We start from the raw sequence: 70,929 nt of genomic DNA, 5'->3' as shown, positions 1-70,929 counted from the left end.
AGTGGGGGAGAGTGTTAAAGGGTTAGAAGTTTAGGGAGTAAAATGTAAATTTTAGGGACTAAAAGGGATATTTTATATTTAATTCCATTTATTTAATTTTAGGGGTATGATTGCTCAAGTATAGTGATGTCTCCTCTAGCCACACCTCATTGTGTCCCTAATGCTTTTTAGGGAAAGTAATTAATTGACTACTGTTCGGAGACTGGTAAAGCTAGCCATTGGCATGGTGAGTTTTTGTCCCGCTACTCTTTGTAGATTTCCCCCTGCCTACAAGTGATGTAAGGATAGCCAATCAAATTGTATCGATTGTGATTTATGAATGAAAGAAGTAGCCCATTCTTGCTATATTTTTGCCTCATTATTTATTATTAGTTGAGATGCTTAATCATATACAATGCTTGTGATATTTTTTTCAATTGGCTTGTTAAGCCATGCTAATATACTTATCTTGTTGAATAGATTATTGTGAGATTATCTTGGCTGACTTGTCTTGAAAGAGTTCAAGCCAAATGCCATACAGTGCCAAGGGTGTTCTTACACTGGGCTCGTGCCCTCCACTACCACCACAACCTTACTTTTTATCCTCATCGTGTCACAGCGTGAATATTTTTGAGTCGGGTCACAATTTGAATTTATAAAGATATATCCAAAAATTCAAGTCACGTAATATATATATATATATATATATATATATATATATATATATATATATATATATATATATATATATATACACTGGTTATATGAAGGGTAATAACGTAAGAACATTGTCAGCAAATGGCTACTCTTCGCCATTGAAAAAAAAATAGTGCTCCATCGACGTAGTTTTATTGTATTGTAATGGATAGACAGATGCATGTATGCGCAAGCTGTGCCAAACAGCCTGGCAGAGATTTTTTTATTTCTATATTTTTCTTGAAAAGCTTAATAGGCTTGAGATTTATTAGTTTCAGGTTTCATTCATTGCATTGGCAAATCAGTATCTGTTCAACTCATTTGCATCATGGAGAACCTGGAACAATTCTGTTTTATCCCAGTCTTCTTCCCTCTGCTATTATTCATCTTTATTGTACAGAGAACATGGAAGAAATCAAAACCCAACAGCTCTTCTCCAATGTTAGCCCCAGGGCCAATGAAGCTACCTATAATAGGGAGCATGCATCAGCTGCTTGGCTCTCTACCTCATCATCGCCTAAGAGATTTAGCCAAGAAATATGGTCCTATTATGCACCTCCAGCTAGGCCAAGTTTCCAATATTGTCATTTCGTCACCGGAAGCTGCCAAGGAGGTGATGAAAACTCATGACATTACCTTCGCTCAAAGACCCTTTCTCCCGGCAGCAAGTATTTTCATGTATAATTTCAAAGACATCGCATTTGCGCCGTATGGAGATAGTTGGAGGCAGCTGCGAAAGATTTGCACAATGGAGCTATTAAGCACTAGACGTGTTCAATCATTCAGATCAATCAGGGAAGAAGAGGTGTCATATCTCATCAGATCCATTTCTTCCAGTGAAGGTTCGCCTGTCAATCTCAGTAGGATGGCTTTTGCTTTGTCCAATACGATCATTTTTAGGACAGCCTTTGGCACGCTTCGCGAGCAGCAGAATCAGGATGCTTTCCTACCACTTGTGCAGAAAATTTTAGAGATGCTAGAAGGTTTCAGTGTTGCAGATATCTTCCCTTCTCTGGCATTTCTTCATAGAATTAGCGGGATGAGATCTAAACTCCAGAAGGTGCATCAAGAAGCAGACTTGATACTTGAAAACATAATAAGTGAACATAGAGAAAAGAAGGCAGGTGATTCCAAAGGCGAAGAAGATGATATCGTCACCGTTCTTTTGAATCTTCAGGATCATGGCGACCTTGAATTCCCCTTAACAACTGACAGCATCAAGGCAGTCATGCTGGTAAGTACTGGATCCTTACTTGGAAATCTGAACCTTTAGTTTTGCAAGTGAAATAGTACAAATTATTAAATCAATTTAATTACCTCTATTTCAGGATCTGTTCCTTGCTGGAAGTGAGACATCTTCTACGGCAATAGAGTGGGCAATGTCAGAAATGATAAAAAATTCAAGAGTGATGGAAAAAGCACAAGCAGAGGTAAGACAAGTCTTCAATGAAAAAGAAAAAATAGATGAAACAAGATTTCATGAATTGAAGTACTTAAAATTAGTTGTCAAGGAAACTTTGAGATTGCATCCTCCAGCTCCTTTACTTCTTCCAAGAGAATGTCGAGAGGCTGTGGAGATCAGTGGATACGAAATACCAATCAACACCAAAGTCATTGTCAATGCCTGGGCTATTGGAAGGGATCCAAATTGTTGGATTGATGCAGAGAGATTCTATCCAGAGAGGTTTATAGATAATTCAATTGATTTCAAGGGGAAGGACTTTGAATTTATTCCATTCGGTGCAGGAAGGAGGATATGTCCTGGTATAGCATATGGTATGGCTGTTCTTGAGCTTTCACTTGCAAATTTGTTATACCATTTTGATTGGAAACTTCCCAATGCAATGGGACCACATCATCTAGACATGTCTGAAAGTTATGGTGTTACAGCTAGGAGAAAAATTGGGCTATGCTTGATTCCAATTCCGTATCATCCTTGCTAGTTTAATTAAGTTAATAAAATAAACATATTGCTATTGGAATTTTTGTTTTGGCTATTGACCGAGTTACTAATCGTTTGGCCTTAGTCTTTTTTTTTTTTTTTTTTTTTAAGCTTTTGCTGATAACTGCTATTGGTTTAATGTTTTGTTCCTTGCTTTTTCTATTCTTTTCTTTTTAGCATACTCTCCTCTAGATTGAGACTTTTAGGGAGATTTATTTATCGGGGTTTAAAACGAGAAGTTCCATGCTTAGCTCTTCTTGTTTTTAATTTTTTATAAGTAAAATCAGCTTATAAAAGAAAAATGAGGGTAACGATGACAATGGTAATGATAGTAGAAGTGATCAAGTAGTGACGACGGTGACATGATAATGGTGGTGATGGTAGCGATAACAGGATGGTAGTGGTAGCAATGGCAATGGTAATGCAGTAGTAGTGGTGATGGTGACATGATGGTAATAATTGTAGCGGTGGCAGTAAGGTGAGGATAGTGGTAAAGGTAACAGTGTGACTAGATAGTAATGATAATGGTAGTGTTAATGAATAAATAAAAAAATTTTAAATTAATAATTATAATTATATCTTTTTCTATATATAATGATAAATATATTATTTTCAAATATAATTAATATATTATATAATTGTCATCCTCACATCAAATATCAAATATCTTTATATTACTAAACAACATAATTAAATATATAACGTAATTATAATTATATTATAACTTTTACGTTAAATATATCCTAAGATTCATTTTACACTTTCAATTATTTCAAGAAATAAAATTTTTATTTTAAATACATAAATTATATAAACGAGCAGAAATACTTTTCATTTTTATTTAAAAATTAAAAAAAAAGGTTTAACAGTAAATGTGACGCTTATCCCCTTGTATAGAATATAGGCATAATCTGAAACCAGATAGACTTCCCAATATAGCTCTACCTATATCGAAAATTCTCCTAACAATATAAATTTATTGTACTTTTTAAATAATTTAATATATAAAATACAAACAATTCAACAGCTGACCTAAATTTTAGCTGTGTTTTTCACTGTAAGACTATTTGTTACTTCTTAGTAGAAAGAATTAGGTTCACGTAACTCTGTAAGAACAAGTAAAACACTCATACTATTGTAATTTTTAAGTCTTCACCTAACTCTCTCTATTTAAGAATTAAACTTTGAATCCTTACAAAAATATCTAAATGAATTCAATAGCATAGTAAAATCACAGTCCTTAATGGATACATAAAGTAATTTAATTATTTATTTAAAATGCCCATCCATTAAATTATTCCATCCTTCGTCCCATTCAAGCAAAACTCTTAATATTGGCAAACAATACATAGTCCATCATTATATCAAGTTAAACCAATTATGTTATACGGGATAATAATTAAGGATAACAATTTTTTCCAAACTCAATTCCATCTATTCTGCATTCGATTATTTTTTTTTAGTTATGATCTTAATATTGTGCGAGATAAAGACGATAATGTCTTTTTGCTATCAAATCTTCATTGCACGCCTCGATAATAATATATTATTATTTTTTATTAAAAATAATTTATTTTATATATTTAAATATTATAATTTTTTAAAAAATATATTTATATTATTAAAATTATATTTAAAACTTATATTTGTAATTTATAATTTATTTTTTAATAAATAAAGTTTTATTAAATGATAATTAAATAAAATAAAAAGGAAAATTCCCATAGAAAAACCTACCCTGCTCACTTCTCAACGGAGAAATCTCCACTCCAATTACAATTTCTTATGAGACAGAGATTTGCGGAAGCAATTTATACTCTGTTGCCATTTCTCATTATAATAGATACCTAAATTTTTACTATGCGTATTAAGATCATTAATAAGTAAGTAAAATATTACTGGTGAATTTTATTTCAATGATATTAAAATCGTCTCTTATTAAAATCGTCTCTAATCCTCTTTTTAATATAGAAATTTTCAAAATTATTTTTAAAAATTATTGACATTCTGTAATTATTTAGATTTGCTCACTTTGTAAAAAAAATTTCAAAATTTTACAATTATTATTCTATTTACCTTTATACACAAGTGATAAAGATTTTGTTTCAATAAAAAAAAAAAAAAGTGGTGTTTTTCTTCTGTAAAGACAAATTATGCAACTACACTACTCTTTTGCACAACTTATAAGCCTTATGCTTTGCAAGAACTTGAAGACTGCTGGTGAGTTAAATTTGCTTAGCTTGAGTCTATATTTAGCTTGCCCAATTCCAATTTTATTTGCTTCCATTTAAAATTGTTGCATTTAAATTACTTTTGCTATCATATAAATTTTTATTAGTTTAAATAATCAAAATGATTATAATTTAGTATTTACCACAATTTTTTCTTATAAAAATGATATTCTACACATTATTTGATATAACTCAAATACTTGCAATGACACGTATTAAATAATAAATTATATTAATATAATTAAAATAAATAAATAATATATATTAAAAATTTAATGATGAAATAAGCTTTTAAATATGTTTTATAATAATTTATTTTTTTAAGTGATAGAAGATACCAATAATTTTTATTTTTTTTAATTAGTAAATATTTTTTATTGTTTACAATTCAACACGTTTTTAATAATTATATATTTTTTAAGTAATAAAAGATATCAATAATTTTTATATTTTCTTAATTAGTAAATATTTTTTATTGTTTATAATTCAACACGTTTTTTATAATTTTCTTTATCTTTTATAAAAAAAATAAAATTGAAATTTTCTAAAAAATAAAAAACTATTTTCCAATTAGTAAAAAGGCAAAGGAGATTTGGAGAGAACTATTGCAGCAGTCCTAATTTGACTCTTACGTGGCCAATATGCAGTCTCCACGTGAAACGTGGGTTCTGCACGTTCTCCATCGTTGGATTTGTTTTCAATGGAGAATAAAGCTGCCTCTCTTTATGCTGTTTTTGTTTCTCTTTTTACCGTCGTTTAATTTTTTTTAATTTGATTTTTTTGGCCTTTTTGCAATTTAATTATTCTTAATTTTAATATTAATTAGCAACTAATTAAAAGAAATAGCTATTCTAACACATTAATAATTTATCAAATTTAATTAAAGAATTTCATTAATTTTAATAAATTAAATAATAATTTATTGGAAGTGAAAGTTTATTAAAAAGACAAATAAATAAAAAAATAAAATTTTATTTTAATATATTTTAAATTATTAAAATTAATGGCGGTGATATTATAATTAACTTTAGGGGATGAAAAGGGTGGAGGTTGGATATTTAGAATTTTCTTATTATTTTAATTGTTTAATAAAATTTTAATTTTTATTTATTTTTTTATATTTTTTTAAAATTTTACTTTCATTTAAATATATTTATGTGTTATTTATTTAAATGATGAGATACTTTTAATTAGAATAAGTAATACCAAATAGATCAAATTGATAAGATTAAATAAGGGCATTATCGAAAATAAAAAAATTACAAGTTTCGAGATGCATTAAAAATAAATTGAAATTACAATTATAATCTTAATTATTGGATCTTAATTATTGATTCTCGAAATATGAAATCTTAATTATCAATTAATATAAAATTAGTAGCTTTTTTTTTTTTTTTTTAGGAAATCAACGTTAAAATTGACATTGTCTTCTTCTCATGAGTACAATGTCTGTTTCAAATTAGACAGTTGATAGGAACAGGCCAACAGCCGCCCGTCCCACTCTAGGGGTGGCCACGTACCCTAGTGGTGGCCCGCTTTTAATTTAAAATTTGATGGAACTATTTTTTTATTTTGCAAGTACCTTCTAACAACTGCTTGCGTTAGGGAAAAACTTATTTAAGAAATATAAAATTTTTTTATTATTTATATTAATTTCGTTGATAAATATTTATTTTTTTAATATATTTAGTGAATCAGCTTAAGTGTTGATTTAGTGAATTCTTTGTTTTATTTTTTAATTTATACTTTCTTAGAGAGTTTCATTTTTCTCTATTTATTTTCTTTCTTACTCTTTATATTTTCCTTTGCATCCTTTCTTTCTTTTTCATTTTCCAATCACTTCCTCACTATGATGTTGACTTCACTAATCATTATTCATCACTCCCAATCAATGAACAAATAGTTTATGCTTCGCGAGAGTTCCAATTTTTCTCTATTTATTCTCTTACTCTTCATGTTTTCCTTCATCTCTTCCTCACTATGATTTTGACTTCTCGTTCATCACTCCCGATCAATTAAACTTGCATATCTGATTTTATATGATTTTCATGAATTTTGAATCGAAATTTCATGTGAAAGTTAAAGAGTTGCACAAAATTGATTAGTCAAATGGATTTTCTTAGAGAAAATCAAAGAGAGATTATACAACTTTTATGAATTTATACGATTCATATTTTAAAATGATGATATTTTTTTAGGGTTCTGTTTATTCTATATGAATTTTTATTTTTTAAGAATGTTAAGGCATTTTTAATGAATTTGTTTAAGGAGATCAAAAGAATGGCAGTTTTAATTTTTCAGTATAACAAACAAATTTTTTTTTTTTGAGAAGAACAATAATAAATTAAAACAGTGGTTAGATTTCTGAAAATAAAAAATAATAATAATAATGTTATCAAACAAGCCTTGAAAATTGATTTACAATATTAAAATATTTGGCAATAAACTTAAAAACTCTCATATGACATTAATTTAAAAAATTATTATTTGATATATGTCATATTTTATAAGTCACTTGACTTAGTAATACATATAGAAAAATAATACAATTAGAAAAATACAAACGAGAATGACTTTTAGTAGCAAATACCACACCCAAGTTGTGGCAAGAACAAAGGCACCATGGTTGGGTTATTATCAAATGAAGAAAAAGACACCTAGATTTCACAGAAATCATAACCCCGGTGTGGTGATGAGAGCTTTGCCACAACTAGGCTATAGTAGAAGAACGGTGCACTTAAAGTTTGGGCAAAAGAGTCTGTGGCTGGGGTGTGGTAAAGGCCATCATACCATGGGAAGGCCATGGTTGAAGTTACAAGCCTTGAAAGCTCTCATAGGAGAAACCACAACTTGTCATGGTCCCAGAAGCATACCACAGGTGGTCAAATTTTGAAGAACAGCCCCCCACCACCCCCCCCCCCCCCCCCCCCCCCTCCCTCAAAATCCCAAATATTGAGTGGGATAGGTTGCAAGCCGTAATTGGTTAACATTGTGAATCCCAACTCTAGAAGCTTTTATTAATTGGTTGATAATCCTATTGTGTTTGAGAAATTTATTTAGTTCTAGAATATTTGCCCTTTAGACTTAATTTTATTTTAGATTAAATTTAAATTCAATCATTTGGATAATTCAAATTATAATAATTTAGTACTTAACACGATTTTTATTTAAAATAATATCTTTTTACACTATATAATATGATCCGTGTACTTACAGAACATTACCATTAATTCATCATAATTTTAAAACAATATACATGATGCAATACACATGTCATGAAATATATATATATATATATATATATATATATATATATATATTTTTTAAATTTTTAATGTATATATATATATATATATATATATTTTTTAAATTTTTAATGTATCAGATTAAAATATTTCTTTATATATGTTAGCACCCGCCAGTTCACCCTTCCCCCTTCTTTCTCTCTCTCTCCCACAGTTCTCCTTTTATTTGTGGTTAATTTTGTTTCGTCAGTCATTCAATCTCCCTCTTAATAGTTTATTGTTAATTAATTAATTAATTAAGCTGCTAATTTTAAGATTTAATGTCTATCACAAGAAATTAAGAATACGCATCCTAATAAACTCTTTTTTATAATATCCTTTTTCTCTTTTTTTAAAAAAAATAATAAAATACGATTTCTTAATAAATAATTTTCAAGTAAACGTGATTTTCAATAAGCAAATTTCTAGAAAGTAAACATATGTATAGATAGATGCAAACCCTAATTGAACCCCCTATCATCGAATATGATTGCATTGTAGCTTCCTGCAATACTCGATCTTTCCTCAGAGAAAAGAAACATGATTTGACATTTTTTTACAAGTGCAGATATTGCAGTTCTCAGATTTTTTTTTATAATTAATTTTAATCATACTCATATTTATATTTTATAATTCTAAAAGCGACTGTAATATTATTAATTAAAATTATATCATCAACTGCATCAATGTTTATCATGTTTTATTTATTGGTGAATTATTTTTCTTTTTACCTTAAAAAAAAAAAAAGGAATTCTCAATTTTTTGTCCGTGAAGGTTGGTGATAATTAGTATCAAAACATAGCCAACAACATTATATTTCAATCAAATCCCTCGTACGTTCAACTGTATCCATGTTAATTTTTTCCTTAGACAACTGCATCCACGTTTAAAACAAGTTAGTAATCAGTATTAAATATTATAAATAATTGGCCTAATGCATCGTATGCACTCGCTATCTTCCAAGGGTGATTGTGCCTTGTTGGGGCCATTGCTTCCCCAACACTGCAATAGTTTTGCACGTAACATTTTCCATGATGATATTATATTATAATATATCTATTCGGTAGATTAACCAAAATCCATGGGGATAGTACATTAGCCCTATAAATAGCAAGGCGCTAGAGCTCTTTTGAGTATCACTAGCACCAGCGGAGTAGTTAATATATATAATTATCTCACAACCAAGTGGAGAAAGCAAAAAGCAATGTCTACTCAAGTTTCAGCAGTCCCTAGTTTTGGTATTAAACGTCCCTCTTCTGATTATCATCCAACAATATGGGGGGATCATTTCCTCTCATATGTTTCCGACTCTAAGGTCAAGTACATCTTCTATCTATATATCTCTTTTACTGATTCTCTTTTGTATATGTGATTGTTTTTTATGCGTACAAGTTTTCTTTACATAGGTTGCTGTAAACTTAGCTTTTTAATATAACTCAAAATTAATTCAGTTGACTAGAAGTACTAACAAACTAATAAGTGTACCTCTCAATTTGGAAATTGTCTTAAAATTTAACACCCTTTACTCCTCCTATATACATATATTCAAAATTTAGCATGTTCCATAACAACAAATATTGTTTATTTCTGTGATTTTCTTGAGCAGACGATTGATAGTTCAAGTGAAGAACGATTTGAAGCATTAAAACAAGAAGTGAGAAGAATGCTCATTGAGAGTGGCACCGATCAGCCTGACCAAAAACTGAGTTTGATTGATGGAGTGCAACGCTTAGGCGTTGGTTACCATTTCAATAGTGAGATAGAAGATGCATTGAAAAAACTATATCATGACAGCAATTACAATCAGAACGACCTCTACACTGTTGCTCTTCGATTTCGATTACTCAGACAAAATGGATTCAAAGCTTCCTCTGGTAAGTCCATTCTTTAAGCCATAATTACTTGGAACTTGGAAGAACATACATCAAGTGAAGGTAATGATCAAAGCAGTTTCCCTTCTGATGCAGATAAATTTGAAAAATTCAAAGATAGTGAAGGGAAGTTCAAGGAGTCTTTGATTGAAGATGTGGATGGTATGCTAAGTTTATATGAGGCTGCACATCTGGGCATACGAGGAGAGGATATATTGGATGAAGCCATCGTTTTCACCACCACAAACTTCGAGTTAATATTACCTAAACTAAGCCCTGACCTCGCAGAACAAGTGAGCCATGCCCTGAACCGGCCCATCCGCAAATGCCTGCCCAGGTTAGAGGCAAGGCACTATATCGATGCCTACACAAGGGATAAATCACGCAACACAACATTATTACAGTTTGCCAAGTTAGATTTCAACAGGTTACAGGAACTGCATCAGAAGGAACTAAATGGCATCACAGAGTAAGTTCAATTTCCTTCACTGATCAATTCAATTCCCTTCACTAATCAATAACAAAGCGGTACAATTGGATTTTGGGAAGGATTTAACTTTTGCAGCCAACTTGTGGTTCAGGTGGTGGAAAAGTTTGGACGTAGAAAGAAATATGCCTTACGCAAGAGACAGAGTCGTGGAATGCTATTTTTGGATGATGGGCTTATACTATGAACCTGAATATTCCATTGGAAGAAGTATAATGACAAAAGTCATAGCCACTACATCCTTGTTAGATGACACTTACGATAACTATGCTACATGTGAGGAACTGGAGCTTTTAACAGAAGCAATCGAAAGGTAATTAATGAAATTTCTTGCTGTTAATTATCAATCAAACCTAGCTGTCATAAGTTGATTTAATTTTCAGGTGGGACATTAAGGCCAAAGATTCACTTCCAGATTACATGAAAATCACCTATTGTGCACTAATAGATGTGTACATTGAAATTGAAGAGCATCTCGCTAAAGAAGGAAAGTCATATTGCCTGGATTATTTGAAAGAGGCTGTAAGTCATACAAAGTTGATTTTTAGTTCTGCATTCCTAAAAACTTGAGGTCACGCATCAATTCATTCCATTATTTCAAATGGAAAATTCTTGCCTAAATCTGATCCATCATGGACCCAATATGTGGAAACTATGCATTTACTATGTGGATCCCAACATATGTGTTGGATGACTAGACAAGAAAAATCCATTTCGAATAATTACAGCAAGGGATTAATTAATGCGAAATTTCAAGAGCCTTTGCAATTGAACTTAAAGTTTTGTGTGTGCCCCAGATGAAGAGAGTAATGCGAAATTACTTGGCCGAAGCCAAGTGGCGCGACGAAGGCTACATCCCAACTATGGAGGAATATATGAAAGTTTCACTTGTAACTAGTTGTTATCCGATGCTTGCAACAACTTCCTTCTTTGGCATGGGGGCTATAGCAACAAAGGATGCCTTTGAGTGGGTGTCCAGTGACCCTAAGATTCTTAGAGCTTCATCAATCGTCTGCAGACTCATGGACGACATTGTATCCCACGAGGTAATATAAAAATGAGCATAGTTCTGAATTATATCATGGTTTTAGGCAATATATAACATATATTTCTGTATTTTTGTAGTTTGAGCAAAAGAGAGAGCATGTAGCTTCTGGAGTTGAATGCTACATGAAGGAACATGGTGTTTCAGAGGAAGAGGTATTGAAATTGTTCCGAAAGCAGATTGCAAATGCCTGGAAAGATATAAACGAAGAGTGCCTCAAGCCAACTCCAGCTCCAATGCCTCTGCTAGAGCGTGTTCTGAATCTTGCACGCTGCATTGATATTATATACAAGGATGACGATGGATACACAAATTCTCACATTTTGAAAGACCACGTTGCCTCATTGCTCAAGGACCCTGTTCTCGTTTGACATTGTGTGTGTGTAATTCCCTGCTTAATTGCTTGAGCTTTTCAACAATAGGGTTACACTGCTTAAAACACTGTATGATCTATGTTGTGTTTCCTTATGTGTCTCAAATAAAATGATTTAGATGTAAGCACCTCCGATGTGACTTGAATTATAAATATGTTTTCATGAATTTAAATTATATTTTGATTTGAAAATATTTTGTGAAATTCGTGGTAGTAGCACATGGCATGAGCCGATAAGCCTATGTTCATAGCCCTCCATTAACTTTGGGGAGGTGGAGGGCAACGCCTTGCATTACTTACCAATATAAATATTATAAATTTTGCCTCTTTTTTGGCATATTGTATATTAATACATATCCCTAAATATATAGAATCGCACAAGTAATATAATGTGAATAGAGTATTGTCTCTGTTATGTAAATCACACTCACACAAAATAAAGAACACAAAATTTAACGTAGTTCTCCGTAAGCATACTGCACTAACAAATTCACTATTAAGAAAAAATAATTACAACTACTAATTATTTTTCTCACCGTCGCAAGGTAATTTGCGGTTGCCTCGATGAAGCTCTTCACCGAAGTGGGAAAAGTGAGGAGTCGCCACTTTAATTTTGAGAGAAATTAAAAAAAACCATTTGTGAAGGTAAATTAAAAAGCAACCACTTCGAAAACAGAGATTCTAGGTTCGGGGTCCGTAAACGGGTGGGGAAGGTGTTAGGCACCCCACCTCGTCCCTCAACGAGGGTAATCAGATTTAATGTTATGCTTTTCATAAGTTAAAAAGATAATTAGAGGGTCGGGATAGTGATGATGTTAATCCTTTGTGCGACATAAAGGAATATTTGATATTTCACTTATTTTTGATTGCCCAAAAACACGAGTTCACGAGATGGCCCTTTAGTGAATAGGTATCGAGTAAAGTTATCTTGTGTATTGGAGTCGTGTTATTTTGTTAAGAGAGCTCGGATAAGAAGTTTCTATCGATCTCTAGGTACGTTTTTAGAGTTTTAAGCGGGAGGGAGATTTCGAATAAGAACTCTCCTCTGATCTCCACATATTTTATTAAGATTTTGGCTGAGAATCGAGTAAGAACTCTCCCCCGATCTCTTAAAGTATTTGGTTTAAAGTTTTTTTAGTGGAGGCTCTCAAATAAGAACTCTCCTCCGATCTCCGTATTTTTATTTAAATGAGAATCAGGTAAGAACTCTCCCCCGATCTCTTAAAGTCTTCGGTTTAAAATTTTGAGCGAAGGATCTCGGATAAGAACTCTCCTCTGATCTCCATGTTTTATTTAAATGAGAATCAGGTAAGAACTCTTCCCCGATCTCTTAAAGTGTTTAGTTTAAAATTTTAAGTGAAGGATCTTGGATAAAAACTCTCCTCCGATCTCCATGTTTTTATTTAAATGAGAATCAGACCCGATCTCTTAAAGTGTTTAGTTTAAAATTTTAAGTGAAGGATCTCGGATAAGAACTCTCCTCCGATCTCCATGTTTTATTTAAATGAGAATCGGGTAAAAACTCTCCCCCGATCTCTTAGAGTGTTTGTTATGATCGCATATCGTAAGGACCTTGAACTAAGGATTCTGGCACCTGAAGGTGCCAGAAACCCATACAAAGCTTTTCTTAACCCACTAATGCCTTATAACTAGAGGGTGGATACAAGACCGAACTTTTCGCCGATCTCCTAAGCGATCGCCTTGTCAGAACTCTTTGGCTGGCGATATCCGATCTCTTTTGGTTATTAGTCTGGGACCCGATCTTATCTCGATTCCACTCTATTATGTTATCTCCTGGGCTCATTTCGTAGCCTGACCTTGTAACTTATTCCTCTGACTTACTATTTGACCTTTTATTATTTTTATTTGTTCGAAAAAAAAAACTTTCACGTTAAGATACTTCTACCAATATCTTTTAAGTTACCTACGAGTTGCCCACAACCAGGACACCTACTTTCGAAGGAAATGAAAACTAAGAAGAATTAAATAAAGTTTACGAGTGAAAAAAAGAAGTAGACTTAGGAAATAACCATCGGCCTAAATAATCTACGTTGGGATTTTTAATGTGATTGAACATAATGGAAATTTCAAGAATAAAAACAGATAAAATGAAACACGAGCATTCGGCAAAATGACAGTCTAGACACTTACCTGTGGGAGGTTGAGGCTATTGAGCTGACTCTGGTATCCACAAGCCTTGTGGAGATGGAAACCGACGGCCAAAAGACTAAAACTTACCCGACGTAGCAGGAACCAGGTCAGAATGAAGTTGAATGAGGAGAATAATATACCGATATCGGGGAGGTGGGAATGAAACTGAGTAAAGAAAATGGCCATTCGGAGCAATGAACAGGCATTGAAAATGGAGATTTCAGGGTTCAGAACTCCTTCAATGAAAATACTTAAGAAAACTGGTTTCTAAAGTTTCTTGAAAGCTTAAAATGACAAAGTAGCAAGACTGAATTAAATTTCAGAGTCTTTCCACTATAATCACCACCACCTTTTTTCGTCCGTCCCTTCTACAGTATTGCATGCAAGTATTTATAGGGAACGGGTGCTCCTAATAAAGAGTCAGGATCTCTCCTGGGGAGACGGAAGGTTTGGATTCAAAAGGACATAATCTGATATCTGAGAATTAAAGAGAATCAAAATGGACGGCTGGGATCCTATTCAGAATATCCGTCCTTTCTCTTCTTAATCCAACGGCTCAGGGTCTTGCCTTACAAGATGGATCCGAGGGCTAGGAGTGAAAAGAGCCGAACCTGTCGTCTGCTTTTTGATCCAAGGGCTCCGGGTTCATCCTTACAAGTATGATCAATGGTGGAGATTGAGATGTACGGGACTGTCGTAACTGTTTTGGCGACTGTCAGCTTGGTGGGCTTTTCTGCAGATGAGGCGTGTAGTGAAGATTTGATCCACCTGCAACACTTTAACTAACTCAGCACTGATTATGAAGAGAGTCGATTGGAAGTCATTTTATCCTCTTCGTGCTTTCTGATCTCTATTCCTTCCGATCTCTCTATTATGATCCTCTCCTTTTCCGATCTTTCTCATATCGGGTACCCTCATCGCTTCCCGATCTCTCCCATTCTAGATTTTTCCTCTTTATCTGACCTACCTTAGTCAAAGCAATTAATTCTTCGGTTACCGATGCATCCGCTTCGGTTTCTGTATGCAATAAATGCTCAGGCCCTATATATATGCACCAGCTAGAAAGTTCCTTCACACTTCACTTCTCCTCCTTTCATTTCTCCATTTCTCCCGTTCTAGCTTCTCCAGTAACAATTCTGACTATGGTGACTACTTTTGATCTTTTTCTGACTATTTTCTTTGCCCTTCACCTGAAAATTTATGATCCCGGTGATCGAAGAACCATGAGGACAACATCCGATGATAGTGAGGGAACCGGGCTAATTTACCAATCAAGATCGAAAGTGACGATCGTGCCGATCTAGAATCGGTCTACCGCGATAATCGGTGAACCGATCTCGGGCGGGAGGACTGTTAATTTCAATCTTAATGTCGATGACTACCTTTTGAAGTTCATTTGGCCCCTCACCACATAGGGCATCCCGACTGCAGCTCGGTTCTGGTCGATGACATCGACGATGACTCTACTCACTATCATGAGAGTCATAGTCACCCTATTTGAGCTGCACATCTATCCAATACTTGTGGCCAGCTTTCTGATCAAACACATTTTTTGATTTAGCCACAAGACTAGGCTTTGACATAGGCCGTTACTAGGTGAGATGTAGTGCTGATCTTTAGAGATCGCCCAACTGAAGTAATCCGATCTTTTGAGATCACCCAACTGATGTAATCCGATCTTTTGAAATGAAATGAAATTTTATTTAAACATCTTGTTTCATTATCGCACTATTTATTTTCCGATCTCTGATAAGTGCATCCAATCTGGTCGCTATTTGCCGATCCTTGAGTTTGAAAATTGACTTTAGTAAGTCGATCTCATTTGTTTGAATTTTTATTATGTTTTTAGAATCTTCTTGCGACGTGTTGAGGAAGCAAACCGATTCCACTGACCGATGCGTCGCTTGGGACTTCGTGAGCATTTAATGCCCAGACTAGTATAAATAGGGGTGAAGTGAGTCAGTCATTTCCTCATGTCATTTTCAAAACTTTCCTTAGCACTCTCAACGTTTCCTCTCGTGTTCTCAAGTTTCCCGGCACCGATCACATTCCGGTAAGGTCTTTGATTCTTTTCTCAGTTAATTTCTTTCGTTTTCTGTGAAAATGAGTGGCGCCAAGGGTCAGAGAGCTGCTAGTCCGCCTTCTGTTCACATCTCATGGACATCGGACGAAGTTGAGATAATTAGGCCAAGTGGGCGACCTGGACCTTCTGCAACCTCCATCCCAGCTTGCGGTCGGGTGGCTCAATCCAAACAGGCCTCTACTTCGGGGAAAGAAAATCTTCCCGTGGATGAGTTGCCATCGATTCTCCAGGAAACCGATCTGCAGTCCATTAGTCAAGAGTACAACTTTCGGACTGACTCTTACGAGCTTATCAGATGCCATGGCGATCTCTGAGCCGATCACTTTTTTGAAGAAAATGACGCGATCATGGTGTATGAAGAGCAATTAAAAGCCGGGCTTTGGTTCCTGCTTGACGACTTATTTAAGGCCGTTCTGAAGTTCCACCATGATTGTGTAGCCCAAGTGCATCCGAACTCTTGGCGGATTCTGGTGGCTTTTAGAGGCTTATGCCGGGCCAAGAAGCTCGAGCCTACAGCGAAGGTTTTGCTGAGTTGCATAGACTTTCTCGCCAGAAGGATGACGAGTACTGGTTCTTCCAAGCCAAGCCGCACTGTGGGCTTTTTACCGATCTCTCCTCTTCACTGAAGAACTAGAAGAACCAGTTCTTTATATTGAGGAACAAGATCCCGAATGGCTTCGAAGGTTTCCCATGCAGCTAGCAATACCTGGTCCCCTTGGCTCCAAAAAAGGTCACTTGGAATAGAAACGAGGACGCCATGGTAAAGGAATTGAAGGAGTAGGCGGCCACCCAAAAGTATTCTTGCTCATATGTCGTAATGGCCGAACTGAGATGGTGGCTTACGAGGGTGATCGCCAATGAAGATTATGAACTATAGCTCTCTGACCTCAGACCCGGGATCGGTATAATCTAAACCTTTAGCCTCCTGACTCAGGTGATCTCACTAACTTGTTTTTCCGTGCAGGAATGGCTGGAGGCGAAAGCGCAAAGGAGAGTCGCAAGTGAAAAAGAGAGGTCTCCTGAAAGGTGTGAGAAATAAAGATCGCCGCGGCATCCCAGACGCCAAGGCGAGATTCGGGAGAAGTATCTGGCTCTTCGTCCCGACCTTCAGAACAACCGATCCCAGAGGTGGAGATCGCTCCTTCCCCTCCTCGACAGGAAGAACCGCCACCTCTGCCTATTTCCTCGAGTGCCGAGGGAGGATCTTCTCAACCTACTGTAAGGCCCCTTTCTCGTGGCGCCCAGATCCTCATTCACTCTCTCAAGAAGAACCGCTCAGTTCGGGGGAATATGGGCTTGGCCAAAATTCTGAGTGCCACCATATGCCTTCAGGATGATCGGAACAGGCTGACCCCGGATAGCCTTGATAATCTCTTGGCTCAGACGATGAGCTTGAGCATGGAGAGCCTGGTGAACCAACACATAATCAGGGAAAAGGCTCACCTCCTGAGGCAGGAAATTCTGAAGGCGGTCCAGGACGCCGCTTCTGCCCGAGCCCAACTTTCATCCACTCAAGACTATATCACCGAGATTGAGGGTCGGACAAAATCTTATGAGGACAAGATAGCCGAACTGAAGCATGAACTAGAAGAAGCTCGGGCCTGCCAAACTACCGATGTTGCTCGCCTCACTGAGGAGCTCAAAGTGAAAGAAGAGGAGGCCGTAACAAGGGAAGCTGGCGCTTATGTGAATGCACATGGCGATCTTCTGGCCGAACTTGAAAGGCGTTATCCTGGGGAAGACTTCTCCTGGATGGTTGATCTTGCTCCTAGGGATGAAGAGGGTAGCGAGGAGGAGCCCGAGAGAGAGAGAGAAAGTGAGAGAAACAACGATGTACCTGGAGAACAGGCTGGGGGAGACCCTCCAGCCGAATGACTTGTAAATTTTATTTTGAGATGAAATGAAGTCCTTTTTGTTCAATTTCTTGATGAGATCGGAAAGTGTCCAAATTGTATGAGTACTTAATTGTTTTGAACGTGTTGGACAGTAAACTTAAAAGCAACCATTAACCTAAGTATAAAAGATCGGAAAAACATTATACATAAGCTTGAGATCGGACTAAGCCACGACCAAACACCGGGTAAGACTTTAAAACATTAGAATTGGAAAGATTGGACATTGATTTGAATTCTAAAGATAGGGATCATCATTAGACCGGATAGAGACCTTAACTTCACTTTAATATCTGTGGCATTCAAGTGAGAACCCGATCTTGACATTAGCCAAATGAGGTTCCACAATATTTGTAAGAAGAGATCGGAAGCGGGACTGGATGGTTTGGAGATCTGACATTGGTTCGAACTCCTCTGATAAGAGATCGGAAAACAATTAACTAAGTGTGGGATCGGTTTATTTCATGATCGAGCAATCGATGTGTTTGGAAAAGTCATTTGTGATTGAAGGACGTCGGCTGGGAGTCGATTTTAAAGTCCTTTGACTTCAGTGATTGGCCAAAATATGGTGTCGACACTCACCTTCAAAATCATTGAAATAAAACTCATGGAATTCAGCACACCTTTACACTTTGTGAGCTCTCTAATTATTAGCCAACCAACTAATTAAAACCAACTATACACATGTATATAGTCTATTAAAACCTAGTCCTTTTAGGACTTTAATTATTAAACTTTATAATTTAATCTCTACTAAACTTTTTAAGCTAATTATACTTCCTAATTCCAATTGGACTTGGATTCTAGCAATCTTCACCTCCAAGTAAAATGGAATTAGTCTTCACAATTTCTACAAAAGTTAATTTTCTCTTGGATACTTCCTTGTACTTTTGATTGTTGATGTTGTCTCTTGCTTCTACTTGCATTCTTTCAATCAATGTGCTTCCTTTCAATTTTTAGAGATTCTTTGTACCAATCTTCTCATCCTTCATTATCACAAAAGCACCTCAGCTAACTCTCATGACTTCACAATGAATCGAAAACTCATAACCTAAAGAATCCAACTTACCCAAGGAAATTAAGTTCCTTTTAAATTTAGGAATATACCTCACTTCATTAAACACTTTTACTCAATCACTATGCAGCTTGATCTTCACTCTTCTAACATTTTTAACTTCCATTTTGTTTCCATTGGCTAGCTTCACTTTTTCTCATTCCTTCTCATCAATTACATCAAACCACTCCTTCTTTAAGCAAATATGGAATGGACAAGCAGAATCCATTAACCACTCATCTTGTAATGGATCTTTTGTCGTTTCCTTATCATTATCCACACTCAAAATATTCACCATAACACCATCATCCATTGCAATTGTAGCAGTTCCTTCTTTTTCTTTTCCATGACTCTTCTTGAATTGTTTAAACTCTGTATGATCCTTCATCTTTATATAATGGTATTAAATATAATCCTTCTCATGACAGTAATAGTATTCTCTATCTTCAAGGTCTACCTTGGTCTCAAGCTCGATCTACTATTCTTTCTCCAATTCTTTCCACGTGAATTGCTTCTACCATGACTAGAACCAGTAATAAAAGCTCCACCTTCATTGATATCACTTGTCTTCTTGAACTTCTCATCATCCAAGATAACTGCGACAACCTCCTTCAACTTCAAAGTCTCCTTCCTAACTGTTAGGGCTGTCACCAAGTTTTTATAAGACTGTGGGATAGAGGTTAAAAGCAAGAGGGCTTTATCTTTTTCATCAATCTTCACACCAACACAAGCCAATTGAGTAATTAATTTATTAAAAATACTAAGGTGATCCCTCACATCAGTACCTTCATCTATTCTGAGTTGGTACAACTCTTTTTTCTAGTACAAATGATTTGTGAATGATTTTAACATGTACAGACTCTCCAATTTCTTCCACAAAACAACTGGCGAAGTCTCCTCCAAGACATTGTACTTCACATCTGGGGCTAACGTTAATCTAATTATACTCACAATCCTTTGTTGAAGCTCCTCCAATCATCATCTTTCATGGTAGCTGGTTGTTTCTCGTTCAATGCTTTAATTAATTCTTACTATACAAGGACATACTTCACAGTGTTTTACCATAAACTGAAATTATTTTTTCTTATCGAACGGCTCCATCTCAAATTTTGTACTTGCGATCTTTGACATCTTGAACCATAGCTCTGATACCACTTGTTATGTAAATCATACCCACACAAAATAAAGAACACAAAATTTAACGTGGTTTGGCATAAACTTACTCCACCAACAAATTCACTATTAAGAAAAAATAATTACAACTACTTATTATTTTTTTCACACTCAAAATCACTCAAATAAAACTCACGAAATTCAACACACATTTCCACTTTGTGAGCTCTCTACAATGCATTCCATATAATGGCCAACCAACTACACACATATATATAGGCCATTAAAACCAAGTCCTTTTAGGACTCTAATTATTAAACTTTATAATTTAAATTCTATTAAATTTCCTAAACTAATTATACTTTCTAAACTAATTATACTTTCTAATTCTAATTGGACTTGAACTCTAACCGTTTCCATAAAAATTGTGTTTAAGTATCAAAATATGTGTTATTTTTACTAATATCTAGATGATGGAATTGGATTGACTTCAAGAAATTAAAAGTGATTCAAAATAGAAATTAAATAAAATAAAAATAAAATCAACTTCAATTGAAAATTAATTAATTAACAAAATAAAAATTACAAGTAAAACCAATTAAGAGAGTGTTAGGATGTTAGTTTCACTTTACCCAATAATTAATTTCAATCAATCTTGTCTAATGATTAAATTTAATTACTCTTGCAAGGGTTAATAATTCAAGATATTTAATAATCTCTTCTGGATATTAACAAATGTTATAATTAATGAATTAACACTTTTTTTCCTAATAGAGAGATATAATCTATCAATTAGAGTATTTAGATATAAAATTATTTTTCAAAAATCGCATAGGATTAACCTTAGTTCCCACTCTAGTTAAAAACCTATGATAGTTGCCATTAAATCAAGACAAAAGGCTTATTTTGGCCTTAAAATATAGGTCAATAGTTATATAAGTCTTTAAAGTATTTCAGAGTTCAAACAAACTCTCAATTTTTTAAAAAAAAATATCAAATAAATCCTTTAAATTTGAAAAATAGATCAAATAAGTCATTCACTATTTTGAAGATAAATAAGTCCTTTAATTTTTAAAAATATATAAAAAAAATTAAACTATAATTTGATTCTAATATAAATCCAATCAAAGTCGTGCACAAAAATCTTCTAGTACATAAAATCCTCATTAACAATCCTACGCATTTAATTTGTAACATCCTAATAAACATCTGTTGCATTAGGAAATAAATTAATAAGTAGTTTTTTGCCTAATGATTCAAGAAGCTTCACTATGGGTTCATTATTTCATCATAGTTCATATAGAGAAACTTCTTGAAATATTCAATAAAGAATAACTTATCAATTTGTTCTAGGATGCAGCAGATATTCACTAATATATTGCAAATCAGATATATATAATTGTTAATGAAGACTTCATACACTAGAAAATCTTCATACATGGCCTTAGCTAAATTTATATTAGAAACAAATTATATTTCAATCTTTTTTATTTATTTTTAAAAGTTAAAGGATTTATTTACCCTAAATGGTTTATTTGATCTATTTTAAATTGAAAGACTTATTTAATCTTTTTAAAAGTTGAAGAGCTTAGTTAGATTTTGAAATAATTTGAAGACTTACGTGATTATTTAGCATAACTTAAAGGGTCTCAATAAGCCTTTTGCTTAAAATCAAATTCCTAATCTTATTTCCCAGCAATAGATTACAAATGTAAAATTATTCAAATATTTGGCCAAGATATCCAAAAGCATTAAACACCATATAATAACTAATAGCAAAATGAAGAAAATTAAATCAAAATCTTGAAATTAACATTAAGTCAAGCGTAGCTTAAAAGTTTAGCCACTCATATTATCAAGTATCAACACAAACTCAACAAAATTTAATCCAAACATTAAAATAACAAATTGGAATTTGAATAAAATTGAAGATAAACAAAGAGATGAAAAAGAAGAGAACTCCAACAATGCTTGATAAAGACCCTTGCTCTAACCTCCAAATATTTCAAAAAAATCTCTTTTAAATTCTTGTTCCAACTCAAAAATGGTGTTTTCTCAACTGTTTGGAGGCCAAAGGACTCCCCTGGTGAAAATAGAAAATGATGCTTTAACTAACTCAAAAATGGACTATTCTCTCTCTTGGTTAGTTGTCAAGAGTTGATCGGTGGAGAAAAGCATTAAAAAAACATTCCACAATCTGCCCGTGCATTTTTTCTCATCTTACCAGTTGGCTGTGCGCATTTCTTTCATTCAACTGACAGATTATGCGCCTGGCTCCATCCCAAGGCAGGTTGTGGCATTTACTGTTATGAATTTCATTCCATTCTTCCTCCCACAGAATTTTTATGGGTTGGTTGTAGGATTTACTACCTAGAAACTCCATTTAGCCTTCAACTTCTATTTTTTCTCAAATTTTTCATCACCAAGAAGTTCTTTTAGCCAATCCTTGCATAAAAACAATAAAATCTAGTCAAATAAAAAAATAAAATTTAAATTAATTACTCTAATAAATATTAATAAAAATTAATATTTATTAGAGTAACATAAGCGATTAATTTCCTGACATGGAGTACTGCTAAGGTGGTACAGATATTATAATCCCATCGATTTTCTTGACAGGCTTTTCATTAATCAAGAAAACTAGATGAGCATGATGCAATGAGTATTCAGATTCTTATGATATGTATTAGATCATAATGACAGAAAAGAAGATGCCAAAGATAGTTAGGAGTGAGAGTCACATGTAATTGCTGTATATAAGTTGAACCGATGTCGTTAGTTATCAGTGTCATCGGTCCAAACAACAATAAAGACAAACCTATACAAAAAGAAAATTATCATTCAATTTAATGTTTATACAGGATTACATGAAATGAATATGACATAAAAAAAATCAATCAACCCTCCTAATGCTGTTATCACAGTTTTATCATTATCACTGCACTATACCCACCTATGAAAGGTACATGTGGTTATTGTTGTATATGTCTGTCAGTCTCCTCTGATATCAATTCCATGCAGAAGCAGATACCAAATTCCTATTCTTCCAGCCCAACAACATAACCCCATCCTTCTCCACCAGTGTGTAATTTTCTGAGTAACACCTCAGCAACCTACTTATCACAGAGTTGACATAGGAGCTCAAAGGATAATGCCGGAAGCCAGCCATCGTAAGCCTAGACTTCCACTTGCCAAAGAGCTCATGACGCTCCACCCTCTCCTTCCCCTCACAAGCAATAACATTCACTATATCCTTGGCTAAACAGTGCTGCTCTACACCAATACGCTCCTTCCGGTCCCTTGGCAGCGTCACATCTATGGACTCAAACATTGCCAAGTAGTAGTCTAGAGTTTCTATGAACCTTGTAAGGAAAGGGGCTGTGTTTGTGTTTGATTCTTGCTCCACTAAAGTGACCACCTTGGGATTGAGTGATTTGACCATTCGAAGCAGCCCATCCCTTGGATTACTCACATCAACGCTCTCATCAGGAGTGTGATGGAGCTGCAAGGGGAAGTTCACAGCCAGAGCCTCCCCAGGCCTCACATCAAGCATGTCCCGTGTGACATCCGGAGCAAAAACTGGCACACCATGAAACTCTATGGCGATATTAAATTTCTCAGAGATTGCAGCTAATCTTCTCTGAACTGCTTCTAATCCATCACCACGCGCGTGTTTATTAACAGGATCATCAATACCTGTTATACGCACATGAGGAGCTCCATCTGGCTTTGCTGCAAGAGCTTGAAGGAGAGTTATCCATTGGGTGCCCTGAGCAATTTGGAAGTCTATGATATGGATGCGATCCTCATTTTTGCATGCTTCAGCAATGGCTCCATTGGCTGCCATGTATCCAAACTTCAGGTAAGGACAAATTTCATATAGGATCTGCATGTACGAAAGCAAGTCCCTGCTTTCAGGCTCTCTACAACTAAAGGAACGGTAAATGTTATTGCCTGATGACTTCTTCCTTGCTACCAAACCTTCTACCAAGTATGCACCAAGGCGCTGGATTGGCTCTCCACTGATAGACACTGCACCTCTAGCCTTTTCAATCAACTTATCAAATTCATTTATATTGTTTTCAGCCAGAGCTTTAGCACAAGCAATGAGCAATTGCTTCAGATTGCTTGGTGGAATACTTTGAAATTTTGCTTCCTCTATTGCTTTTAGACGTTTCTCTACAGAAGCACCTTCATCTGATTGCTTACTCCTAGAAACAAAGGATGTCTGAGGCTGATTCCCACAAGAACCTTGGCGCTCCTGACTCCAGGCCCTAGTCCTCTGACCTGATGTCTGTGGTCTACTACTTTCCCCCAAAGAAGTATTAGCCATTGTTATGTTTTCATCATCATCAGGCCCCATCAGAGCAGTCTCTAATCGCAGCAATGCATGTTTTATGTTCTGGCTAGAATTTGCATCGTGCAACAATGGGGGGCTCAGTTGATGAAAATAACTACTGGATTCAAGTGAAGAGTTACAAGAAGGGCTGGCTCCTGAAGGATTCTCAGTAGAACTATACTGCTCCTGGCTCTCACTCAATGTGGTAAAAGAATCACAATCAAATTGATTTGAGAAGGTTGAGCTAGGTGAGTTTCCTATATCAGAATTGAAGGACTCAAAGAGTATATTAGGCATTGAAGGAGCAATTGGATAAGAAGATGAGTAGGATATGCCAGCACCAGTGATGCCGTATCTGAAAAGCTGGTGTGATTCCATGCTAAAGGTATAGCATCAGTTGTTCCACTACTAATTCAGAAAGAGATTGGCTCTACCTGCCCAATGACCCAAGCAGCTACCAGTAGTTTTAAAATCCTCTGTATAGAACCCAAGCCTTTGTATGCTTGAAAGCAATATCAACCTGCAAAAACCAAAACAAAACAAGGAAACAGCTAAGTCGCAGTTTTAAATAACAAGATCTTTATGGAATAATAGATACTTCAAAAGTAAGGTTAATATGAACATACCACATGAGATAGAGAGAGAGAGAGAGAGAGAGAAATGTTATTCTAACAAGAGAATACAAACTGAATTAATATTAACTCATGTTTTTAGGCCCAGTCCAAGGTACCAATGTAGAGTTATGGCATCATGAACTGCTTGTATAACCTCATCAGATAGATGACCAACAGTGACAGATACATGGTGGAAAAGTGGCTTGTAAAGATAATTACTTTATAGCAAAGAAATTACAATTGACCAAGCGCATTCAATCTTGTAGCTTGACAACTTCTATTCTATGATCCTCTTATTTCCTACTCCAAAATTAATCCATTAGTGGGATATCTACTCTATAAAAACAAAGAACAGCAACCACTCACACACAACCAAATGTATATACAGGACTACAGAAGACTTCTAAGTAGACCGTGAACATCAAAGTTTGAGCATATCAAATACCTATAAGATTTTTGTTTAAGTAACTCCTTACAATTGAATTTTACCACAAAATGCATATTATAGAATAAATTATTAGAATATTAAAAAAAAAAACATTTATCACTCTGCAAAGATTTATAAACACTACAATTTCCTAGTAATTACACATCTGCAACAGTGTAAATTGCTTCTTGACAACTGACATGTATGAGGCCCCAATAAGCCAATAATCAGAAGTGCAGAACCAATCTAAAAACCATTGAACCATAGATAATAGCATCTGATTTACAAAGGTAGAGATTTTTTTTTTTTTTTTGGATAAGCCAAAAATTTTGTTGAGAAATTCTTTATTATGGACATGGAAATTAGCCAAAAAGATATAAATGAAGGAAAAATTTAGAAAGCTGCCTTTGTTTTCTAGAAATTGAAAGAATTTCGGGCGTATACAAATATCCATCATTAATAATGGAAAGAAGCACTCAGAAAACCCTTTTTTTTTTCGCAATCTTTCAAGGAATCATTATTCCTTCAAACAAACAGAGCCTAAGCCGAAAACAAGTATTATTACTCAATAATAGCAAACAATTTTACGCACCCAGAAGAACCCAGTATTTAAAACAACAAATGTCTCCAATATGGAGCATAACACAAGCAGTAAGCCTCCTTAAAATTAGCTTCTTCTATATTTTCCTGTTTAATTTACAGAAGCCAATGACCAAGACACAGCACAAACGATAACACGCAAACACTGAAACCAAAACCAGAGATGAAATACAGAGAAAACAAATACCAAGAAACAAAACCCAATCAGTTTCCTGGCGAATTACGCCTATTAACTTGATTAAGAAATGAAACATAGAAGAAACAAGAGCAGCAAACATGATACAATTACCTGAAACTTTCCGGGCAAAAAAAGAAATACAAAATTTTCTACTCTTCGCTTGAAGACAGCTACCTTTTAGGGTCCGATTTTTCAGCCTTCAAACTTCGAATTGCTTGAGTAGTATTTAAATTGGTTGTATAGTTTCGAAAGAAGCAGCAGCCAAGGTTTAAGTTTATATATAGAGTAGAAGCGAAGAGAGTTGACGGACATATTTTTGCGGAATTTAACGGAAACGAGTAATGAGCTTAATGATGTGGCTACAGAAGGGGCCGTTATTGTACTAAGTAATTAACGACGTTACGGCGAACCTCACCGACCAATTTTAGGAACTCTGTTGAACATTCTTGGCTATTTCCATGTTTTGGCTCTTCCGATTCGTGTCTTCCATTCCACGCGCTATAACCGAGGCAAAGGAGTGTGACTAATCGGGGATTCAATATGTGAATTATTAAAAAAATTAATTAAATATTATTTTTTTAATTTTTCAATTTATAAAATAATTAAGTAACAAAATAATTATTATAAAATAAGATCTTGAACACTTGAATCAATGAAAAATCGATAAAACTGTAGACTTATTTATAAATTCAATTTAATTAAATATCTAAATCATCAATTTATAACTTTAATCAATAGGCTTAAACCAAGTTTAATAATAGTGTCTTAAATTACTTTTTTATTTTTAAAAAATAATATATTAAATAATTACCTTTTATGATATTTAATTATATTGAACTTAAAATTGAGAGAAATTAACTTAATTATTAATATGATAAATTAAAATAAAATTTTTTTATGAAATGCAATGATATCTGGTAAATAAATATTTAATTAATTAGGAAAATAATACACATGCTTTTATAATGATATTTTTTAAATAATAATAAATGTTGTATAGCGATTTATTTCACGCGACGACTGGGAGAAAGTGGGTGTTGCACACTTGCTCTCTGCGTACCCGAAAGGGTGGAATCTAAGACAAATGGAATTGACGATCACGTGACAACTTTGCTGCCCGTGTAAATGAAACAGAAGGGAAGCCACCTCATCAACAACACCAATAAAGGCATAGGGTGACACGTGGGAGCTTACTTTTGTTCTGCTTGACTGCTTTGACCTCATTCTGCTACAATCATTTCCACGCGTTCCAACCTTTACTAAAGGATAAGAGGAAAAAATACTAAACAAAACGCTGTCGTGCTTAGGAAAAGGAATTATGCCATATTTCAAAAATAAAAACAATAAATTAAAATTAAAATAAAAATAAATTTTTATAAGTGTCTCTAAATTTATTTAATTATAATATTATAGTTTCTTAAATTAAAAATATAATATAAAACTTTATCAATTTTTAAAATCCCTCTAATTTCTAATTATCAATTTTTCAGTTAAACGATGACCTGAACAGTTTCAACATGAATCTTAATCAATTTTTTTCTTTTCTCTTTCAAGGTATGTATAAATTAAATTTTCTTCTCTCTATAAACAGAATAATTTTTTATCTGTAAAGAGAATAATTTTACATTTTATATAAAAGAGGAGAAAGCAATATTGACTACGAGTCATATAGAAACTATTTACATTAATTTCTAATTGAAAAATCAGTACTTAAAAGCTACATGAATTTTACTATATAAAATTTGAAAATTTAAAAGATTTTATGTTATATTTTAAATTTAAAAAACTTTATTATTATAATTATATAAATTTAGAGTGGATAAAAATAGCCTTCTCATTTAAATTGTACAGTCTTATATCATTACATAATGAATTTTTTTTTTATTGCTATTTCTACAAATAATTATTATTAATTATATAAGCAATTATAATCTTATAAATAGGAGAATAAAACAAAAACAAAACAATAAAAAAGAAAAACTCATTTTTAAGCCCTTAATTTTTTATATTTTTATTATTTATGAAAAATAAACCCTTTAATTTTAATTTTTTATATGAAATAAGAGTAAACTCCTTACTTAAGGAAAAAATATGTCTTTATAAAAGATTTTTTTATTAAACGCCTTAATTTTTATAATCATTTTAATACATAATTAAATTGATAAAAAAAAACTTTAATTTTGTGGAAGTTAAGTACAACCTGATTAAAAAAAAAAATCCAAACCTGATTGATTCACAAGAAAGGGGTGATAATGCATGCACCTTTGATTCACAAAAATCCAAATTGAAGGATACAAAATAATTGGAAAATGATTGAATATTTAAATTTTCAAAAGAAGAAAGAGCCTAATATTAATTATTCATCTACTTTTTCTTTTTATTCTAATTATTATTCATTAAAAAAAAAAAAAGATGACTCCTAAAGGTTCATTCTCCTTTAGGCATGCAATCATGCATCATCAAAAAGAGGATAAGATTTTTGAGATTTTTTTAGCAAAGAAGAAAAGGAAGTGAATTTGAAAGGAATGGAATTGGATTCTCCTTTTGGTAGTTTCACATCTAAAGATAAACAAAATCATTTGTTCTTTTTGTAAGTGGTTGCCTGTGACCATCAAATCATAATGAATTAAAACCCTTTTCCTTGGAGCTTTTCCCAGTTACCTCCAGCTGTAAATATGATTATAACTACACCATTATGTTTGGACAATTGAGTTTGAGTCATCAATCTAAAGACCTAGCTAGTGGCCTTGCTTTAATATACTGTACTAATGAAAAAAATAATTATCATTATTAAAGTTTAAATCAATAATTAAATCATGATTAACTTTACTAACAAAAGTTACAAAATTTATGCTTAACTCCTTCAAGGATATTTATTAGATTTTTAAGGAAGTATTAATATTTTTTTAATTTATCTTATTTATTATTATTTTTATATTTATTTTTATAGAGACATTTTAAATGAAATATTTATTGATTTTATCAATATAATCAGGTGTTTTATTAATTTTTGACAAAAATAAAATTATTTAAATTTAATAATGTTTGTGTAAAAATTTAAAAAAAATACTTGAATTGGGACTTCATTGCAATTAAAACATCCAAAATGCAAATCTCTAAGGATATCTACTGTTGAGTCGGCAATTGACAAAATGGAGTTGTCAGGCGAATATTTGGAATCCCATTGAATTAGAAATCAGCCCATTTAATCAAAAGCTTCTAGAATAAAAAATCCATTCCACACCCATTGAATTAGAAATCACAATTCACATGGGAAATGCCAACGCCAGAAACACTAGTGTGTTCCCATTTCCCACTTGTCAATAGAACCAATGCACACGTGGTCATAATGTGTGCGTCAGCGATGATGCCACGCACCCATCTCAATCAAAAACACTTGCGGTGCACCTCAAGAGATATAGTGGGTCCCGTTTAGGTTATTAAACTTCAATTTGGGTCATTGACCAAGTCAGTGCAACAAACTGAGTTTTCTTTGTATTTCCGATTTCTCAATGCTCTGTGACTGACAGTGACCGACCTTGAATTTTAGGAATTGAAATCCAACTATTTATTGTTGAACTTCTGGAATTTGAACCCAAATTCGCATTCCGCGTAGCTGGGAACAAGAAATTTTCACAAGGGAATTGAAACCAATCAATTAAACTGATAAAAGTGTTTAATTTAGGTTTACATTGTGGACCAATTTATTCACACATTAATACACCATCATAATCGTACCAAGAGTATTTTTTTGATAGCAAAAGGGGATGATGCCCTTTTTGGAATTTTATGTGATCATGCATCAAATGCTCTTTTTTCCTTTCCATCTCCAACTATCAGGTCTTTTTTCTTTTTGCTGCATTTGATGACTTTTTCAGCCAATCCAATTAAGGAAAGGCCGCCTTTTCTAATCATGGTAGATGAGTTTCTCTCCTCGTCAATTAAGTTGGGGTTGTAGATGAGTTGTACTTGGGGTAGCAGTGGTGAATATTTGACAGTGTTTTGGGCCGTCATTCTCTATGTGCTAGTGTTGTTTCTTGTTTTATGTCTTTCTTCTATAGATGATTCAATGTGTGATTGCATGTTCTTTTGAGCGGTTGTGTTGACTGGAGGGGTGGAGGACTATGCTTCAGTGACTGAGAAGGAAGCATACATATGATTTAAAGAAATGGTGGAATGTATGCCGCCACCCTAGCTAAAAGAGAATGAGACATCGATAGGGCTCTATTCCTCCTCAGCCTCTTCCCCTGTGTCGATCTTCAACTTAAAAGGTTCTCTGGCCCTATGGATTCTATTCTTTACTCGATGCATAGTAGTTCCAATTTTATTAGTGGTTCTTGTGTTGTTTTGGTTTGTTGGGTTCTTTTCGGCTTCACTAGGTTGGATGGCCTCTATTGAGGGATTTTCTTCCTTGCCAATTGATGTTCGGGAGCAGTGGCACAGGTAGCCTCTGTGGATCTTCAATGTAGGGTTTTCTGTCCAATTTTACATGTTCTAAAGACCTGTTTGGTATTACTAAAAACATTATCTATTCTAAAATTTAAAAAAAAAAGGAAAAATAAATTTTTATAATCATTAGTAAATAATAAAAAAAAAATAAAACATCAAAATTGTAATGTGTAGTTTGGATTGACAAATTGTATAGCATGAATAAAACAATTAAACTAGTTAGGTCAATTAAAATCATAAACCGTAAAAATGAGTTGATTTGGAAGAAGCCATTTTATTGGATTACAAGACTGCAAATGACTTGGGCCTCGCCATGCAACTCATTGTCCATATGATGTGTTGAGTCTAACCCAAAATCAATCAGCATATTACATGCGAAGTATTTTTAAGGCCACATATTTTACTGGGCCTAAACGCTTGTGCATGCATGCTAAAGCCAGACCACTTCACTACGCAAATTATGGAATACATTCAATCAGTCAAAATAATACTTGATATCTATCCATTTATATATATTTTTTTAATCCATAAAAATATTTTACAAGGCTAGAGGGCTATGACACTCCGGCCTCTCTAGTTCAGTCATTGAATGTTATATATTTTTATCGTATTTTGTATTGCATTAAAAGAAGATATATGCATGCATGCATGTTTTACATGTAAAGACATAGAAGCAATCAACTTTAGATGATTGATGATAAACGGATCAAGTTGCACAAATTTACAAAGAAAATTGTACAAATTTAGACAAAGTAACCTAAAGTCAAAAATAAAAATTAATTGATCAGTAGAATTTCTGCTTTTCCAAGTAAAAACTTAACTTTCTAGTTGTTGGCGGGGGACAAACCCTAGCGTTTTCTTCACCAACTAAAGCTCCTTCTTGGGCTTCGTGTAATTAATCAAACTAATGCTATTATAAGTTAATTTTTAATTTTTTTTGTGCATATATTTATATAATGAAATTAAATAAAAATTTCTTATAGCTCTTTTATCTTCTTGTCTTTTAAATTTTAGTATTTATTGGGATGGGATCTACCTTTTTCTTTTCTTGAGAAATGCTCTTTGGTATCTTCGTCAACAAACATTCACCTATTAAATTTCATAAATCCACATGCCTGGTTGCTATTTTTTTCCAAATGGCTAATTTAGCCTCACCCTTGATTTTTGTTTTACATTTTAATTTAATATTTTTAAAATTGTGAAATTATAAATAAATAAATAAAGGATTCCACAGCTTCGTGATGGGCCGTAAAATTGTTGCATTTCTAGTCTTTGTAATTATGAGGGTACGTTTGCTTTTACAAAAATTTAATATATAGGAAAAAAAATTAATGAAATTAATTACACATCAATTTGAATATGGTATTTTTTTCCCCCTCCAATTCTCAATAATGGAAGAATTTACCAATTTGACTTGACTAGGCCTACATGAATGAGGCATTGAAGTCAATACACTCAACAATGATATTTTCATTAATTGTTATCTAAAATTTATTTTATTTTAAAAAAGTTGTCTTAGTCTTGAATGAAAATGTAGTCACTTTCACATCCAAGGTCAAATGTGGGGTTTATCAGTTTTATCACCTGAAAATAGCTCGTTGCACTATGGTTTTAAATCAGTTTAGTATTATCGTTAAAATTATTGTTAATTTTTTTTAAATATTTTAATTATAAAATATTAAAAAAATAAAAGATTAAAATTTAATAAATTTTAATTATAATAATATTAAAATATTAAATATTTTTTTAATATTTTTTAATAATTTACAAAATAATATTTTTATTTTTAAAAATTAATTTTGACTTTTTAATTTTGGTACTAAATAAACACTTAATACTTGTTTGATACTGTATTTGAAAGTTTAAATTTACTTTTTTGAATAAAAATACTATTTTAAATATTATTAAAAAAATATTTTATTATTTTAATATTTTTATAATTAAAATTTATTAAATTTAATTTTAAATTATTTTTTAATATTTTTTAATTAATATATTTAAAAAATTAATTTTTTTAAGAACAATTTAAATAGTAATACTAAAGAGAATCTTAGGCTTTCCATTTATATTAGGTGTAGCTGGGTTGGGTTGACAGTTGCCCCTTGCCCAGTGCCAAAATTTTCTCACCTAGTAACTTCCAAGCTCACGCACATCGCCAACTACCGCTGCACTTCGCTACTTGCTAATAATCTTTTTCCTCTTCTAATGCTACACTCTAATATATAGGCAAGCAAATTGTCTCACCAACTCTCATATTATATATATATAGAAGTATATTATAATTTAACTTCTTTAACGTAATCCAAATTCATAAAATATAATTTTTATTTATTAAAATTGAATTTTGATAGAAAATACTATAAAATTATTTTTAAAAAATATTAAATTGGTGTATAAGTATGCTATTAAAATCACTCAAAAAAAATTTAATTAATTGTGATACGTATAGACTGAAAAATACCTCTAGACTTAATTAGCAAATCGATTTGATTTTGATTTCAAACTATTGAAGCAGCAAACTAAGAACCAGATTCAGAATCCACCCAATTATGATTTGAATCAATTTATGATTTGAATCAATTCAATGACTGAATTTTTTTTAAGATAGGAAAGTATTGATATAAATTGGACTATATTGATTCAAAGAATATTAAAAAAAAAAAAAACAGTTCCAGTTTGATTTGATCCAATTAAGCTCTAAATTGATTTTGATTTTAATTTAGATTGAACTAATTTTGATTCCAAAATTAAACTATGATTTGGTTTGCCTAAAGTCCAAATATCAAAATGATTTTTTAAATTATTGACTTTTATAACATACAACAAATATTCAAGTATTTAACTATTAAAAATAATTTTATAACTATTTAAATATATATATACATACACGTATAAAATATTTTTTTTTATAATATTTTTAATATTCTGTACATATTTATAATTTTAATTTTCAAACTCACACACTATTACAGTCGTACATGGATAGGTTTTAGTGGGTTCACTTTATTTTGCTAAACTATACCGAAAAAATTAAATTTAATAATATTCAAATTGAAATAATAAATTAAATTTTAAAACCACATATATTTGATTTTCATATTAAGCAAATAGAGTTCGATTTTGAAAATTTTTATTTTTTTTAACGAGACTTTTATAATTCAACCCTTATTAAATATTTTTTATATACATATTATTATATACTAATAGAAAAATAAATATTAAATTAAAATATATTATTTAATAAAAATCAATAAAAATAAAAAATAAAATAAGATTATATATATATATATATATACACGAATTTTGATTTCAATTTATTTAAATTAATTTAATTAATTAATTTATCAATTTCTTTGTATACCCTTACACTATAATATATTTCATCCATGAAATAAGTATCATATAATTTAAGATGAAGTGGGTGATAATTGTGTTTTAGGGTACATAAATAAATTGGTGATTTGGTGGTATCGAGTAAACGCAATTTTGTTTTATTTCCTAAACCCTAAACTAATTATAGGCCACCTAATTCAGCCACTAATTGCAATTAGAGATTCTCTAATCTTTGTCATATTTCCCATAGAGTCAAATCAACATAAAAAGATCAAACCCATGAGTTTCTATGACGTGATCTTGAATTTTTATTTTTTATATTTATTTTTTAAAGTTTTATGGAACATGCTAGGAAGTATCATTGCTATAGAATTTGATTGCTGCAGCTCTTTTTTCGGATTTTAGGGTACCATAATAATTACATAGCCCTACAGGTCCCACGTGTCCCGTTGCTAACGTTAAATCTGGTCCCAGAGCACACCCAATCCACCCTAAGGCATCAGAACATAAATTCCTTATCCAAGGGACATATTCGTCAGAACAGAAAATCTGAGGTTATTTTGGGAATTTTTTATACCTGACAACTTCGGACTTCGGCGGGTTTTATTTCTACAAAATGCAAACGGCGACTCACGGAATTTAAAAAAAAAACTGTTTTTTGAGTTCTCTTTCAGACATCAGAACATTCATTGTCTTGTCCAAAACTCTGCCTTCTGGGTGTTTTCTTGAAGCGGATCCTATCTGCTGCTCTCTTCCATCTCTGCTTTCAGATTTTTTTTTTTCTCTTATTGCTCCTAGCCTGGATTCTCACCCAGAGCATTGTCCTCTCTTCTTCTCGCTTTCTCTGTTTCTGCTTCCAAGAAACTTGTAATTGTTTCAACCCTCAACTATTTAACTGGTGAGTTTTGGTGTCAAATGTTGGTTTTTGTGGTTTTGGCTTCGTGTTTTTTAGATCAATGTGTTAAAGTTTTCTTCTTTTTCATAACACGTTTTTGTTTTTTGCTTTTACTTTCAATTATGTTCTGTTGGTATTACTTTGATCTGTGTATTTCAATTTGTTTATATTTTTCTTCTTTTAAAGATTATTCTGATTTGCTGAGAATAATGTTTTAAAGACAATGGTTTCTTTTCCTGCTTTTTCTCTGTAAACCAAACAGATCACTAGTGGTTTATTGTTTGACCAACAATTTTTTAGTTCCAAGTATAATTTTATTAATCTATTGATAGGAAGTTTGTGTATCAGAGAGTGTGAAGTTTAAAAACGGCTTCTGATTTGAATAAGTTTTGATTAATAGTAAATTTCATTTACAAGCATTCATTCAGTTGTTTTTATTATCATAATGAAAATCCCATTTAGAAAATTTAATTTGAGATAAATTCTGATATTTATAATTTCTCTCCTCACCTTTCGGATTCTGTTTTCTTTGCTATCTTGGTGAAAGTTTTAGCTTTCTTTTTTCCCAATCTTGCTGAATAAAATTAAAAAAAAAAAAAAGGAAAAACTTTACTAAGTAATGTTGTTAGATTTTCCATTTTGTTCTTCTAAATTAATTTTATTTTGTTGTCCTTATCAGTTCAGTGAATATTTCATTGTTTTCATCAAGTTAATTAAGGATAAAATAGAATAGCTTTGTTGTGTTTCTTCTGCAGTGTAAACGTATTGAATCAGCTTCTGCAATAAGAATATTCTGTTTGAATATAGAGTAGTTGTTTTGTTTGTTTTTTTACCAATTCAAGATATGCCTTTCAATGACTTTTTTTTTTCCTTAATTTGACCTTTCAGTAATAGTTGAATGTGTATTAGCCAACCTATAGGTTTTAATTTTTATGGCTATGGATGACTCTTGAAATTGATAATTGAAAGGTCAAATTCAGAATTTTTTTTTTTCTGTTGTACAACCATAGAGACGCAATACAGCATTGTCTGACCTGTGTAAAATGCAAATTGAACCCTGCTTTACTTTCTATTGCAGTTCAATCAATGGACTGGGGTCTTCTATAGCATATAGAAAAGGACCAAGGAAATGAAAGGGGAGTCATCTGGGTTGATCATTGGAATCTCAATAGGGGTGGTGATTGGAGTGCTTTTGGCTGTTTTGGCACTCTTCTGTTTTAAGTATCACAGGAAGCGCTCACAGATAGGTAACAGCAATTCTAGGAGGGCGGTCACCATGCCTATCCGGGCAAATGGTGCTGATTCATGTACTATTTTGTCAGACTCAACTCTTGCCCCAGAATCACCCGCTAAATCTGGACGTAATGGCATGTCCTTGTGGCTTGAAGGATTTAAGAAGAGTAATGTGGTGGCAGTGTCTGGAATCCCAGAGTATTCTTACAAGTATGTTTTCCTTTAAACCTTTTGCTCTACTAGCTTTTTCAGCTATTTTTGAATGCTTTAATGGTCTTATTCTCCTGTTCCACAACTGAGTACCATAATTGAGCAGCATGTGCAATCTCTTTGTACATATCTATGTTATTAATTCGAGATAGCTAATGCATACATTTCTGTTTGCTATGAATAATAAACATTATATAAAATGAATATAAATTCACTATTATTGATCACTGTAACTACAGAAGGTTCTTTCTTTCTTTCATTCATGTTTATAATTTTGTTCCTGGTGCTACTCATGCAGGGATCTACAAAAAGCAACCTATAATTTTACAACACTAATAGGACAAGGAGCATTTGGTCCGGTTTATAAAGCTCAAATGTCAACTGGTGAGACTGTTGCAGTTAAAGTGCTTGCAGCAGATTCCAAGCAAGGGGAGAAAGAGTTTCACACTGAGGTATCATTGGTTAACAGTTAATGTCTTGCTTGCATAGGCACTCCAACAAATGGTTTATTATTTAAACATATTACAACTTGCACAAAGAATGTGCCAATGAACATAAACATATCTGTTTATTTTAAAGCTCAATTATAATAAGACAACTTACATAGACATGTGACGTAGAACCACAAAGAACAATCTAGGGGAAAAACGAATAAACCCTCAAAATTCTTATTTATTCTTAGTTTTCAACAATAATAATAATAAGTTCTACTAAAATACCTAAATTACGTGAGTATTTATAGTATAAAAACGTACTAGGATTAGGAATCCCAAAACAAGAAAATATTAAATTAAAACTAATTAGTAATAATAGCCAACTCATACTTCCTAAATAAATAAAATACTACTACTTAATTAAATTTCACAAATTTCTTTTTAAAATAGGTAGACCTAACATCCCTAGTAGAAGGTTCTGCATCAACATGTCTTGAGCACAATAGATGTGGTTCCTAAATCAGTGATTTTAATTTTATGTTCAAGGTCTGACCCTGTCAATTTCCTACCATTGTTTAATCATTTTGACGTATGTTTTTCTTTTGAAATGAATAAGAGACACTTGATGAAGAGAAATTTTTAGTGAAAATTTTCCTACAGGCTAAAAGAATTAATGTTGTGTTTGGATTCATGGATTTGAATACATGAATTTGGATTTGGATCAAATACTTTGCTTGGGAGATTTAAAAAAAAAAATTAGATTTTAATAAAATCCAAGATAAATATAGATATTAAAAAAGTAAGGATTCAAGATAATAATATTAACTATGTTATCAGAATTCAAATTCAACCTAATAACAAATTTTTTGTTGAATGCTCATCTCCACTTACAGATTAAAATTTGAAATTCTTTTTGTTAGCTAAACAAGATATTTGCAAAGTTATGAATTTCAAATTCTAAATTTCAAATCTAATATTTGAAATCTAAATCTATGAATCCAAACGCAACTCAAGAGAAAGGTACAAAAGAATAGGATAAACTAATAAAACAGCAGAATAGCAGATAAATATTGTACCACTTTGGACATTAATATGGCTGGAGTTTTCCACCAAGCTGTTTTTTTTTTTTTTTTTTTTTTTGAAAATGTAGATTAAGTTTAAGAAATAAATTTACCCAGAGAGCGCCATGTCATAAACATGCCTAGTAAATTGCTCTATTCTGCAGGAAGCTAGTTCTTGTTTGTCCCCTGTGCATGACCAGCAATTGAATGCATTTTGTGTTTTTTATATATGCAATTAAGTCTATTGTATAGGTTTTTTCCGGGTACTCCATGTTGCTCATCATTTGAGCTCCTTTTGATTATTTTTCAGGTTATGCTATTGGGAAGGTTGCATCATAGAAACCTAGTGAATTTGGTTGGATATTGTGCAGACAAGGGCCAACATATGCTTATATATGTCTATATGAGTAAAGGCAGCTTGGCTTCTCATTTGTACAGTAAGTCAGCATCAATTCTGCGTATGACGGGCAGGGAAAGATCTAGGATTTTTCTTCTATTGGGGCAAATTAATTTCATCATTTAAAGTAATTTTTAAACGAATTTGCTTTGAAGATCTTTGCACATTTTCTATTGTGATAGCTTCATTGTCATTGAATAGTTCTTATGAGAAATTTATTCCTAGCCCTAAACATAATTTTTTTATTATAATAGAAATAATGAATTAATCCTATCATTTATTTTTAATTTTGACACTAATTTTAAATGGCTTTCTAAATAAATAAAAATTGAAAATAAATAGCATGAATTATAAATGGTTAGATATGAAAATATATTGGAAATTTGTGTTAAAATATTTTCAATAAATGATAAATATGAAAGAAAATAAATTTAGACAATTATAGAGTAAAAACAAAATTAAAAAAAAAAAAAAGAAAAAGTTGAAAACTAACTAGTGAGAGAATTTTTTATTTTTAGAGATGAGTGAATAAAAAATTTTTCCTTTTGTCTCCTAATGCTTCTTGCCTTAGATTTTCTAGTTTTCTTTTGCTTGAGATGTGCATCTTTAGTTGTATTTGAGGTGTGGTTCGTGAGTATGTCTTCTTCAATTTTGCAATTTACTTGAGAGATGAGAGATGAAGAATGAAGACTGAAGAAGCAGCTTGAAGTGGAATAATATTTTTTGAATTTCAACAGGAAAAGAGGAAGGAAATATCTAAGAAGATGAGAAGAGTTGAAAATGTGGAAATAAAGAGAGAACGAGAAGAAAGTAGCATCTTGGAAAGAAAAAGAAAAAAGTAGTTTCTTGAAAAAGAAAAATTTTTAACTTTTATCAGCTTTTTTTTATTTTTTTTTTATGAACTTTTATCTATTAAATTATTAAAAGAATATAATGGGGCAAGTTTAAAACGTAAAATGGGGGAAATTTGAAATTACTAACATACTATTAGGAGAATTTTTAAGGGGGCAGTGGGGGCACTAGATCCGTCCCTGATGATAGGAAAATCGATTTACTTTCTGGAACCTGAAGTTGGATAGCTATCCTAACCATGCCGTGACTACTGACATTACTTTAATTGGGAATAAAGTTTGTGCAAATGCATCACTTTTGAACATCAGTCATAACTAAGATTTCAATAATTGAAGAACCTGTTCTTTGTTAGAGTGACTCCTAAAATGAAAACCTATTTGTTTTGTATGCATTATCCCAAATTTTGAGAGATTCTAGCCAGAAAAATGGGCAGTTTCTTATGGATATCTTTGTGTAAAAATGAGCGTGAAACACAATTGAGAGATACTAAGTAAGGGTAGTCCTAAGTCCTGATCACTGGATAATGCATAGTCTTTGCAATGCTGGAAACAGGATGGCTGGTAAGAATAGGGTTTCTGCATTGTATGTTTATGATCATCTAATTGTCTCATTCCACGGCTAAAAGTGAAAGCCAATTCTCATGGTGGGTTAAATTAATAGATATGCCATTTGTTCTCCTAGGATTTATTTTCAATTCTTCTAATGGCCAAATGGGACATAAGATTCTTGATTTGCTAAGAATCAAAGGACTCACACAAAGTTCGTCTTTGTCTCTATTATCCTAGTATTTTTACATAATCAGCAGTTTACAATTTCAGAAACCTTGACTCAAGTTTAAGTTGAAACCTTTTTTATTGCACAAATCAATTTTTTCATAAAACCTAATATAGATCCTTTCTTGCGTACAAATATTGTTGATAACAATGCTTCAAATTCATTCATATAATCAATTAGCTATAATTTGCATTTCAACGATGAAGCTAGGATTTAGGGAGAAGGCATATATTTGTTTGCAGCACATTCATATTCTAAATCACTTTTGACACTTCTATGAAAAACTACATGCTTTTCTTTTTCATGCAGGTGAAAACCATGAACCATTGAGCTGGGATTTGAGGGTTTATATTGCTTTAGATGTAGCAAGGGGTGTGGAGTATCTTCATGATGGGGTAAACTTCCATTTTATTTAGACAATAGCATGTATGTGTATCTCTACATGCATGTCTTTCTGCACTCATGAAACTTTTTTATTAGCTCAATCCCTAAAAACTTAAGTACTAGATTTTTTAATATTTCCTTTTTGCTTCAGGCAGTTCCTCCTGTGATTCACCGGGATATTAAATCTTCCAACATTCTGTTGGATAATTCTATGAGAGCCAGGGTATGTCTGTCGTGCAATCTCAAATCTTAGCCTAAATCATTTCGCCTGACAATCTAGCCATTTGCAAAATACCTTAGTGTTCATTTGGATGGACGTGCATTTAAAATGATTTTAGATTTGAAAGTATGTTACCAGACAGCCTACTTAAAAATTATAATAACCAATATTAATGTCAAATCCTATTACTCCTTCAAATCAAATCCCCATCTATCCAAATGAACCCTTGCATCTTTTCTTTTTCTTGTGAAAGCAATATTTTTATTTTAAACATGCCAGTATATTTTGTTAGTCCATCAGCAAGTTCTCAGTCTGCCATAGTAATTCGTCGTCCCTGGTTATGCTGGTTCAAGTAGGTAGCAGATTTTGGGCTTTCAAGAGAAGAGATGGTAGACAGACATGCAGCTAATATAAGGGGGACTTTTGGATATCTTGATCCCGAGTACATATCTACAAGGAACTTCACAAAGAAGAGTGATGTCTACAGCTATGGAGTGTTGCTCTTTGAACTTATAGCTGGCAGAAATCCTCAACAGGGTCTCATGGAATATGTTGAACTCGTAAGCCCCCTTCCTTTCTAGTCCTCAACATGCAGTATATTTATGCTATTTTTAATTTAAAAATGGTTTGTGATAATCAATAGGCTGCAATGAATACTGAGGGGAAAGTTGGGTGGGAGGAAATCGTGGATTCGCGTCTAGATGGGAAATTTGATGTGCAGGAGCTTAATGAGGTTGCAGCTCTTGCATATAAATGTATCAACCGTGTACCGAAAAAACGGCCTTCAATGAGGGACATTGTGCAAGTACTCACACGGATACTCAAATTGAGGCACAATAGAAGGCATCATCACAAAAAGTCCCTTTCTGCCACAGCAGATGAAGTTTCCATCGATATGGACCAACCAGAAATCAATACTCCAGTGTCCATTTCTGCATTGGCAGATGAAGTTTCCATTGATATGGATCAACCAGAAGTCAAGACTCCGGTCTTCAATTGCAATCAGAGAGAGGAGTCTATGGACAATGCTGACGCTTGCGAAGTTTAGATGACAGTTTGTTCATTTTTTAAGGTATTTGGGTTTTGGCTTGCATTTGTTTTGTGATATATACATGATGTCCAAAAGGAGGTAGGAGGCAAGAATATCCATCCTAATACTGATTTCAGCCTGAGTGAGTTAGGACTGAAGGATTCAGTTGTGTAATTTATTATTATTATTATTATTATTTTTTTGAGAGTTCTCTTTCCTTTTGTTTTAATCTTCGCTTTGATAAAATGACATTTATGATTTTGTATATTACTCTTTAAAAAATGGAAAATGGAAGAAAAAGTTGCCCTTTTTCTTGTCACCTTTGCTTTATATTTGTATCATAGAATTTAAGTGGTTAAATCAATTCACAAGTGGATTTTTCCTTTATTTTGGGATCTGTTCGGCAATACTTTTAAGGTAGTCTTTAATATTTTAATTATAATTAAAATATTATCTTTTTTATTTATATTGTTTGGTGGTATAGTATTTATATTATTAAAAGAAATATTTATAAAAAGTTATCCCCTTAATTTTAAAAAATTGAGAGAACATTTTAATTAAAATTAATAAAATTATATATTATTTTTATATTTAATTATTAATTTATTAATTATTTTTATTAAATACTTTTATTTTAATAATTATATAAATAGTTAATCACTTACTAATATTTGAGATGTTCAAAATTGAAGCCCCCAAAAAATATTTAATCTTGTAGGGGGAAAAAGAAGAGAGGTGGTAGGATGGATGCAGCCCAATTAATGGAAGCCCATTAGCCATTGTTTGGAACCAGATCTAGACGTCGTCGTTATTGTGCCATATCCTATTGAAAACGCGATTGTTCTTAGCTTCTTATCATCCGTTTCTCGTCTGAGCTCCGCATCTCCAGTGGAAGAAGAAGAAGAATTATCAGAAGGGAGAAATGGCGGCCATGGCTGCACTTCAGAGCTCAATGAACTCACTTTCTATCTCTTCCAACTCCTTCTTTGGCCAACGCCTCTCTTTTCCCTCTGTTTCCCCTATACCCGTGCGTTATCTTTTCAAGCCTTTCCTTTTATTTTTAAGTTTCTCAGTTCTCTATGTGTGTGCGTGTGTTTTTTTTTTTTTTTTTTTCTTTCTTAAATTAGTATGTCCATATCAATTCTCAATTTTAATTTTTGCTATCGTACTTTGCTTGCTTGTTTTCCTTATTTAAAGGTTCTTGCTTTGCTTGAAATGGTGTCACCTGTTCTTAATGTATAGAATCCTGTAAAGTAATTATCATTTTTACCCAACTACATTGTTTTTCATGGAATTTTGATGGTAGTTTCCTCTTGGGTTTTCACCAAATTGAAGAATTTTCAAAGAATTGTCTTTTTAATGCTCCAATTATAGGAGTGGGCCATTAGCAATATCTAAATGAGAGGTTCAACGCAGAGGAACACGAGGGGTAGTGAAATTTTGATTCATTTGTATCTTAATAGTAGGTATTACTAAGCTCATAGGTTTTAATTTTTGTTGATTATTCTGAGCTTTTGTTTCACTTTTTTAAAATGCTTTTTTGGTAAACCATACAAGCTATCCCACAGTCCAATGGACGCTTGCGTATGTTGATCATCTTTGCGGCTGTTTAATTGATGAACTAGTCTCTATTCCAATAGTTCAAATTTCAACCATTTCATCTGCCTGTGCCAATGGTGGATTATATTTCTAAGTTTTGTACCCTTTTTGAGTCTGTAGTCTGCTTCTTTACGTTTATGGCAGTTTTGCTTGTGGATAAAATTGGAGATGGATGTCTTATTGTTATCTGGAGTGTGTAATTTCTTTATTTTTATGTAGTTTGGTCATTATAATTCTGTCTGAATCCTTTAAATATAAAGATAGTTTTGGTGTTACTTGCTGTTGTGGTTTTGTTGCTAATTGTCAACCTTATAGGTCATGTTTGTGACCGACTGCAATCCACTCAATTTCAGATAGTACTGCCTGATTGCTATGGTTGCTTCGTAACAATCTTTCTGCTTGTTTTACATGCAGGTCAAGTCACCAGAGAATACATGTCTCATTGTTGTGAGGGTTGGTACCATGAATCCTTCTTATGCTAATTCCATTTTCCCTCTCTTTTTGTTTATTGGAAAAATACAAAACGCTGAAGCAATGAGAGGAAGGAATTGGAATGTAAAGGACCTGAATATGAAATCTACAAATACGTGATAAGAGTATAATACATGCTCCAGGCAATTAATCAGTATCAGATAAAGACCTATAGAATCTCCCAAGTGTGAGAGTTTTCCAGTGTGAGATCTAGTTAATATGTTCACTGAAGCTGTCACAGAGAGATTTACATATTTATAAATATTTTGTTGAGGCTAAAGGAAGACAAAAACTTGTATCATCTTTTTGCATCTGAATCAATTGTGCCATACCATAAATGTTGCTTACTAGCTGCACCAATTAGTTGAGAGTTAGCAACCTGAAGGCATACGAGTTGAGCCTTGCATGAAAATTTATTTTTTCCTTTTTAGTTAATACACTATTTTGTTTGATGGGGCATGATAAGTAATTAAGCATGATTCAAATTTTGTGGGAATTGATTAACTAGGTTTTGATGAGTCTGTATTCTATTTTTCCCCCTCTTACAGCTTAAGCATTGGGAGCGGAAGAAATGTAAGCCAAACAGCCTTCCAATTTTACACAAAATGCATGTTAAGGTGGGAGATACAGTTAAAGTGATATCTGGAGATGATAAAGGGAAGATTGGAGAGGTTGCTAAGATCTTCAGGCATAACAGCACTGTGGTAGTCAAAGAAATAAATCTGAAGACAAAGCATGCGAAGAGCAGAGAAGAGGGAGAACCTGGCCAGATTATTAAGGTTGTTTCACCTGGTTTAATTGTAGAAGGTTCTTATACTTTTATTGATATTCATTATATAAGGGGCATCCTTAGTAATTGAGAATATTACTTGTAAAAACCTTGTTATAAATTTATTTCAAAGCGTCACAATAAAATTTGAGATATTTCTGCTGTGTTTGTTAATTATTAGTTTGTGTACATATCAAACTTTATATATTTATCTGATTTCTTTTTGCCTGTTTTATGGTATTGCAGATTGAATCACCCATTCACAGCTCAAATGTGATGCTTTACTCCAAGGAACAGAATGTAGCAAGTCGGGTGGGCCATAAAGTTCTTGACAATGGGCAGCGAGTTCGTTATCTCATTAAAACAGGCGAAGTAATTGATAGTGCAGAGTACTGGAAAAAATTGAAGGAAGAGCAGAACACGAAAACTGAAGTAGCTGCTGCTGCTTCATGAGAACATAATGCATGACTTGGCTATTGCTTTAGGTTCTAGAACTCTAGTTGAGTTCTGTCTGTTTTCCTTCTTTCCTGGTCAAATTGTTCTGGCATGTGCTTTTGTTAATTAATTGTATCATTCAAAGTCACTGGACCACTGGTTGTATGGCTAACTGATACAGACTTGTAGCTTAAACATTGCAAGTTGTTTTGTATTGTATCTAGTGCAATTTGTTGATCTTGTCATGTTCTGTTCTGCAACGTCAGATCCTCACTCTTCAGAATTACTTGTCTGATCAAAATTGAAATTTTCAAAAAAGATATATAAACGCATAAAAAGCCAGCACATAATTGAAAAAAAAAAAAAAAAAAACAAATCATAAAATGCCGACAAAAAGGATAGTCATGAGCATCCATGTCCTTTTGCTTAAGCATCTAATCCATGTCTCTTTTTAATTTATTTATAGAGAAATCTCAACTGCCCTTTCCAATGTATCCAAAAATATTAGAAAAAGCTGATGAGCACACAGCACATAACGTGGACAAAATAATAATAATGATGAGTGAAACCCGTGTGCAGTGAACAACTCCACTGCTTTTAACATTTTCTTTTTTTTTTTTTTTTCTCTGCAAGAAAAGGAGAGCTTCAAGCACTGAAAATGGAGGATTTAAAGAAGATGAATGCTACGTATTGCGTTACTGGTGCAAATGGGTATATTGGTTCTTGGTTGGTCAAGCTTCTTCTTCAAAGAGGCTTTATGGTTCATGCCACTGTCCGTGATCCTGGTTTGTCTATATCACTTCACTACTTCTTCTTCTTCTTCTTCTTCTTCTTCTTCTTCTTCTACTGTTGATCATAGACAAACACACACACACAATTTTTGGTTTCTTCTTCTTCTGCTGCTTTATAATATCTTCTTCTTCTTCTTCCATATAATTATTGATCAGTTTCAGCAAATATAATAAATACATTTCAATTTTTATTATTAATAATTTTTGGCTTTATTTAATGAAAGTCATATATTATTACTAAACTTTTTGTGAAGATTTAGACAAGAACTTAAATGCTAAGTGATATAATCATTTAACTAGTCTTTTTTTTTATTATTATTAAACATGTCAAAATTTTTGATTTGTAAATTTTAATGAAAAATTTAGTGGTAGTAATCTTGTTAAAATAAAATGAATTAAATTAAGTAAATTTCTAATTAAAATTAAAGTTTAATGATAAACCATATCTAATTGGATTTTTTTAATTAAAAATATGATTAAATCATGGATATTTAATGGAAAGAGAGGGAGAAAATTAAAAAAAAAGGCTTAAAGTTTAATTTAATCTAAAAATTAAGAAATAAAAAATTTAAACCATAAATTTTAAATTTTAAATTAAATTGAATTTAAATTAAAAATTTTAAATTAATTTAAAATAAAGTAAATTAAATATCTCTAATAAATATAAAAATAAAATTAAACATTTTGCAAAAAAAAAAAAACAAACAACTAATAGACTAGTCTTAGGATAGTGCTCCCCTGTGTTCTGCCTTACCCCTAAAAAAAATTATACTAAATAGGATTCCTCACAACTTAACACAAGAGAGATCATAACGAGTAGAGTATCTGTAAAAATCATTCTAATTAAATTTGAATTTGATTAATATTTTTAAATTTAAATTTCTCTTAAATCTAATTAAAATTTATTTTCAATTACTTAAATTCGTCATAAACTTGATTATTATTGTCTGATAAATAGTCGAACGCATTTAATTTTATATATTTTAATTAATAATCTATATAAAAACTTATTTTTATTAATAATTTATATTTTAAAAGTTTAATAATTTTATAAAATATTTCAATTTTATTTTATATAAAATAAAATATAAAAAATTTATAAATATTATTATAAAAAATATATATTTTATATTTTATTAAATTTTTATAAAAATAGATTCGAATAATAAATACTCAATATATAAAACTCTAATCCGACCCGAATCTATCATGAACAATAAATTTCAAATTTGAATATATCACAAACCTATTTATATACCATCTAAAATCATCTTATTAGAATTCGATAAGATTGAATAATCACACAAATTCCATCAGTTGCCATCCTTAGACGCCCTGACAAAGACCGTTTCATCCTTTCTTCAATCCCACGGTTAAGACCTTTTAAACTCCACCGTGCACTGTTTAATAATTTTATTTTTTATATATACATTTAGTCAATCATTAATTATTATTATTATTATTATTATTATTATTATTGCATAATATAAGATTATTGAGCCCACTTCTGTTCTGTTTGGCAAGCCCATGAACTGGACTCTAGTGATCGGTGACTTGAATAGGAGTGAGCATTCGGTTCAAATTGAATCGAATCGAATTAAATTATAAAAATCAAATTATAAATTTTAAAAATCGAATCGAATCAAAATAGGTAAAAAATCAAATCAAACCGAATCATTGTATTTCAGTTCAGTTCAGTTTAAATTAATCGGTTTATTTTTTATTGATTTTTGAATTTAGACTTGATTTTCAAGTTATTTGGTCTAATTTTAATTTTGGTTTGAACCTAATAACCATTAATCAATGAAATTAAATAATTAATAAATATAAAATTAAATATAATTCATAAATTTTTTATAAAAATAAATCAATTCAAAAATCGATTCGGTTTGATTTAATTTGATTTATCTATATAAATTACTATTCGGTTCGGTTCGGTTTAATCGATTTTTTCTCTTTAAAACCGAACCGAACCGAAATAACTGAAATTTTTATAATTCAAAACCAAACCGAATCGATTTAATTTTAAAATCAAACTAATTAAATCGAATTGATTTAATTCGATTTGATTTTTCGATTTGAACCGAATTCTGCTCAGCCCTAGACTTGATCATCTTTAGCCAGTTCAGTGGGCCTGGGTCATGCCTCCTTTCTTTTGCTGCTGGACTGCTAAATATAGTATTGTGGACTTGTATCTTATTTATATCTAAGCATTTTATGTCTTTTGATCTTAAATTAGTACGTACTCGTAAAAATTGAACATGTTTAAGAATTGCATACAATATATATCTATTGATTATTATCTGCCTGATTTTGCAGCAAACAAAAGGTTATTGCATCTATTATCAATGTGGACAGGAGGTGACCGATTGAGATTGTTCAAAGCTGATTTGCAAGAAGAAGGTAGCTTTGATGAAGCTGTGAAGGGCTGCCATGGCGTATTCCATGTTGCAGCCTCAATGGAATTCAGTGTCAATGTTGAAAACGGCAACATTGGTAATTCCAGGCAAATGCACACATTTTTCCATTTCTTTTAACCAGAATGCTTGCAGTGATTGTAGTTTCATAACTGTTTCCTCGTTTTCTGTGAACTTGAAGAGAACTATGTGCAGTCAAATATCATTGATCCTGCAATAAATGGAACTTTAAACCTCCTCAAATCTTGCTTGAAATCAAAATCAGTGAAAAAGGTTGTTTTCACATCATCAATCAGTACTCTAACTGCTAAAGACAGCACCGGAAAATGGAGACATGTAGTTGATGAAACTGGCCAGATTTCTGTCGATCATGTCTGGAATTCAAAAGCAAGTGGATGGGTAAAATTTCCATTTCCTCTTCCATAACAGGTGTTAAGAAAAGTTAATTCAAAAAACTCGATTGAAACTTACCTTTTGGTTTGTGACAGGTTTATGCACTCTCTAAACTTCTCACAGAAGAAGCAGCATTCCAATATGCAAACCAGAATGGTATTGATCTTGTTTCAGTAATAACAGCTACTGTTGCTGGTGCATTCCTCACCCCAACTGTCCCTTCGAGCATTCAAGTTCTCTTATCTCCAATAACAGGTTATTAGAAAAATTTTAACTTCTGAAAATGCATCAGGAATCATGCATATATTTTGTACGGCAGTGAGTAGAGTGACTCAGAAATTTTGCTACTTCTTCAGGTGACTCCAAGTATTTTTCAATACTATCAGCAGTTAATGCTAGAATGGGTTCAATTGCTCTAGTCCACATTGAAGATATATGTAATGCACACATATTTCTAATGGAGCACACAAAAGCAGAAGGTAAATACATATGCTGTTCCCAGAGTTGTCAAATGACTGAATTAGTCGATCATCTTGCAGACGATTATCCTTCCTCAAAAATCCAAAGGTAAGTTTTTTTCATTCTAAAAGACATACAAATAGCTATTCATATCCGTGGTTTTGCTAACTCAAACTTTAATTTCCTTTATGGCTCCAGATCTACAGGGCAAAAAGAAGGTTGTTCCATACCCTCTGAGATTTCTTCAAAGAAATTAAGGGACTTGGGTTTCAATTATAAGCATGACATTAAAGATATGATCCACGAAACTATTGCCTGCTCTGTAGATCACAGCTTTTTACCGCCTATGAGAAAGTAAAGGTCATTACAATTGAATCAACTCCAGTACAATTAATATCTGCTGTGATCATTGACAGAAACAAGTGCTCAAAATATACTGTGATATACTAATAATTCCTCGTACAATATGATGATTCGACAGCAGAAGTTCTTGTATGAACCTAGTTCATCACGTCTTATGGACTAATCACTTCTATAATGCCGCTAACAATGCCAGAGAAATTTCAGTTGGTTGCAGTATATATATAAGTGGCATGTTCGGCAAGGAACATGCAGAGTAGTCAAACAGAAATAAATGAAGCAGCACATATTAAAATGATCAAACCACAGCTCTCGCTTGGCATACGTTTTCTCAATATCCTATACTCTTACTTCCATTGCTAATATAAATGCTTACTACACAATAATTGAAAGAATGGACTTGCAGAGATAATTTAATCTGAAGGGGCATGTCTTTTCTTGTCAACCAAGTGTACGCATGCCAGGAACATGCATGGCTTAGTTTATATTCGGAAGCAGAAGATGAAAAGAGGCCTAAAGGGGGAGGGTAGGGGTGGCAATTAGGGTTGACGGGTCGTGTTTGTGTCGTGTCAACAAGCGAGGTGATTAAACACGGCACAATTAATAAATTGTATCGAAAATTTAAATACAAATACAATCCTTCTATTATACGATTAATATTAAATTGTATTAGATGTATTTAACAAGATACAACTCATTTAACATGATTTGACATAATTTAACACGTTGTATAAGTGGATTCATGGTGGATCAAATAAGTTAGTGGATTACGAGTCGACACGTGACACAAATATTAAACCGTATCATAAATGTGTTAAATCGGATTAACAGGTTAATCCATGACACGATTATACTTGTGTTCAACATGAACACAAATAAGTCTAATCTAAATCTTATATTTTCGTATAGTGTTCATGAGTCAGTCGTGTCTAAAATTGCCACCCCTAGGAGAGGGTGGGCGGAAGATGAATTATAACTTTGAGCTGGAATTTTAGCAAAATGACAATTTTCTTTTTCTATATATTCTCATTGGTCTCATTTTTTTCCCCCTCATTTTCTGTTGTTTTCTAGGACAATGCCATTAACCATGGTTTGTATCTCCATAGAACATTATTGTACGTAAGACACTCTTGTGAGCTGTAATGGTTCTAGAAGAGGGACACAAGGAATCTGAGTGCGACTCAGCTGGTGACTGGCGGCACCCCACCTAATGTAGAATCTAAATCATGGGGCCATATCAACTCCGCTAAGAAAGTGTTTTTCTTATTTATAAGCTTGTTTGAAATTCATCTATTTGTTTAAGAAAATTTTAGAGCTCATATAATTTGTACTTATACATCAAAATTTGAAGAGAGAAATTTTTTATTTTGGTGCTCGTAAAATAGATGTTTATAAGTTAGTTTGATTAAATATTATATTGTATTATTTTCATTTAATTTTATATTTTTATTATATAATTTTATTGTATTTATTCATGTTAAAAAATTTATTTTTCTATGATAATTTAAATAAATTATTTATGTTAAATTTAATAAATTCAAAAAATATATTTTTCTGCATTAATTTAAATAAATTATTTATATTAAATTTAATAAATTTAAAAATGATTTTTAATTAATTTTTATGAAATATTTGTCTATAAAATATTTATTTATTTAGTTTATGATTAAATTATATTATAATATGATTGAAATATATTTTTTATAATATTATAATAAAATATTGAGTTAATATAATTTATTATTTGAGAAAATAATTTAATATCTTTTTAATCATTTTAATAATAAATTTATTTATAAGTAGTTTTTTACCAAAAACTTGTTAACTACTTATTAACCGGTTATAAATATTTTAACTAAATATATAAATACTTAAAATTTTAAATATATATAAATTCAAATTAACTTATAAGTATCAGTATTTATAAATTAATTTTTATAAGTTAAATCAAACCTATACACATCTTCATTTGCTTTCATCTACTTCCAAAACTACTTCCATGTAATAATAATAATAATAATAATAATAATAATAATAATAATAATAATAATAATAATAATAATAATAATAATAATAATAATAATAATTATTATTATTATTATTATTATTATTATTATTATTATTATTATTATTATTATTATTATAGAAAACATACACAATATAAGAACAAAGGACCACTTAATAAAATCATAACAAATGCTCCCACACAATTATTTAAGGGTAAGCTATTATTTAATTTTTGATATTTGGTTAAATCTAAAATTTAGTCCTATAATTTTAAAATTAAACAATTTAATTGATATTTTAATAATCATACAATTTAATCTTTGTCGTCAGAATCTTACTTAAGTTGATATTAACTTTAGTGAAAATGACTAAAATCTCTTAACTCTAGTTTTATTTTAAAAACAATTTAATCTCTAAAATTTTATTTTATTAATAATTTAATTTATGAAATTTTGTTTCATTAAAAATTTGGTTTTTATATTTTCAAAATGTAGGTCATATTAAATTAAAAAATTATAAATTTAAATTGTAATCATTAAAAATATAGATCAATTACTTTAAGGACCTTAAGATTTTTGGTTAATTACAAATAAGCCCCTCTTCTTCAAAATATTATAAATTGATATATATATAATTAAAATAATAATAAAATAAATAGAATTTTATGAAATTATAAGCACTTATTGTAAATAGTTATAATATTTAAGGATAATTTTATAAAATATATGGATGATTTATTAATTAACCAAAAATTTTCAAGACCTTATAGTTATTAATTCATATTTTTAATAATTATAATTTAAAATTATTTTTTTATTTAATAAAACTCATATTTTAAAAATATAAAACTAAATTATTAATAAAATAAAATCTCATAAATTAAATTATTTTTAATTTGAAAATGAGTTTAAGATATTTTAATATTTTTACTAAATTTAATAAGAAATTAATAGTAATTTTAATAATAAGAATTAATTTATAGGTTCATAAAAATATAAAAAATTAAATTATTTAATTTTAAAATTATAAATACTATATTATAGATTTAATTTAATTCGAAAGACTAAATTATAATTGATTTAAGTGTTACAATTGAATTCTGGTTAAATTCAGAGAATTCTGCAATTGTTTCACTACATTGAGCTTACAGATGTTGCAGTTAGACCCTTTTGGAGTGCACGTGCTGGGACTAGGCAAAGATAAGAAAAAATACGTGTCCCTTTTGCAGACAGCTCTAGCCCTCCTTGCGTTCTTGCACAGGGGCAGGGCTATTGCCGGTAATTCATTGGCGACGTGACCCTTTACTATTTTTGAGAAAGGAAAAAGAAATATTAGATCCTGACCTTTATCTTACCTTATTTATTTTAAAAAAAATATAGATATATATATATATATATATTTTAAAAAAATATTTTTGGAGAATTTATTTCTCAAAACAATGATATATAAATATATTTAATATATAAATTAATTTTTTGAAAAATAAAAAAAATATATTTCTTTAATTTTTCTTAACCCAACCAAACAATGACAAGTATATTGACGCATAAATTAAGGTACGGATCAGAAATGGGACCAGAACTGACAGCATGTGCTTGCACATGTCTGTCATACAATCAGAACATCATTGTCCTCTTGGATTGAATTGATTAGCCATTGTTTCAACCTTAACACTCAAGACATGCAAATTTTCTAATGCTAGTGGACATTAACAATTATAATTATTGTCCTTAACTTAAAGTCCATTCACAGGCCACTGGTATCAATTGATACCAATCCCTTTAGATATTTTTTTGTTATTTTATCAATTGATACTAATCTTTTTAGATATTTTTGTTATTTCATGTGATATAAATTTTAAATATATTTTATAAGTATAAATTATCATTCAATTTGAAAATCTTATGTTATGATTTAATTTAAAAGTTTTACATTATAATTTAATTGAAATATAAAAATAAAAGTAAAGTATATGTAGTGATAACAGAGGATAAGAGTTGATATGAATATTATATTTTTTATTCTTAAATTATAATTTAAAAATTTAAGTGATTATATCTTATTTATATATGAATATAAAATTTATGGTTGAATTATATAAATTTTGTGTTATTTAACATATTTAAGATTTATGTGCTTATTTCAGTTAAAGATATAAAAATGTAAAATAAATAAATTTTACAATATATTCTATATTTTAATTTATGATGAACCTCCAACCTTCTTCATTCCACTTTGTCCTCAAACTTTCTTGTGTCCCTTATAAACCTCTTCTGCTTTGTATTCGTTTGAGGAGGAATAGCGATTGCCAAATAAAGGATCTGTTGGGCAAGAAGAGCATGGAATCAAAAGGAAGTAGTCTTGGAACCTCTCTGTTGGTTCCTTGTGTCCAAGAATTGGCCAAGGAGCCCTTGGTTACTGTCCCACCAAGGTACATATGCCCTGATCAAGATCATCCCATCGTTGTTGTTGAGGATGATGCCCCATTGCCTGAGGTTACAGTTATCGATATGCAGAGGTTACATAACCAAGAGTCGATGGATTCTGAATTGGCCAAGCTCCATCTTGCTTGCAAGGAATGGGGTTTCTTCCAGGTATGCTGACTCATTTTTCTTGTTTCTTCTTCAAAGCAGGAAAGGTAAAAACCCATTATCATCATTTCCATAGTTTCCTCTAAGAGCAGTAGACAGTGGTTGACAAGGAAGAAGACAATGCAATTCAATTTAATTGAAACCCAATTCAATTTCCATTATTGCAGTTTGGATTCACTGATAATGTTTATCAACAATAAGTGCGAGAAATAGCTTTTTTGGCCTAGATTAATAAATAAATGTACAAGAAAATTCCAGTTTACTTTGCTGTTGCTAATTTTACTCTGTCAGGAAATTGCAGTAGTAGGACCAAGTTCCCACTGTACCTAAAAAATATCTGTAAATAGAACATTCTAATCCGAGGAGCAAATCTTTGGAAAATCAAAATTCTTAAAATGAAGAGGAAACTTGCAGGAGAGGAGAGCGAGCTAAGAAATTCAGTTTGAACAAATGGAAAATCTACTGAACATTTTGACGGAATCCAATGAAATTGTGATGAATTTTTCTTTTACAAAAGTGCGATGTAAATGCTCAAGATTCAGGGATATTGTAGCTTGCATTAATTTTTGTGCTTGCTTCATTTGCTGAGCTATCACAGTTGGTCAACCATGGAGTAAGCTCTTCATTATTGGAGAGAGTGAAAATACAAGTTCAGGACTTCTTCAATCTCCCAATGGAGGAGAAGAAAAAATTCTGGCAGAATCCAGGAGAAGTAGAAGGATTTGGGCAGACCTTTGTTGTGTCTGAGGAGCAAAAGCTTGATTGGTCTGATATTTTCTTTATGGTCACTCAACCAGTTCATTTGAGGAAGCCACACTTATTTCCAATGCTCCCTCTTCCTTTAAGGTTACCTTTCTCTTTCCCTCATATATCGTGCATGTATGTTCAGTTGGTGAGGATCTTCATAATATTGTTACTTGCAGAGACACCTTGGACAGCTATTCATCAGAAGTGAAGAATTTAGCAGTGGCTATCCTAGAGCAGATGGCAAAAGTTCTGAAAATTAGAGATGAGGAAATGAGAGAGATCTTCACTGAAGGCATATGGCAAAGTTTGAGGATGAACTATTATCCACCATGTCCTCAACCAGAGAAGGTTATTGGCCTTACCCCTCATTCAGATGGCACAGGCCTCACCATTCTCCTACAAATTAATGATGTTGAAGGTCTCCAGATTATGAAAGATGGCGAGTGGATTCCTGTCAAGCCCCTTCCAAATGCCTTTGTTGTTAACATTGGAGACATTATGGAGGTGCGTGTATTTATAAATAGAAACAATTGATATTAAAGTAAGAGATTGACTTGTATTTTTCAATAAAACAAAGCTAAATAACTTGGCTATAGTGATATGCTATTATATGTTTCATTGCAGATCATAACCAATGGCACATATAGTAGCATCCTGCACCGTGCAACGGTGAACTCTCAGAAGGAAAGACTCTCAATTGTTGCGTTCCATTCCCCAAGTTACGACGGTGATATAAGTCCAGCACCGAGCTTGATTACCAAGGAAATGCCAGCACTGTTTAAAAGAATCACAGTTAAGGACTTTTACAAGGCCTTCTTTTCTCGGGAACTTCGATCAAAATCTTACCTTGACACCTTGAGAATACAACATGGTGAAGAGTGAAGACTAAAATTGGCAAATTTTGTCTATCAATGTGGAAAGTTTGATGCATAAAATAGGATTAATTATTTGAATAATGGAATCGTAAAATATTTTATCAAAATAATGTGAAATTTAAATTGTTTTCCAAAATAATATAGCGTTATAGAAAATGCTAATTGAAAAAGTGATTTCATATTTAAGCACTTAAAAAAAAAATTGTCAATTGAAATATAATTTTTTTATTTTTGTGTCAATTTAATAGAGTAATATTGCTCACAAAATCACTAGTTAAACTGACAGTTTTATACGTTGTTACATCAATTGAAGCTCCTAATTTTTTATACTAAAATCACCATTTTATTTGGCAATTTTAAGAGCAAATTGTTGTAGTACATTAGAAAAGAAATCATAACAAGATAGGAAAATTTTTTTAGCAAGTGAGAATTTCCATTAATTTAAAGCGGAGCAAAATTTTTATACTAAGATAAAATTATCATATTTTATGAAATTAAAATTGTAATATTATAAATTAATTTAAAGCATAATTAAAATAAAAAAAATTACACTCATAATAAAAATGTAAATAAATAATAGTTAAAATACTCTTAATTTGTTTAAAACTATTCATTAATTTTCATTTTAAGAAATAATTTCAAAATAAATAGTTATATGTTTATTTATTACAATAAATAGATATAAAATTAATAAATATCAAATAATAACACTATTTGAGTTGACAGTTTCTAGAGCAGCACGTAAAACTACACCGCAATATTGAAAAAAAATGCTAGAAATAATTCTCTGCAAAGTTAAAGAATTTCTTTCCCTTTAGCAAGATTCTCTCTTCTTACCCTCTTCTTCTCATTTTTTTTTCCCTAATTACTTTTGTATCTAACATATATTTTTCTTCTTTGTTTGCAACCTGATTTTTTTTTTTCTATATTATATATAGAATCTGAAAGTTGAATTGCTGTTTGGATTTTGACACTAAGAAGTAAAAATATTGCAATTAAGGTAAATTTTAAATTTTAATGTAAATTATTTATTTTGATTAATGTTGTAATATGTTTTAATTTTGATAATTTTTTTAACATGTATGTCAAATTCTGTGATAAATTTAGTTAAACTTAAATTAGTCTATTGATATGATGTGAAATATTTTAATTTTAGTATTATGCTATTAACTCAATTCAACTCAACTAAACCTTTATTACAAAAATTTGGAGTCAGCTATATGAATTTTCTTTCACCACTCTAAATAATTTTTGGCTAAATCCTCGAAAATGTATAATACTTTTAAGTCATGTTGTATTACTCTCCTCAAAGTTAGTTTAGGTCTACCCCTTCTTTTCTTTCTATCCTGTAACCTAATGTGCTCTACTTGTCTAACTACAACCTCCGTATGTCTACGCTTCACATGACCAAACCACCTCAATCTCCCTTCTCTCAACTTATCCTTAATTGGCACAACTCCCACATTTTCTCTAATACTCTCATTACGGACTTTATCTAGTCTAGTGTGATCACTCATCTACCTTAACATTCTCATCTACCTTAACATTCTCATCTCTGTAACTTTTATCTTAGACATATACAACTCTTTCAGTGCCTAACACTCACCACCATATAACATGGCTGATCGTATGACTGTACGTTAAAATTTTCCTTTTAACTTATTGGGAATCTTGCGATCACATAAAACTCTAGTGGCACGTCTCTACTTCAACTATCCAGCTTTAATCCTATGACTAACATCCTCCTCACATCCCCCATCTACTTGAAGGACTAAGCCGATATATTTAAAGTGATTACTTTGGGACAGTACCACTCCATCCAAACTAACTCCTTCCCTATCACCAGTTCTGCCTTCACTGAACTTGCAATGCATGTATTCTGTCTTCATTCTACTTAACTTAAAACCCTTTGACTCTATAGTACTTCTCCAAATCTCTAGCTTTTTATTGACTCCTTCTCACGTCTCATCCATCAGAATTATATCATTCTCAAACATCATACACCAAGGGATACTCTCTTGTATATGTTTTGTCAATTCATCTAAAACTAATGTAAAAAGGTAAGGGCTTACAGTTGAACTTTGATGTAATTCAACTGAGATAGGAAAATCTCTTATGTCCCCTCCCACTGTAAGCACAATAGTAGTTGTTCTTTCATACATATCTTTCAACACTTATATGTACCTACTAGATACCCTCTTTTGTGCGCACAATAATAGTATTATGCTATTAAGTTTGTGATAATTAAAAGAGTACTAAAGGGTACATTCTAATAATATATTTCATACAATATTTTCATTTATATTTCATGCAATAATTATTAACTTCCATCCAAAAATTTCTAATATTAACTTTTTGTTAACTCACCTAATCAAACAACTTCAACTTTTTTTATGCTTCTATTTTCAAAATTTCATGTTTAATAGTAATTTACTATTTAATTTCTTTATCTTAATTTTTATTAATTTACTTTTATTAAATTTAAAAATTTTTTAATAAAGAAAATAATTACACTCATAAGAAAAATATAAAAAAAAAAAAGTTGCAGTACTCCTAAAAAAACTTACATGCATTAATCATTGTTCATGTGAAGAACAAAAGAAATTTTTTTATAAAGGAAAAGAGAGCGGCGAAAAAATTCTGATATAAAAGTAAAGCAAAACTCTAAAAACTTCATAGTTTGCTCTTTATACTTTTAGAATATGCCCTCTATATTTCACGCATTTCAATGGTCTGACACATTTTGATGAATGCTTAAGAAAAAGTCATTTCAAATAGTGTTATTTCAAGCAATCTGATACACCCTAATGTCATTTTAACTAGTGATTTTTTAAACGTGGAGACACACTGACACGTTGACACACACTTGCACACTTACAGTACATGAAGATGAATTGCCACTGAAAGTGCTTCTCAGTTGGCGATTTTGTGTTTACTTTTTAAATCTTGAAAATACTTTTTCAATTGGCATTTTTTACAAGAAGATATTATTTTTATAAATAGTTTCAAATTCATATTAGAATGGAAACTAGTTTTTAAAAAAATATTATTTAAATAATTTAATCCCATAAAAAAAAAGAAAATTGTACTTGGAAACCTATTTATATCTATATCCAAACAAATATAATAATGAGTATTGCTGGATGTTTAAGTTAAATTTTATTTAATAAGCCCATGAACTGGACTCAAGTGATTGGTGATTTCATCATCTTTAGCCAGTCCAGTGGGCTGGGTCATGCCGCCTTTCTTTTGCAGCTGAACTGCTAAATATTTTGTAAAGTTGACTATTCTTATTACTTGAATTATGTCTTTTGATCATAAATTAGTACTTATTAGTAACAATTCAAAAAAGTTTAAGAACTGAATACCATATATCCCTATTAATTATGATCTGAAAATTTTCTAGAATAAAAAATTGCCACCTGATTTTGCAGCAAGGTTATTGCATTTATCATCAATGTGGACCGGATGTGACCGATTGAGATTGTTCAAAGCTGATTTGCAAAAAGAAGGTACCTTTGATGAGGCTGTGAAGGGCTGCCATGGAGTATTCCATGTTGCAGCTTCAATGGGATCCAGTGTCGATTGAAAACGGCAACATTGCTAATACCAAACACATTCACATTTTTTTCCATTTCTTTTAACCAGAATGCTTGCAGTGATCGTAGTTTCATAATTGTTTCCTCATTTTCTGTGAACTTGAAGAGAACTATGTACGGTCAAATATCATTGATCCTGCAATCAGAGGAACTCTAAACCTCCTCAAATCTTGCTTGAAATCCAAATCTGTGAAAAGGGTTGTTTTCACATCATGAATCAGTAATCTACTGCTATAGACAGCACCAGAAAATCGGGACTTATAGTTGATGAAACTAGCCAGACTCCTGTCCATCTTGTCAGGAATGCAAAAGCAAATGGATGAGTAAAATTTCCGCTTCCTCTTCCATAACAGGTGTCAAGAAAACTTAATTCAAAAAACTAGATTGAAAGTTACCCTTTGGTTATGCACTCACCATACTTATCATAGAGGAAACAGCATTCCAATATGCAAATCAGAAAGGTATTGATCTAGTTTCAGTAATAACAGCAGCTGTTGCCAGTCATTCCTCAATCCCAGTGTCCCTTCGAGCATTTAAGTTCTCTTATCTCCAGTAACAGGTTATTAGAACAATTTTAACTTCTAAACATGCATCAGTAATATTGCATATATTTTGTACACATACAAAGACACTGAGAAATTTTACTAATTCTACACGTGACTCCAAGTACTTGTCAATACTATCAGCGATTAATGCTAGAATGGGTTTAATTGCTTTAATCCCCATTAAAGGTATATGTAATGCACATATATTTCTAATGAAGCACACGAAAGCAGAAGGTAGATACGTGTGCTGTTCTCAGAGTTGTCTAATGACTGAATTAATCGATCATCTTGCAGAAAAGTATCCTTGCTCAAAAATCAAGAGTTTTGTTCACCATGATAAAAAAATAAATAGCTATCCATATTTGTGGTTTTGCTAACTTAAACATTAATTTCCTTTATCTCCAGATCTACAGGGTGAAAAGAAGGTTGTTCCATGCCTTCTGAGATTTCTTCAAAGAAATTAAGAGACTTTGATTTTAATTATAAGCAAGACATTAAAGATATGATCCGTGAAACTATTGCCTGCTATGCGGATTGCAGCTTTTTACTGCCTAATAGGAAGTGAAGGTCATTGAGGTTGTTGACAACAATTTAACTAACACCAATAGACTAACATCAACTGTGATCACTGACAGAAACAAGTGTTCAAACCATGTAAGTATATTTTTATATTATATGTAAACCTACTGTAATTTTCTTCTCTTGCTCTGAGCTTGAGGTCAGCTATGTATACAGTAAAAGATTATAGATAAAGAACCATCCTGTGCACCACTTTATTACATGCACTGTGATATTCTAATAATTCTTCTTACAATATTATGATTCAACACTAGATGTTCTTGCAAGAACCTAGTTCATTACGTGTCTTATGGACTAATCACTTTTATAATGTCACTAACAATGCTAGAGAAATTTCAGTTAGCTGACGGATATATATAAGTGGCATGTTTGACACGGCACTTGCAGAGTAGTCAAACAGAAATAAATGAAGCAGCATATATTGAAATGATCAAACCATAGCCCTTGTTTGGCATACCTTTTCTCAATATCCTAGACTTTTACTTCTCAAAATTCATTGCTACTATAAATGCTCACAACACAAGTATCCTATTGCTGAAAGAATGGAACAGTGACTTGCAGTTCAATCTGAAACTTCTTGTCATTTGAATTAACAAACTCATTATAGCCGTTTATTATAAAAAAAAAATAAAAAAAAGAAAGAAAGAAAGAAATAAAGAAGAAGAAGAAGAAATGGTGAGCAGTGAATAGCAGTAAGATGCTAAATAACCATGTGAACACTTATAATCGTCAAATAGAAATAAATGAAGCAACACCATTCAAAAAAACCAAAATTGAAATTGATTGGATGTGTTTTTTCCCCCAGTATCCTAGACTTCTCAAAATTCATTGCTGCTATAAATGCTCAAAATACATTGATCTATTGTTGAAAAAATGGAATTATGACCTGCAGTACTAAATTGACTCAAAGGCACCAATCATTTGAATGAACAAATTTAGAATGGTCATTCATTACTAGAACAGCTACAGATTACATATATTGAATGGTGAAGGTTACCAAATGCAGACTTATGCATTAGGTCTAGGCACTTTGAATCAGACAAGTAATTACCATAACAGAATGGAACATCGATTCTGGAGTGGGGCCACAAAACTATTTACACAGACTAGTTTAATGCAGTTGATCCATAACTAGAAGATCCAGCAAGTATTATGACAAATAATTAGAGGAATCCATAAAACACGTCAATAGCATCTACAAATTAGAACAATACAAAGTTATTCAGCTTTAAAGTAAAAGTTGCTTTCTCAACTAACCTAACTAATTCAATTTTATTATCTTGATGTCTGAAACTTGATTTTCAGTATTTTATAGTGCTCTATAGCAGGGCCACATTGAGTTATATCCCTATTTGGACAGAAGACAATATTGTTGGAAGAGCTTATGAGATTGCAATCAAAATTTTTGGTCCTAGACCACTTTCAATTCTAGTTTATCTGGTCCTTGTAGGAAAGGACACATCTTTTCTTGTCAACGAAGTGTGCTAGGAACATGGCTAAGTTTATATTTGGAAGCAGAAGATGAAAAGAGGAGAGAAGGGGAGGAGGGTGGGTGGAAAAAGGATTATAAACTTGAGCAGGAAATTCACAAAATCACAATTTTTTTTTTTTTTTTCATTTTCTACTCTCATTGGTCTCCTTTTTTTTTCCTCATTTTCTGTGGTTTTCTAGGACAATGCCACTAACCAAGGAGTGTCTCTGCATAGAAAATTTTTGTTAAGAGACCCTTGTAAGTTGCAATGGTTCCTAGAAGAATGACAGGAATCTGGGTGTGGCTGGCTGGTGGCATCCCACCAAATGAACAGCCTAAATCATGGGGGCCATGCCAACTGCACTAAATATATTCATTTGTTTTCATCTGCTCCCAAACTGCTCCCACGCAATTATTTAAGACTTACAATTGAATTCCATTCAATTTTCTGGTATTGCAAAATCAGAGAAATTTTCCCATTATTTGTCTACATTTATGAGGTGCATGTGCAAGCATTAAAAGCTTTATAGATGTTGCAGTTACACCCTTCTAAAGTGAATAATAAATACCATTTTGAAATTCAAGAGTAAGAGAAAGAGAGAGATTAGACCTAACCTTACCTTCAATAATAGAAGCTCCTTCACCAACAGGATCTGCAAGAAGCTACAGAGGAAAACAAAAAAAACCAGAACAAAGATATTGAAGCATAGATTCAAATAGGGATGGGAACTGGGAACAGAACTGACAAAATCAATGTCTTAGAGTGAGCACATAATTGTCCTCTTGATTTGGACTAACCTTTGTTTCAACCTTAACCCTCCAAAAAGGACCACATGCAAACTTTCTAGTTTATGTATATATCAAATAATGCTAGTGGATACTATTATTTATAATTCTTGTAAGCATGCATAGCAAGTCATACAAATTTACAAAGAATAATTTATATTCAAAATTATGTTGAATCAAGATGTGTACATTATATCAGATGGAATTTTTAGCATGATCAATATAATTATTTGTTTCTTTGTCTTCAAGCGAGGTAGGAGTTAATATAAAATATTGTTCAACAACTGGATTTGTTTAATTGTTTTGTCTAGATTTTCGATGCTTGTGTTAAAGAACTTTGAAGTTTTCAACTATTATTGCACTTGCACATAAATCAAACTCTGCTCCAAGTACATTTCAAATTGTATTGCCAGCTCATAACTGAGGTGGGATGCCTACATATGCATTGCGACTTGATGCTCTAGCTTTGTCACAAGTTATGTATGATATTAAACTAGAAAACCCAGATATCAGATGCAATTAAATTGCTTATTAAGTACTAATCATACTCTCAGTTTCTTCACCAGTACAGAACTATATTCTACTCAAATCATGAATGGTCTCCATGTGCATATATGTGCTACTAGCTGGAATCTAGTTTGTGATATATGCGGCATAGAGCTTAAAAATGGACAAGATAAGAGAAGATGACCATTGTAAAAGAGTTTTCATTAAAACAAAAAGGCCTTGAATGAAAAGGAAGAAATTACAGAACTACGCAAATGTAATAAGGGGCAGATACAACCACACTAAAAAAGGAAAAAAATTGCAAAAACAAATTGATATACTAACAAGTGGCAGAAGGATTGTAAGAAAAATCAAAATTCTACCGAATAGAAGATTGAAAAGAATCTTCTGTCATCAAAAGATTAAAAAAGGGATTCATGTGACTTCATAACATATATTTTTGTTTCTTTTACTGTCTTCAGGTCAGGGTTTGCAGATTACCACAAAGCAAGGAAGGAGAGCTCTGGGATTTAGAAGATACAACTCCTCAATATTTGAGTAGAGACCAACTTTCCCTGCTAATGAATCAAACCCTGTTTGGCCATATATTTCTTTTATATTATCCAAAGGCCTATGAACTCTCCCAGCTATTACTCTGCATACTATCAAAGCTTTCCTTATAGATGGGTCTTGTTCAAATATTTCAATAGACTCAAAAGCTCTGCCACTAGCAGAAGTTGTGAATACACCTATTCCACCTTTAAGCTCCTTCTTGGCAGAGAACCCATTTCGAATAATTCCACAAACGCAGCATTTCTGAGATAAACATAAACTTGAGCACCCATTTAGGCCAAGAGAACATGCAACAGTGGTACCATAGAATCTCAGAAGTTCATTCCCATCAGCAATACACCGAGGGTGTTTCTTGGGGAGTTTGTTGGCCTTAATTTTCACCATCTCCCTGTATTCTTCAAACCGAGCTATAGTCTTTTGCATATTGTGAACTTTCAACACTCTCTCAATCCGACCACAATGATTTTCGCTCTTTAACCAACTTGTCCGGCATATGATTTCAACAATTTTTCTTGATGAATCCCCTTCCACAAGTTCAGTGACTGTCAAGGCTCAAGGGAAGAAATCAAATGAGATGCTGAAAGAGAAAGCCACAAGATATTTGAAGTACAGCGAACTACTTGTCTAAATTGATACGAATGATCAGAATAACAAGATAGTTCCTTAAATAAAGCAAGAAAGGAGTTGATACTTCGAGGATAAGAGAAAAAAAAAAAAAAAAAAAAAAGGAGAGGCAGAAGCACTGAAGCAATCAAAAATATGCTTAGGACAAAAACACAAATAATACCCAAAAAAAAATCCCATAATTTGGACAATGACTAAAATTAAGGTTTCCTCACCAGCATGTTTGGAGAGATGGTGATTTTCAGCAGCTTCCCATTTGGTAAATTGCTCTCCACATTTATGGCAGGTGATTGTAGAAGACCCATTAGAATCTGTCTCCAGGGAGACCCTAGTGCTTGAATGCCCACCACCACCGAAAATAGCAGACCCTTCCCTCTCTGATAAAAGAAATGGAGACTTTCTTGGAGGAGTAGCCGAGCTCCTAAATGAAGGATTGAAATGGTGCATTGTTGGGTGCCCTCCCGGCCCAGGTGTACCTGGCCTTAAGGTACCCACAAAAGTTGAACCACCACCACCACCAGCACCGTTATTAGCATTATTAGCACCATTACCAATCCCTTCTTGGAACCCACCAAAACCAGTGATTTTAAGCTCACACCTTGAGTTACTCAAGATAACTTCATGGGTTATTGGGTTAAGAAACTCGCTGCTCCCTATGGATCTTGGGCTGCAACTTGGTGGCTTCTCCGTGTGTCTTTTGCTTCCATGGATTACATCTTTGAGATTGGCTATGGACCTTGAACACCCAGACCTGCTTGCTTTTTTTGTCAAGATTGTGCTCAATTGCTTCCTTGATTTTGGGTCATGAACTTCTGATGGCTCTGATTTGCAGTGTAGAGATTTCTTTAAGGAGAACCACACTGTTGGCATCCTTCACCTTACAATCCTTCTCTACTTGTTTTAACTTGCTAGGCTTTAAAGAAAGTTTCGGAAATCACAACCTCTCACTCAATGTAAATACTTTTCTCCATTTTCTATTTGCCTAGACAGCATATCACCATGCATTAATTACCTTTTTCTTTGCTTTTCCACCATGAAAACTGAAAAGAAGAATCTGAATATACCATTAGCCTCTATGTATACTACTTTCTAGTTTTGGTACAGAACTTTCTTTTTCTGCAATTTGCTTTCTATTTAGAGAAAACAACCAGTATATTCGACATAAAACAATCATAGCATGTAAACATGCTTGAAGCATTGAGAAGGGAAAAATAAAAAAAAATAAAAAAAAAAAGAACCACACCTTTTTTTGAACCACCCACAAAAAATCTGAAAATTTCAACTACAATTGTACTGCATGCATTCCATATTGAGATTCACATAAACTTCATCACATTAAACAAGATTTGGAGCTTTTATTAAAATGGGTTTTCATGGAAGAAGACAAGGAGGAGAGAGAGAGAGAGAGAGAGAGAGAGAGAGAGAGAGAGAGATGTAATCCAAAACAAAACAAAAAGACAAGAAATCCCATTATAAAGGAAAAAGACAAAGAAAAATAGAAATTGAACAAATTGGAGAATCTTTGGTCCTTTGGATAACATGACAACCCAACATTAAAAAAAAAAAAGGTATCCTGCAAGGATGACACTATTAAATAGCAATTATGGTAGAAAGAATACAGAGAAAAACAAGTCATAGAAGATACCTTTTCATGTGATCATGTCTAGCTTTGATTTCAGAATTCTGTTCTACATTTGAAAGATTTTATAGGTACAATAATGATCTAACTTTATCAAATCTAAAACACGAACACAGCCATCTTCTTAATAAGCTGAAATGATTAAACTCCATGCATACTAAAACTTTTATAATTACATTCTAAAGATTATAGTTTATTTTGATTTATTTTGACCTTTTCTAAGTCTAAAGTCCTACTTTGTTTTTATTTAACTCGAAACTTTGCTAAAAGTCAATATTTATGTGCATTAAGTTGGAAAAATTAGAGAGTTGAAAAAAAAGCCCAGTTGCTAAAATGGAAAAAATAAGCTTTTTTTTATTAAAAAAAATGGTTGCTAAATATTGATAAGGTTGCTCATGCATATGAACTCAAAACTTTTTATAATCTCTAACATTTTAATGAAATTTCCAATTGTTAAATTAAATTGTTTGATGGAATTCTGTATTAAACATTTGGTTAAAAAAAAAAAACTATATGAACTCAAGTCATATGTGAAAATAAACTTTGTGAACAAATAAGAAGATACAAATATAGACAATTATTTTGCACTAATGTCTTAATATGGGCAATATGCCAAAAGAATTTTACAAAGAAAGTAAAAAAACTTTGGTTGTATTTGCTAAAATCAAACAAATAGAAGTTGAGATTTCAAATCTATCAGCCATCAGAAAAGTTGGGATTTCAATTCCTTATAACAACAGCCAAAAGTTTAAAAAGAAAGAAAGTAGAGCAAATGTTCCCAAATCATTGCCTGTTGTTAAGTGCATGCATTCACCGCTGCCCCTTTCTTGAGTCAATCCAAGAAAATTCAACACAACGATTTGCTAATTTAGAAGTGCCAGAATTGCTCAAGCATGTATTAGGCAATTTCTTTATTAGCTATTTTAATAGATATTAACTTTTTTAATAATTATTAATTTTTTTATTAATTATTAAATATTAATTATTTATATAGTGATTTACAATAGAAGTACTCATTATTAGCTATTAAATATAAAAATAATAATATTATTTATTGAGCATGATCAAAATATAAACACTAAATAACTCAACTCAACTAAACATTTATTTCAAAAAGTTAAGATCGATTATATGGATTCTCTTTATTCACTTTAAACGATTTTGAGTTAAATCATCGAAAATGTGTAATGTTTCTAGGTCATGTTGTACTACTCTCCTCTAAGTCAGTTTAGGTCTACTCCTTCTTTTCTTTCTATCATCTACCTAACGTACTCTACTTGTCTAACTAGAGTCTTCGTATGTCTACGCTTCACATAACCAAACCACCTCAATCTCCCTTATCTCAACTTATCTTCAATTGGTACTATTCTAAAAGTTATTGCTAAGGGTACTAGCAAATAAGGCCACACTTATTGTCCATTCCTTCTCTTTATGTTCATTTGTGAGCCTTTGATTTTAAATTTGTGATTCAAAATTCTTTCTATGAAGCATAGCATAAATGATAAATGGCATCTCGAAGTCCATCCCCCCACTAGACCAAGGCCTGCTTGTTCTTTCATCGAGGAATTTACAAGCCACTTATGGCCCAAGGCTCAGCTTCCACGGATGAGTAGTTGGGCCTAGCGTCCCAGACCATACAGCATTAGAGCTGAGGGAGAACAGAGGACGTCGAGTTTGCAAGTCTGGTCAATAGTCGCCCTTCTCAAACCTTCTCATACTTAGGTTGTTCTCCAGGTCATTGTCATGCTCTAGCTAGTTGGGCTCATAGCTTATGGATTGTGATGGAGGATGTCATGTCTCAACTATTGTGATGGGCCCAAAATATTGTCTCTATCAACAATTATGGCCCAAAACAAATCAATCTTATTACTTGGGCTTTGTTGTCTACATTCGCGTTACGACATGTCGTTCTCCAATTGGGCCCACACTTCCCTGAAGAACACAAACAACCCCGTCAATTTTCCAAATGCCTAAAAACTCCACTGACTAAAAGCCAAGACTTCAGGGCTATTTCTCATATTTAAAACCAAATCATACGGAGATCAAATCCTCACCGTTCCTCTCACTTTAATCTAACGGTCTATTCTCTCGATCCGCGCACATTCTTCCCATTGCTTCAATCGCGAATCTTACTCCCCTATATAACCCCAAACACCTCCTTCTTTTCTTTTATAAATCATATTAACTAGTTGCCTCTCTCTCTCCCTCTCTCTCTTAACGAACCTTTTCTCGCTCCTTGGATTCTTTCAGTATCGCTTGAATGGCGGGTAGAGGCAAAACTCTAGGATCTGGCGCCTCGAAGAAGGCCACCTCTAGGAGTAGCAAGGCCGGTTTGCAGTTTCCCGTCGGTCGTATCGCCAGGTTCTTGAAGGCCGGCAAGTACGCCGAGCGTGTTGGTGCCGGCGCCCCTGTTTATCTCGCTGCAGTTCTCGAGTACCTCGCCGCTGAGGTATTTTATTTTCTAGATCTCTTTAGAATTTTCCCTCCATATTTGTTTGCGTACAAGCATCATTATCTAGGGTTGATTAATTTGTTTTCAATTTCATTTATTTGTACGGAATTTACCCGCTGCCTCTTAAATTTCTGAATTTTTTTTAATAAGTCTAATTTGATTTAGGTGTATGATGTTGGGATTTCTTATTGTGAATTGTTGAATTTCAATTTTTTTTTTGTTAGTATGATTTCCATATTCAAGCTGTTTTATGCCTCCTTTTTCCTATTTCTCAAAATTAGGGCTTGCATCGTTGTGTTAGGTTTTTATTTTATTTTTGTGTTTACTTCCGTAAAGCTGTGATTTAGAAGTTTTGGAATTTCTTTTTGGTGATCTTAGATCGGAATTTTGATTTTATTAATTGTGAATTTCTAATTTTATTTATTTATTCACTCTTTGAAATTTGGGTTATTAGATGGTATTTCGTGTAATTATCATATTCTGACAACTTAGGTTTATGTGTTTGTGTTTGATGGGTTATTCTTTCATTGTGTCCTCTTAGGTACTTGAATTAGCTGGAAATGCAGCTCGAGACAACAAGAAAACCAGAATTGTTCCCCGCCACATTCAGCTAGCTGTGAGGAATGATGAGGAACTGAGCAAGCTGTTAGGTGATGTTACTATTGCTAATGGAGGTGTGATGCCTAATATCCACAACCTCCTCCTGCCAAAGAAGACTGGCACCTCAGGCTCTAAGGCTTCTGCTGATGATGACAGTTAACTTCAATAAGGAAATGTTTAAATGATCCTGAAGAAGTCTTTCTGCTAATGTGTTTCCACTGTGAGATCTAATATATGCCTGTTTGTTTAGTAGATTTTTATATTAGGGTTTGAGTCTTTTGTGCTTGTGGGGATGTAGTTGTATTAGGTAGGTTTAGTTAGTGATGTGAATATATTCGATTATCTTGTAGTTGGCTAAATAGAAAAAATTGTGGAAAGAATTCTTTTTCCATAATGACAAATTAATGCAAGATTTGAATCTTATCACTTTGCCCTTATGCGCCGCCGCGCGCGCCCGCGCCCGCGCCGCCACCCCCCCCCCCCCCCCCCCCCTCCTGTTTAATATGCTTTAATTACTTGTTGGAATTGTATGTGTGAGTGGATTTATAGTTAGTGATGAGGTGCTTGAAATATGAAAGTATCCTTGGTAGTGTTTAGTTGATTTGATGGGCTGCTCTTATAAAAGGCTCAAACTAATTGTTGTTGTTGGGACATGATTTTTGTCGTTCTCTTGTTGGTTGCTCAAGTGGTTCAACTCAGATTGAGGGGAAACTATGGTAGGAAGTGGGTTGTGTTATAGATGATGGTCTCATTATTGACATCGCAAGATTCTTTGTGAATGACAGAATCGGGAATTAGACTATTGACCTGTTTTGCTAACTCTATGCTCTCCAATATTAAATACTTATTGAATTGAGAGTATTAGTAATGCATAACGCAATGATTAAGCCATTAATACTTTTTTAGAGTTACAGAAAGGAAGCATAGCTGTTGTCCATAGAATGCATCTTTTCTATATTTTTGAACGTAGTGCAAGTTTTGTGTTGGATATTTTTTTTTGGTAATTTGTAAGTTTTTAGAAGAGATTGATAGGATTTATATTGCATGTAATTTATGGATTGCCCATCTAGGCTTAGCAGTTTTCGGTCTGAAGGGTCAATTTTTTATTCTCCCGGTGCGGTATGGTTATGAGTTTTTAATAATTTTGGTTTTTGATTTGATTATTTTTATCAAAAAAATCGAACTGATCGACCGTTATGCTATGTTGTTTAGAGTGCACATATTTGTATGATAAACTACAAACCATCCATCCCATTTGCCCATCTATTCTATTTCTTTTTCTTTATTTTTTCCTTTCTTTTTTCTTCTTCAAATCCTCTTACCATCTGTAGTCTGTATCACTTTTTGTTTTTCATCCATCATAATCATAGATCTTATGATAATAGAGGCAAAAATCATCGATTCCAAATTTCATCAACGTCTGCTCACTTATTGTGTTCTTTAGCTCGGCATTTGTTCATCGATGTTTCCAAATCGATATGAGCAGTTTCTCACTAGTTATTTCTCATCGTGTAAGGTTGCATGTGAGTGGATTGAGCAGGTTGTGGTTGACACGGAGTCATTGGAAGCCAATTCAAGTACAGGACTAAATTTTTTAAGTTGGGTTTTTCTTTATTTGATTGATTATTGTTTTTTAACATCTTAAAGGCATACATTTTTATTGAGTTGTGGGTTCGCTACCCTTGTAGATGATAAATTGTTTGATTTTGTATATTAATTAAACTTTTGCCTGTACGTCGAGTAGATATAATTATTATTGTTATATTAAAACCGTCATGATCTGATTCTATGAATAGGATTGGCATTAAGATTTAACTCAATATAAAATATCTTGAAATTCATAGTAAATTTTATTATTTTTAAATTTATAATCAGAATTAAAATTAAGACTCAACATATAAATAAATAAAATATTATATATTTATTTAAGTCAATTCAAATTGATAACTATTAGAAATCTATTACTAGGGTGGTCTAGCTCAATCCCGATACACAACATATATAGATTATTTAATATCATTAATTCTTTA

General features: G+C 32.2%; 9 protein-coding genes across 11 annotated transcripts; 7 read left to right on the top strand and 2 right to left on the bottom strand.

Moving 5' to 3' along the window:
• The first annotated feature begins 978 nt into the window (after positions 1-978).
• Positions 979-2,673, top strand: LOC110645153 (premnaspirodiene oxygenase-like). Its single transcript, XM_058146410.1, has 2 exons — positions 979-1,909; positions 2,004-2,673. The coding sequence occupies exons 1-2, from the start codon at positions 1,004-1,006 to the stop codon at positions 2,616-2,618; spliced, it is 1,521 nt and encodes a 506-aa protein (XP_058002393.1). The 5' UTR covers positions 979-1,003; the 3' UTR covers positions 2,619-2,673.
• A 6,427-nt stretch (positions 2,674-9,100) lies between these two features.
• LOC110645764 (alpha-copaene synthase) lies at positions 9,101-12,100 on the top strand. Its single transcript, XM_021799008.2, has 7 exons — positions 9,101-9,447; positions 9,739-10,006; positions 10,100-10,472; positions 10,585-10,803; positions 10,874-11,012; positions 11,288-11,536; positions 11,616-12,100. Exons 1-7 carry the CDS (start codon positions 9,337-9,339, stop codon positions 11,904-11,906), a joined length of 1,650 nt encoding a protein of 549 aa, XP_021654700.2. The 5' UTR covers positions 9,101-9,336; the 3' UTR covers positions 11,907-12,100.
• Positions 12,101-23,022: 10,922 nt separating this feature from the next.
• LOC110645775 (chitin-inducible gibberellin-responsive protein 1-like) lies at positions 23,023-26,666 on the bottom strand. Of its 2 annotated transcripts, none has more exons than XM_058145396.1 (2): positions 26,534-26,666; positions 23,023-25,060 (listed from the first exon to the last, which is right to left on the bottom strand). In XM_058145396.1, exon 2 carries the CDS (start codon positions 24,916-24,918, stop codon positions 23,209-23,211), a length of 1,710 nt encoding a protein of 569 aa, XP_058001379.1. In that variant the 5' UTR covers positions 24,919-25,060; positions 26,534-26,666; the 3' UTR covers positions 23,023-23,208. The 2 variants fall into 2 exon arrangements, with proteins under 2 accessions (XP_058001379.1, XP_058001378.1); XM_058145395.1 differs by having other exon boundaries at positions 26,471-26,633.
• An 8,075-nt stretch (positions 26,667-34,741) lies between these two features.
• Positions 34,742-41,950, top strand: LOC110645763 (calcium/calmodulin-regulated receptor-like kinase 1). The gene is made up of 8 exons (XM_021799007.2): positions 34,742-35,039; positions 36,115-36,479; positions 36,778-36,931; positions 38,285-38,411; positions 40,307-40,392; positions 40,533-40,604; positions 40,958-41,161; positions 41,245-41,950. The coding sequence occupies exons 2-8, from the start codon at positions 36,166-36,168 to the stop codon at positions 41,647-41,649; spliced, it is 1,362 nt and encodes a 453-aa protein (XP_021654699.2). The 5' UTR covers positions 34,742-35,039; positions 36,115-36,165; the 3' UTR covers positions 41,650-41,950.
• A 514-nt stretch (positions 41,951-42,464) lies between these two features.
• Positions 42,465-45,150, top strand: LOC110645779 (50S ribosomal protein L24, chloroplastic). The gene is made up of 4 exons (XM_021799024.2): positions 42,465-42,658; positions 43,645-43,683; positions 44,250-44,480; positions 44,717-45,150. The coding sequence occupies exons 1-4, from the start codon at positions 42,554-42,556 to the stop codon at positions 44,921-44,923; spliced, it is 582 nt and encodes a 193-aa protein (XP_021654716.2). The 5' UTR covers positions 42,465-42,553; the 3' UTR covers positions 44,924-45,150.
• Positions 45,151-45,321: 171 nt separating this feature from the next.
• LOC110645776 (putative anthocyanidin reductase) lies at positions 45,322-49,531 on the top strand. Its single transcript, XM_021799021.2, is given in 7 exon segments — positions 45,322-45,690; positions 48,016-48,192; positions 48,295-48,512; positions 48,602-48,761; positions 48,863-49,073; positions 49,164-49,318; positions 49,321-49,531. Coding segments are annotated over 7 exon segments (1,143 nt in total). The 5' UTR covers positions 45,322-45,563; the 3' UTR covers positions 49,416-49,531.
• A 3,993-nt stretch (positions 49,532-53,524) lies between these two features.
• LOC110645761 (protein SRG1) lies at positions 53,525-55,684 on the top strand. Its single transcript, XM_021799004.2, has 4 exons — positions 53,525-53,926; positions 54,522-54,769; positions 54,847-55,174; positions 55,295-55,684. Exons 1-4 carry the CDS (start codon positions 53,537-53,539, stop codon positions 55,550-55,552), a joined length of 1,224 nt encoding a protein of 407 aa, XP_021654696.2. The 5' UTR covers positions 53,525-53,536; the 3' UTR covers positions 55,553-55,684.
• Positions 55,685-63,212: 7,528 nt separating this feature from the next.
• Positions 63,213-65,630, bottom strand: LOC110645762 (uncharacterized). 2 transcript variants are annotated; one of them, XM_021799006.2, is made up of 3 exons: positions 65,452-65,630; positions 64,424-65,248; positions 63,213-64,126 (listed from the first exon to the last, which is right to left on the bottom strand). In XM_021799006.2, exons 2-3 carry the CDS (start codon positions 65,076-65,078, stop codon positions 63,495-63,497), a joined length of 1,287 nt encoding a protein of 428 aa, XP_021654698.2. In that variant the 5' UTR covers positions 65,079-65,248; positions 65,452-65,630; the 3' UTR covers positions 63,213-63,494. The 2 variants fall into 2 exon arrangements, with proteins under 2 accessions (XP_021654698.2, XP_021654697.2); XM_021799005.2 differs by having other exon boundaries at positions 64,424-65,630.
• Positions 65,631-68,019: 2,389 nt separating this feature from the next.
• Positions 68,020-69,322, top strand: LOC110645781 (probable histone H2A.1). Its single transcript, XM_021799026.2, has 2 exons — positions 68,020-68,296; positions 68,841-69,322. The coding sequence occupies exons 1-2, from the start codon at positions 68,108-68,110 to the stop codon at positions 69,057-69,059; spliced, it is 408 nt and encodes a 135-aa protein (XP_021654718.1). The 5' UTR covers positions 68,020-68,107; the 3' UTR covers positions 69,060-69,322.
• Positions 69,323-70,929: the final 1,607 nt, after the last annotated feature.

Source organism: Hevea brasiliensis, chromosome 4, assembly GCF_030052815.1.
Source record: "Hevea brasiliensis isolate MT/VB/25A 57/8 chromosome 4, ASM3005281v1, whole genome shotgun sequence".
NCBI classification, from domain to species: domain Eukaryota; kingdom Viridiplantae; phylum Streptophyta; class Magnoliopsida; order Malpighiales; family Euphorbiaceae; genus Hevea; species Hevea brasiliensis.
Note: the sequence above shows the minus strand (reverse complement) of the source record. Positions and strands in the feature narration are given on the sequence as shown.

Coding starts and splice junctions, on each gene's coding strand:
- LOC110645153 (XM_058146410.1), top strand. CDS start 1,004: ATGGAGAACCTGGAACAATTCTGTTTTATCCCAGTCTTCTTCCCTCTG. Junction 1,910..2,003: donor GCATCAAGGCAGTCATGCTG/GTAAGTACTGGA, acceptor CCTCTATTTCAG/GATCTGTTCCTTGCTGGAAG.
- LOC110645764 (XM_021799008.2), top strand. CDS start 9,337: ATGTCTACTCAAGTTTCAGCAGTCCCTAGTTTTGGTATTAAACGTCCC. Junction 10,007..10,099: donor TGGATTCAAAGCTTCCTCTG/GTAAGTCCATTC, acceptor CTTCTGATGCAG/ATAAATTTGAAAAATTCAAA. Junction 11,013..11,287: donor TGGATTATTTGAAAGAGGCT/GTAAGTCATACA, acceptor TGTGTGCCCCAG/ATGAAGAGAGTAATGCGAAA.
- LOC110645775 (XM_058145396.1), bottom strand. CDS start 24,918: ATGGAATCACACCAGCTTTTCAGATACGGCATCACTGGTGCTGGCATA.
- LOC110645763 (XM_021799007.2), top strand. CDS start 36,166: ATGAAAGGGGAGTCATCTGGGTTGATCATTGGAATCTCAATAGGGGTG. Junction 38,412..40,306: donor CTTGGCTTCTCATTTGTACA/GTAAGTCAGCAT, acceptor TTTTTCATGCAG/GTGAAAACCATGAACCATTG. Junction 40,605..40,957: donor ATAATTCTATGAGAGCCAGG/GTATGTCTGTCG, acceptor TGGTTCAAGTAG/GTAGCAGATTTTGGGCTTTC.
- LOC110645779 (XM_021799024.2), top strand. CDS start 42,554: ATGGCGGCCATGGCTGCACTTCAGAGCTCAATGAACTCACTTTCTATC. Junction 43,684..44,249: donor CATGTCTCATTGTTGTGAGG/GTTGGTACCATG, acceptor CCCCTCTTACAG/CTTAAGCATTGGGAGCGGAA. Junction 44,481..44,716: donor AACCTGGCCAGATTATTAAG/GTTGTTTCACCT, acceptor ATGGTATTGCAG/ATTGAATCACCCATTCACAG.
- LOC110645761 (XM_021799004.2), top strand. CDS start 53,537: ATGATGAACCTCCAACCTTCTTCATTCCACTTTGTCCTCAAACTTTCT. Junction 53,927..54,521: donor AGGAATGGGGTTTCTTCCAG/GTATGCTGACTC, acceptor GAGCTATCACAG/TTGGTCAACCATGGAGTAAG. Junction 54,770..54,846: donor ATGCTCCCTCTTCCTTTAAG/GTTACCTTTCTC, acceptor TGTTACTTGCAG/AGACACCTTGGACAGCTATT.
- LOC110645762 (XM_021799005.2), bottom strand. CDS start 65,078: ATGCCAACAGTGTGGTTCTCCTTAAAGAAATCTCTACACTGCAAATCA. Junction 64,127..64,423: donor CCATCTCTCCAAACATGCTG/GTGAGGAAACCT, acceptor GAGCCTTGACAG/TCACTGAACTTGTGGAAGGG.
- LOC110645781 (XM_021799026.2), top strand. CDS start 68,108: ATGGCGGGTAGAGGCAAAACTCTAGGATCTGGCGCCTCGAAGAAGGCC. Junction 68,297..68,840: donor TCGAGTACCTCGCCGCTGAG/GTATTTTATTTT, acceptor GTGTCCTCTTAG/GTACTTGAATTAGCTGGAAA.